Source organism: Podarcis erhardii (genome assembly GCF_964252035.2).
Source record: "Podarcis erhardii genome assembly, chromosome: 11".
Taxonomy (NCBI): domain Eukaryota; kingdom Metazoa; phylum Chordata; class Lepidosauria; order Squamata; family Lacertidae; genus Podarcis; species Podarcis erhardii.
The window spans coordinates 34,243,990-34,316,078 of NC_138501.1; the positions used below are offsets into that span (position 1 = coordinate 34,243,990).

Sequence of the window (72,089 nt, forward strand, 5' to 3'; positions counted from 1 at the left end):
AGGAGACGGGGGCAGACCCAAAGGCTGAAAGAGGAGCAAAGAAGCCGACGGGGTGACAAGGAGAAGACGAAGGGGAGGGCTGGCAGGAGGCAGCGAGGACTACAAAAAGTGTGTGTGTGAGTGTGTGGACGGGGGAAGAGCGGCTGCAGAAAGAGAGCAGCAGCAGCAGCAGAAGCGAGGGCTAGAGAAGCGGAGCAGAAGCGAGGGCTAGAGAAGCGGAGCAGAAGCGAGGGAGAAGGCGGGAGAGGGCAGACAAGGGAGGAAGAAGAGAAGAAGCGGGGCAGAGAGAAAAGGGATATAAATTTATAAATAAATGGGATCCAGGCAGAAGGAAATAAATAAATAAAGGAGACAAAGAATTCGAGGAGGGAGCCCAAGAGGCAGCGGCAGGAAGAGGAGCAGCAGAGAGAGAGAGAGAGGACGGCGAGAGCGACGGGAGGCTGCGAGAAGCCAAGCTCAGTGAGTGAGTGACGGGGGGATGTGGCAGGGAGGATAAGAAGCGGCGGGCAAGAGCCAGAGAGAAGCAGAGAGACTTTGAGAAGGAAGGGCGAGGAAGAGGAAGCAGGAGAGCCAGCCCAGCAGCAAGTGGGGGCCGCCTGAGGGTTGAGCAGCGGCGGCGGCGGCGGCGGCGGCGGCGGGAGGGGGCAGTGGCAGCAGTAGCAGCAAGGAAGCTCGAGAGGAGGTGCTGGGCACTGCTCCCGGGAATGCCTAGCCGAGGAGGAACAGGAGGAGGACGAGGAGGAACAGGAGATGCAGCCGGTGTGCCGGGACTGGCGCTAGCCCGAGGCGCTGCCTGGCTTTAGCCCACCGAGGGGCGCGTGAGTCCCGCCAGCCACCGCCGCCTCTCTCCGCCCGTCCCGTCGGGGGGCCATGGTGGTGCTGACCCTCTGGAAGTGCTGCTGCCCACCGCCGCTGCCGCTGCCGCCGCCGCCGCCGGAGTGAAGGCGCTGCCTCCTCGGCCCCCCTCGCCCCCGCTCCTCCCTCCGGCCCCCTTCCGCCATGGAGATGCCCAACAGCACGACGGCGGCCAACGGCAGCCAGCCGACTAGCCCGTCGCCTACGGCCACCCTGGGTTACCAGCTGGGCACGTCGGTGGTGCTGGGCGCGCTGATCTTGTTCGCCGTGGTGGGCAACGCGTGTGTCATCGCCGCCATCGCCCTGGAGCGCACCTTGCAGACTGTGGCGAACTACCTGATCGGCTCCCTGGCCGTCACGGACCTGATGGTGTCGGTGCTCGTGCTGCCCATGGCCGCCCTGTACCAGGTGCTGGGCAAGTGGACGCTGGGCCAGGTGACCTGCGACATCTTCAACTCCCTCGACGTGCTGTGCTGCACCTCGTCCATTCTGCACCTGTGCGCCATCGCCCTGGACCGCTACTGGGCCATTACGGACCCCATCGACTACGTCAACAAGCGGACGCCCCGTCGGGCCGCCGTCCTCATCAGCCTGACGTGGCTGATCGGCTTCCTCATCTCCATCCCGCCCATGCTGGGCTGGAGGACCCCAGAGGACAGGGCCGACCCCAACGCCTGCACCATCAGCAAGGACCCCGGCTACACCATCTACTCCACCTTCGGAGCCTTCTACATCCCGCTGCTGCTCATGCTGGTCCTTTACGGGCGCATCTTCAAGGCGGCGCGTTTCCGGATCCGCAAGACCGTCAAGAAAGCAGACAAGAAGCAGCAGCAGCACGAGGACTCAGAGAAGGTGGCCGACACCTGCCTGTCGGCCTCGCCGTCCAGCGGGGAGCCCAAGCGGAGCAACGGGGGTTCCCAGCAGCAGGCCAAAAGCTGGAAATGCGCAGTCGAGCCCAAAGGGCCTGAGGGCCCGTGCGTCAATGGGGCCCTCCGGCTGGGAGAGGACTGCCCGGTGGCTGCCTTGGAAATCCTCGAGGTCAACCCGTCCAACTCCACCAAGGGCCACCTGCCCCTGCCCAACCACCACCACCATCACCACCACCATCACCACCACCACCCTCCCCAAGGCAGCTCGGGGGCGGCCACGCCGTCGACGGAGCGCAAGAACGAGCCCAAGAACGCAGAGGCCAAGCGCAAGATGGCCCTGGCCCGGGAGAGGAAGACGGTCAAGACTCTGGGCATCATCATGGGCACCTTCATCCTGTGCTGGCTGCCCTTCTTCATCGTGGCGCTGGTCTTGCCCTTGTGCGGCTCGGGCTGCTACATGCCGGACTGGCTGGGCGCCGTCATCAACTGGCTAGGCTACTCCAACTCGCTCCTCAACCCGGTCATCTATGCCTACTTCAACAAAGATTTCCAAAGTGCTTTTAAGAAGATCATCAAGTGCAAGTTTTGTACGCAGTGACTGGAGCGCAGGGAGGGACAGCACACACACAGAGAGACACGCTTTTTTTGGGGGGGGGTGAGGTGGGGGGCTGGGAGAGGGGTAGGGTAGGCACTGGGTGTGTGGGTCTTATCCTCCACCTCACCTCTTCATGAACTCCCCTCCCCCCAGGCATCTCCTTCTACCATGGATGCTTTGCAGACATCTGATGCCCTGTAATGCCGTCGGGGCTGGGCCATCTCACCTCTTCTGCGCCATTTTCATTGGGCACTCTTTTATTTTCGGGAGAGGAGGAGAGGAGGGCGGGGAGCGTCGCCTGGACCCCCCCTTCCCCCATTTGGGACGCTCGAATGGAGGCTGCCCTGTGCCTTGGGTCCCAAAACAGACCGGGGCCCAAAGCCAACTGCTCTCGCCCAGCAGTGTTGCTCATCCGGCGCCCTCGGGGGTCCCTTTTCTGAACTCCTGCTTCAACACCGCGAGGCGGCTCAGGAAGGTAGGAGCGTCCCAGGGAAGCCTGACAGTCTCGTTTGTTGTTGCTCCCGGCCTCGACTCCTTCTCAGAGTTTCCTCCTTACTCCAAGCTGTGCATAGAAACAATCCGATCTAGGGGAGCTGATCTAGGATTTTGAGGGTGTGTGTTTGCGTGTGGGGGTGGTAGGATGGGCTGCAGACCTGGAGACTAACCAACCAACCGACCGACCAACAAACAAACAAACAAACAAACAAACAAACAAACAAACAAAAAACAAACAAACAAACAAACAAACAAACAAACAAACAAACAAACAAACAATCTGCCCGAATTGAAACCACACAATAAAACCATCCTATGCATAACAACGTAAATCTCGTCTGGTTTCTCTCCTTCGCTCGCTCCCCACACGCCCCCCCCCAAACCCCTCGGATTTATTATTTTTATTATTTTAAAGAAGAAGCTAAAAAAACTTCTTTGGTTCTTTTAATGCCGAGTAAGTACGAACTCTGAAAGGGAGCGAAGCAACCAAGCCAACAGGAGCGGCTTTTCGGTGGGGTGGGAAAGGAGGGAGGGAGCCAAGCGGATCCGCAATCCTGTAAGTGACTTGCTAACTGATCGGTCTGTACCATGTATTGTAGAGAGCGCTCTCCTGCTTATATGTTGTCAGCCATTTATATGTCCAGGACTCCCGCGAAAGGGCAAGCCGATCCCACGCTACGCATGTTTACTCGGAAGTAAGTCCCACCGAGCTCAATGCTTCCAAGGAAGCCTGCGGTCCTTGGCACACTTGGGTGGGAGGGGAGCGGAGAGAAGAGCCATTGGTTGAGGCGAGATTTACTTCAAAGTAAAAACGTTCATCGGATCGGGCCGCCGTTAAGGCTTGAAGCCTGAAATGGTGGGAAACACATCTCTTATGAAAGATTTAGCAGACGAAGAGATAGCTTTAATCGGTGTTTGAAGCGCTAGAGGCAAGCTTCCGGGCCACACTGAACTTCCTGCAGCAGACAAACCGATGCGGTAGGGTTAACTTGATACAGTATTTACATAGCTTTCGGTTGAGTCCAGCTAGATTTTACTCAGAGCAGATCCGCTGAAATGAATGTTTGGGGTGCCCGTTATTTTCGGTGGGTTTACTCTGAGTAGAACTAGCATGGGATTCAACCCTTTGTCAGGACAAATAAGTAGTGAAATGCTTAATGCAGGCAGCGTTCATTAGATCAAAATCCTTGATAAGGATGCAAATTGGAAAAAGTTGTTCCAGGGACAAAACAGCTTCTGGTGGATAGTGCCCAGGGGTGTCCTTTGGAAGCAGAACAAAGACAGTTCTGCATCACTGGAGTCTCCCACAATGCTTGGAAAAGTGAAAATAAAGAAGGCAGTCCTAGCAATTATAAATGATTAGCAAATGCTTGCAACATTTGGTCCAGATAAATATATGGTCTCAGTTGAGTATTGCTCTTTCTTGTTTGGTATCAACACGTGAGACTTGGAACTCTTAATATTGCATCAATAGATGAATGTGATGCCCTTAACTTACCCTGCTGGCTTCAAGCCTCTAGACACTTACTCCCAAGTAGACACGTTGTCTGCAGAGAAGGTGAATGGGGGAGCTGTGTGCCCAGAGTGTGAGCAAAGAAGTTAAAACATTGCTCAAGAGATAGCAAAAGTCAATAAATCAAATGAAATGTGTAATATAATGCCATTGCATATTATTTAAATGTCCCATCAGAGAAACGTGGCCACAGACTGAGTTTATTTGCATGCATGTCTGCATATAAAAAAGCCCTCATGTCTAATAAACTTTGCTGAAAGTTACAATGCAGCTACTGACTGCAGTTCACAAGCCCAAGGATGTGGCTTGTGGATTGCAACCTGTAGAAAACTGTCACTCTGCTTTTTTATTTTATTTGAAAAGAGCATTTTAAAGTACCACTAAAGATTAGTAGGTGTAGAGGGCATATGTTAGCAGAGGCAGCAAGAGGTCTCCTAACTCCTCCCACAATGACTTTGACTCATATTGAATCCTTCATTTTAACCATCTCAGTTCTCTTGTTGAAGATTAATGAAGAGAGGCAAGTTTCACTCCCAAAGTTCTGTGCATTCCATCATTGATATGAATGGAACTTGTGCCAGAGCATGGGAAGTGCTCTCAAATCCTTCAGAGGAGTTTGCACAAGGGTATGTCTGGCGTCTTGTGCATCACACAGCTGTAAAAATAGCCATACAGCTGTAAATAAATAAAACGACAGCTTAAACTCATGAGCAACCATGTTAGAGTGCCCAGTGCTTCAGTCCCTTGAGCACATGACTGGAAAATGCATTGCGTTGCTTCCAGGGAGTGAGATTTTCTGACAAGTCATGGACTGTAGAATATAATGGACACCAGCTGCAACAAGCCTAAGCACATATACAAAGAAGTCATGGGCATTTCTATGTAAAACTTGCTTCCATGGGAAAGCTTTTGGAATACTCCTTGTGAAGACATAACCTAGGGAAAAAAGTCTTGTCAGAATTCATTAGCAGCACAGATTTTTAAAGGTTGAATTCATAAGGAGACTAGATTTGTGTTGGTTCAGTTACTGGGCTTCACCAAGAAAAAACACACATGGATAACTACACAGCAGATATCTCCCTGAAGGGTAACTCCAAAAGACCAAGTTATAATAGAAACTAAATGTGAGTCATTCATTGTGAAGGACCCAGATATATTCTCTGAAAGCTATGCTTCTGTTACAGGGATCCAATATCCAATTTCCACTGCTCTCCAACTGAACTATTCTTATTGGTAGGATCCCAACGGTGCATCCATTGATATTTTTTATTATTGTGTAGAATGTGGCAGCATCAATGTTGCAGGCGCATATTGGAGAGTGTCTGTGACATTATCAGTCACAAGTGGCACGACTCTTCCACATGGCTGCTTCAATTTCATGTACGTATAAGAAGTCCAATTTAGCAAATTATAATTACCATTAATTTTCCAGTTAGAGATGGGAAATATGCAGCCCTCCAGATATTGTTGGACTTTAACTCCCGTCAGCTTCGGCCCGTGTGGACAATGGTCAGGGATAAGGAGAGTTGGAGTCTGAAAGCCTTTGGGGGGCTGCAGGTTCCCCATACTTGCTTTATATATGGAGCATGGCAAAATTTGTGTAGCTCTTAAAAAAATAAATCACTCCCAGAATTTCTCAGGACTGAAGCCTACATCTGTATTTTTTTAATATATAAAAAAGCAGCAATATTGTTGTTCCCCTAGAGCAAGATTATTATTTGCAGCAAAGGTACTTCAATCTTGACCCAATATCAAGCTATTACATTTGAGTTAGTCCCTGCTGAACAATTTAACACAGGCTAAAATCCATATCTAGAATACAGTTTGACTGCTAATTATTTAAGTCTAAAATCCTAAACACATTTACTAGGGAGTAAGTCTCACTGAACACAGTGGGACTTCCTTCCAAGTCAACATGCAGAAGAATGCACTTTTCCTTATGGGACTAAAAGTAACACCAAAGGCATATGAATGGGACATAATTTCAAGTGAAGTCTATCAATGTTTTAAGCATATTTACACAGAACTGAGTTCACTGAAATCTTATGGGGGCATGATACTATGAAAGTGGATTGTTACTGCCTAAGAATCATATTTGCATGTAAGAGTTTTAATAGCTATGGGTTGATGTACACATTACATCTTTATTGTATAGAGACAATTCCCAGGTAGTTAACAAAAGTGTTCTCCATCATTTCAAGGGTGCTTTTGCAGCTAGTGTGCTGATTGGGCAGTTGATACACTTTACAGCAAAGGGATATTTAGGTTGTAGTGGGTCTTGCACAATTTTGCAATTCTTTTTCTTCTTTGGTGATCACTCATAGCCGAGTAAGATTATCTTCCATAAACACAGTTTTAACAATGAGTCCGTAAGTGACTGTGGAGGCCAATTCTGGATCCGCACATTCTTCCACAGTGGGGACATTGGTTTCTGGGCAGGAGTTGATCACGATGTGAATGAGCTAATGTTATATTTATACTAAATGCCCATATAATTGGAGCTGGAAGCAAAGGTTGTGATTCAGGACCACTTATTCATTTAATAATAATAATAATAATAATAATAATAATAATAATAATAATAAAAAATGTGCACCCCACCCCTGAGACTATTCCATTGTAACTATCCAACCTCTCGAAATTTCAACATCTCTTGTGATGGTTTGACCCCTTTCCATTTTGACAGTACAAATTCTACAAATACCTTCCATATCTCCTCAAAATCATTTCCCCTGCATATGGGACTGCTTATTCTTGAACATGGTAGCTGAAGTCATTTTGAAGGCTCAGTGACAGTACCATTTCAAGATATTTCTGCAAGGGCCAATACTATGCCAATTCTCTCCTTCATCTATAACCTGCCTTCTCCGTGGTGCCACCTGACGCAGGTTACTTCACCCTGTTGCATAGCAGGGGCCGGACTTGCTATGTGAATACCTTGACATTGCTCCAGCGCAACTGGCATGTAGGGTTTAGTCTTTTACATGAGTTACTTTGAAAAGATTTATACCCCACCATCTCCCAGGACTCACGGTGCCTCAGAACAGCTTTATCTATATGCATGTCCTGCCTCCGTGGGACTCAAAGCTGTAGGCGCTTAAACAAATAAGTAACTAAAGGAAGCCAAAACAATGAAAAGCCCCCTTTTATGGCAGGGTTGGGGAAACCATTGCCAGCCCAAGGGCTGCACTGTCTTCTGGGCAACACTTTGGGCACCACATGCTGGTGATGGATGGGGCCAAAGGCAAAGGTTGGGAGGGCAACATATGTGACCTGGGGAGAAGGATGGTGGTGAGAGTCTTGAGAGCCAGATGGAGATGCCGGGAGGACCACATTTCCCCTCCCCACCATCCCGAGGTTCCCGATCCCTGTTTTAGAAAAATTCACACACAAAAAGGAGTTAGTGTAAACCAGTTAGCAAGGAGCAAGTCCCATTCAATTTCCTGGAAACTTACAAATAAACAGAAGTCGAGTCATGTTGCATAAGATTTCGTTCCAACCCTTTTCTGCTATTTCTTGCCCCCCAAATTTCCCCAGCCCCTGCTATTACACATAGTTTACCTGACTGGCTTTCCCCTTTCAATGTAATCCTGACCTCAACGAAATCCATTGACATCAGCAGTGTCAATAGGATAGATAGAATTAACCCAAGTCCCATGAAAACCCATTTTGAAAATGAATTTTGTTTTCTTGGCTTCAAGCCCAAGCACTCTGGCTTGGAAAGATGTTCCACAGAAATCTACCAGACCTGTTTCCAAATATATGTGTTTACAATCCAGGTACAGATCTCTCAGGTGCTGTTAAAATGTCAACCTTGTTATCTCGAGCCTGAAAACAATTTGTATGAAAAGAGAGATGTATGTGTTTGGGGTCAGTTTTCCAGCACTTAAAAGCTACCACAAAGAAGACAGAGAACACTGAGGGACATGTATGGTGAGATATTTTAACATGCTGTAGTATAAACAAATGTTAGGTGTTAGGACTCACTTCCTGACTGCAAGATCAGTTGGGCAATAATACAAGTTATTGAGAGTCTTCTACTCTGGAATGATCCTTAACCTGGATGGGTTAAGGAAGGCATGTGTTGTCTTAAGGGAGATGGGTTTAGAGTAGATGATCCTTGAGGTCCTTTCCAGAATCAGAACTCGTAGGGAGGTGACAGAATGCCCATTTTGCACAGCACCCCCTATCTTCATACAGGGTATGGATTGTGATCTAGTCTAACGTTCCCAACTCCTGGTTTGACAGGGATGCTAATTTTGCACTATGAAATAATCTGAAACCTTTGTGAAGTTCATCTATGATCTCATGCTTGAGCCAAAGACAGAGAAAGAGGTGATTGTCCTGCTTAGTTTGATACAGTTTGTGCTACCTAGCGATAAAGGGAATGTTTATTCTGTGATTCATGTGAATGTATATGTCCACTCATGAACTGATGCTACTACATACTGTGTTCAATGACGTTGATAATTTTAATATGTTCTATAAATAGTCTAATTTTCTGATTAAAATGGACTGCATTTTCTCAATTAAAGTGATCTTTGATCTCACTTTCCCCTCTTTCTTTGATCAACACGTTCTTGAATTTCTGGTCTTTGAAAATGAAGTTGAGGTCCCCACAACATTGCAAAAGGCGAACACACAAGAATTAACAAATGTTGCTGATATAGCCATATTACAGCAACAGACACAACTTGTACACAGGGATGCAGGAAATTTGTTAGCTATACATATATAAACAACAGTTCAGGGGACTTTACAAATTAATTCATTAGCTCTGTGTAACTGGTGGGTGATATTTGTTGAAACAAGAAGTTCCCTATGCATGAGTAGTGATGATGATGATGATTTGAAAAATATGCATCATTTATCTGTGAAGGTGTGGAACTGTTTGCATCTGCAAATTTGTTGGTTCCTACTTTCCCTTCCTTCCTGTAACTCAGTGACAGAGAGCATGGTTTGCATGCAGTGGGTCCAGGTTTAAACACTGGCATCTCCAGCTAAAACTGGGGAAAGACTTGCATCTGAAATCATGAAGAGTCACTGCATGTCAGTGTAGTCAGTAGTGAGCTCAGCACAAAGCAGTTTCCTATGTTCCTTTCTCTTTCCTGGTATAAAACACTAGATACTTTCTAAATGTAGTTATGTCAGCTTATAATGCCGGATTAGAGCTGGATTTATTTTAGTGGAAGATTAAATGGGATAACAAATGGGTTGTATTTCTTGTTTTCCCTAAATATCACATGGGCAGAAGCTGGAGGTGATCTAGTGAAGCATAGGGTGCTCAGAGCTGCTTGTTATTTTACACACTGAGAGGACCTAGACCTGGCTATGTATGAGTATCACCCTACTGGAATAGACAGGTCATTGCCATAAAGCTGTTCTTATACTATATTCTGATTTTACTGCCCAGTTTAATGAGAACTTGAGGATCACAGGGGAAGGGCTAGTGCCAAATCTAGTCCAAGGGCTGGATGCATCTAGATAGTAGCACTAGTGGAAGCCAGTGTAACACATCCTACAAACACAATGGGGATTCCCCTCTCCTCATCTGTGCCCCCTAATTCACACTAGGAGGTCAGGAGAATCCCCAGAACAGGGCAAGTGTGGAAGAGAGGTGATATCATTTCACCAGGCAAGTAGAGATGCTAGTGCTGATGGAGTGATCTCCTCAGCACTACTTCAAATTCCACCTCAGGTCACATCCTGGATCACACACTGTCCTCTGGAGGAAGCTACAAATGATGTTGTTTCTGCAGAGATGTTGTAGGCTAGAACTAGTGTGGTAGGATCTGCCTCCCTGGAGGAGCTAGCTGGTTATTTAAAGGGCTCTTACCTTGTTTTGTAGCCTTTGCCTTTTGCAGGGCTGGGGAGACAGAAGCAATTCATGGGACTCATTCTCTGAGTTAGAGGGTAGTGGCAGGGCTGTGCCCCCTGACATGCTCATGGTTGTCTTCTCAAAGAAGGCACCTGAACCTTGTCCTCATCAGAGTCCTCTGCCATACGCTGCAAGTTCCCTGTGTTGTGGGTCGTGATGGTTGCCTCTCTTTCTTATTACTCCTTTCAGGGAGATGTATCACAAAATGGATGGAATGATCAGTCTAGATCTCTTTTATATGCACTACTAGTGTGGAATATGTGGTCTTCTACATGGTGCTAGACTACAACCGCCATGATCCCTGACCATTGGCCATGCTTGTTGTGGCTGACATAATCCACCAACCTCTGGAGGGCCACAGATTAGAACCTATACCCTGATATAGGTATGCACAATCTCTTTCATTTCGTTTTTTTAGTCAATTAATTTTCTTTTGCAACAGTTTTATGAGTGTTCCACTTTGGCTGGGCAATCAAAGAGCTTTGAAGCAAACAGAAAGCTACATGCATGGCTTCAGCTCTTAATGGACGATCTGGAAGAGGCTATATTAGTCATCAGTGGACTATGCCTTTAGAGAAATTATGCCTTTAGAGAAATATAACTCGTAAATCATACTTCTATTTCAACCACGTGTCTGCCTGACATAATTTGCCAATTTAAGTGGAAGTTGAGTTATGGGTTGTGGGTGATCAGTAGGACCATATTTACATTATAGACATGGACGATTTTTCATACCACTTTGACTGTCAAGGCTTCCCTAAAAGAATCTGGGAATTGTACCTTGGTGGAGTGTTGACAAATCTGCCTCCCCTCACAGAACTACAGGCCTAGTCTTCCCTGGAGAGGGAGAATGACAGTTAAACAAATATATCTATCGTAGATAAGTCATTTGACTCAGCTTTCTTTCAGCCGAACTGATTTGAGAAGCAGATTCACATCCTTGGCATCAGTTTTATTTCCCACAGCCACATATTTGTAATAATTTGGATGCAGGCAACCTGCTGCTGAATTACATAATCAATCTAATCACCACTGGATTGTTTTGAACAGGTTTAAGCACAAACATTGTGCCATGGAAGCTGAAGGGATGTTTCCCTTCAATCCCTTGGAAAACATGGTTGCGGGAATGTATCCCGAGTCCTCCAGTTTACTATGGCAATTTCCTTTTTCATGGACAGGTGGAGATTGCTTGCATGGTTCTGTTATTATTAATTAAATTTGTTAGATGCTTTACTTTGCCCAACACAACCCAAAGTGACTTACAACCAAGCAGAGAGGGTTGCAGAGATGCACCAGATTCCATGTTTAAGCATGAACGTGAGAGGGAATCTTTTTATGAGGGATGTTGTTTCAAGTAAATTGGGGTGCTTTAGAAATCAGTCTGAATATATACAAAAGCCAGTAGTGTGGAGTGCTCCTGTTCAGGGTGATAGTCCAAGGAAACTTCACTCCACTCCACCCCATTCCATCTCCTTCTGGTTTTCCATCCCTTGCCCAACCACCAGTCAACATTTCACAAAAATGAGCATGCTCAGCTCTCAGTGGGCTCTTTTTGGGTTCTTTCCTTACATTCTTTTTTAAAAAAGAAAAGGGCTTCTGCAAATTTTGGGTCTTCTTGATCCTGCTGATGTCTCCCTCTTGTCTCTAAGTGGTGCAGTTTTGGTTATGTATGTAACGATGTTTAAGCACTGGATATAAAGTGCTTTATATCCTGACTTTAGCACAGTTAGAAATGAGCATAAGAGTTCAATGGATATTACCGAGTGTAGTAATAAGCAGAGGGTTGTGGTTCTCTGTGGGAATGTTTCCCTAGCCCAAGGTGAGCTCTAATGCCCCTGAAAACACCACCCATCAAACAGCAGGGAAGAACAGAAAAAAATCCACTGTTGCTTTACAATTCTATTAAGCTCATAATACTAGGTTAGAACTGGATTCATCTTCCTCGATTGGAAACCTGTTTCCAAAGTGATAGTTCAAATGAAGCTTTCTGTTTTTTGACTGCTATCAAAGTAGTTCATTTTTGGTACTCCAGAGTCCTCTTGGTGGATCTGTGCACCAGCAAACAGGTGCAACGTTCAGAGAAACTTAATAGCTCCAGCTAGTTACAGATGCCAGCTCTCCCTGCAAAAACCTCACACAGAGCTCATTAAGGAAATTAAGTCAGATGCTGATTCTGTGTCTTCTCTCTAAGTTGGCAGTTCCTGCTGTACAGGCAGGCTTAAGTTTGTTGATACTTTACTGCCGAATATCATTGCTATCGGGTACCATAAAGAGCTGGCACTAGCAGACAGCTGATGCTACCAGATGGAATATTTCTACAGAGGAAATACGTAGTACTGCTAGGGTAACTCAGCAATGGCCATTGCGAGCATAATTAAAGAACCCGCCTAGAATTGCTGTGGGAGAGGAACAAGAAAAATAAGGCGGCAGTAAAATAAATGAAGGCATTTTAAAGCTGCCTAATGGGTTTTGTAAAAAGAGAGAGGAAAAAAATTCTGTTTTCACTTGCCCACCTTCGTGGGGCTTACCTTTAAAGGGAACTGGTTTCCATTTGCAAAAAACCGAAACTTCATATGAAAAAGCAGAGGTGTGACATATACTTATTCTCCACCTAATCTGAACATGTATCTGGTCAGTGACCTTCAATAGCAGATTGAAGAGAAGGAAAAAATAAACCATCCAAGTAGTTATGCATGCCCAGTGGAGCTCAGGAAACTAGGAACCTGCCAGGGCATGAGTTCATCTAGCCTGATGTTGTCGACACTGGCTGGCAGTGGCTTTCTTTCTTTTTCTTTTTTGCAAGGATCCACCCAGCCTGACCTGGAGACGATGAGAGACACTTGGGACCTTCTGCATGCAAAAGAGATGCCCCAAAACTGAGCCATAGCACTTCTCCCTAGCTTGGGGCTTATACTTCTCAAATAGCATTCCTTTCTACAGAGATGCTCAAGGTAATTTGTCCAGCCCTTTAATGTGAACTGACCAGAGCCACACTTTCTGGATCAACATATAGGTCATCCTTTGTTTTTCACTCTTCTCCAGATTATGCAATATTAAATGTATTAAAATACATACACAAATGCATATTTTGGGGCAAAACGTGCAGAATACAATGCAAAATTTGTGTGGGAAAACTTTACAATTTTCATAATAAAAGATGGGTACATGCAGCTGTTGCAAATACTGCTGTGGTAACAGTGTTGATAATAAAAAACAGAATTACTGATGCTTTGGGTTCCCCTTTTAAAACAGGAATAGGTAATTTGGAATGTCAAAATCCAGGGAGAAACTCCAAGGAGAATTTTGGAAGGATCCCCACTTACTGGTTTAATCCAGTTTTGAATATTTGCGTTCTCTATTATTGACTCTTGCACAGTGGCAATAGAGTGTGGCTTTTAAAAAATAGGTGTCCCGTAGGCAGCTAATTGCCATTGTTAAAGCTCACATAGTGCTAAGCCCCAGCACTCGATTTCTCTCAGTTCATTTGCTCTGATAAGGAATTAATGTTGAGAAACTGCACTTGTCTGTAGCAGCTTTCATAGTACAGTACCCTGGTCCGACTTTCTAATCACATTATGGACTTGTTCTTGTAGAGAAGAATATTAAATCAATATTTTGAGTAGCAGGTATGCACAAATGCGAATGCTTTCTTTAAGTCTGAAGATGAATGTTAGCACAGGCAATGATGAAAGAGAAAATCTAAATGGACAGCAAAATAATTTTTGCTCCTTGCTGTGGGGAATAGGTCCTGCAGACATTTAAGGGCAGAGGAACTGCATTACCAGAGGTACTGTATATGAACTTCCCTTGAAGACTGCTAGAATCCTTCTTTTGATATTAATGGAGGTTGGTAAAAGTTCCCTGAAAATGCAATATCTATAGAGAAGATTATGCTTATTTATTTTGTTACTGTAATATACAGGCAGAGAGGTGAGTGCAGAAGTCAGCATTCTGGGGGTTTTTGTCACATTTTCTTCAGAGTAGACACATTGAAATGAACAGCCTAAGTTAGTCCTGGCCATTAATTTCAGTGGGTTTACTCTAAGCAAACACTAGTTGAATACAAACCGGCAAGTCAAAAGTTTAACCTTTGGAAAGTCAAAATCTAGTCCTTAAGTCTCCACCTGTTTTTGGACTACAGTTCCCATAATACCACTGGCCCTGCTAGCTAGGGATGATGGGAGTTGTAGTCCAAAAACAGCTGCAGACCCAAGTTTGGGAAGCACTGATCTAAGGGAAGGATTGGAACCTGGTTGACGAAGATGGGGCTTCATCCCCTTCAGTAGCTGAAGGTGAATGAATTAGGTCAAAGAGGTAATTTTGATGGTGTAGTGGGGTCTGGGTTTGCATGTAACACTAAATTATGTTTAGCATTAACCAAGGTTTATAAACCCACTGCAAGCCTTGGTTGACAAGAATCCTTTACCTATAGTTAAGCTGCTGGGCTGGTTAACACTTAAAGTAGAACTATGGTTCAATATCATAGTTTAGCATTGCTATTGTGTTGTTGTTGTTCTTTAGTCATTTAGTCGTGTCCGACTCTTCGTGACCCCATGGACCAGAGCACGCCAGGCACTCCTGTCTTCCACTGCCTCCCACAGTTTGGTCAAACTCATGTTAGTAGCTTCGAGAACACTGTCCAACCATCTCGTCCTCTGTCGTCCCCTTCTCCTTCTGCCCTCAATCTTTCCCAACATCAGGGTCTTTTCCAGGGAGTCTTCTCTTCTCATGAGGTGGCCAAAGTACTGGAGTCTCAGCTTCATGATCTGTCCTTCCAGTGAGCACTCAGGGCTGATTTCCTTAAGAATGGATACGTTTGATCTTCTTGCAGTCCACGGGACTCTCAAGAGTCTCCTCCAGCACCATAATTCAAAAGCATCAATTCTTTGGCGATCAGCCTTCTTTATGGTCCAGCTCTCACTTCCATACATCACAACTGGGGAAACCATGGCTTTTACTATACGGACCTTTGTTGGCAAGGTGATGTCTCTGCTTTTTAAGATCCTGTCTAGGTTTGCCATCGCCTTTCTCCCAAGGAGCAGGCGTCTTTTAATTTCGTGACTGCTGTCAGCATCTGCAGTGATCATGGAGCCCAAGAAAGTAAAATCTCTCACTGCCTCCATTTCTTCCCCTTCTATTTGCCAGGAGGTGATGGGCCCAGTGGCCATGATCTTCGTTTTTTTGATGTTGAGCTTCAGACCATATTTTGTGCTCTCCTCTTTCACCCTCATTAAAAGGTTCTTTAATTCCTCCTCACTTTCTGCCATCAAGGTTGTGTCATCTGCATATCTGAGGTTGTTGATATTTCTTCTGGCAATCTTAATTCCGGCTTGGGATTCGTCCAGCCCAGCCTTTCGCATGATGAATTCTGCATATAAGTTAAATAAGCAGGGAGACAATATACAGCCTTGTCATACTCCTTTCCCAATTTTGAACCAATCAGTTGTTCCATATCCAGTTCTAACTGTAGCTTCTTGTCCCAAATAGATTCCTCAGGAGACAGATGAGGTGATCAGGCACTCCCATTTCTTTAAGAACTTGCCATAGTTTGCTGTGGTCGACACAGTCTTTCTAGAACTCTCTAGCTTTCTCCATAATCCAGCACATGTTTGCAATTTGGTCTCTGGTTCCTCTGCCCCTTTGAAATCCAGCTTGCACTTCTGGGAGTTCTCAGTCCACGTACTGCTTAAGCCTGCCTTGTAGAATTTTAAGCATAACCTTGCTAGCGTGTGAAATGAGTGCAATTGTGTGGTAGTTGGAGCATTCTTTGGCACTGCCCTTCTTTGGGATTGGGATGTAGACTGATCTTCTCCAATCCTCTGGCCACTGCTGAGTTTTCCAAATTTGCTGGCATATTGAGTGTAGCACCTTAACAGCATCATCTTTTAAAATTTTAAATAGTTCAGCTGGAATATCATCACTTCCACTGGCCTTGTTATTAGCAGTGCTTTCTAAGGCCCATTTGACTTCACTCTCCAGGATGTCTGGCTCAAGGTCAGCAACCACACTACCTGGGGTATATGAGACATCCAAATCTTTCTGGTATAATTCCTCTGTGTATTCTTGCCACCTCTTCTTGATGTCTTCTGCTTCTGTTAGGTCCTTTCCACTTTTGTCTTTTATTATGGAAATCTTTGTACGAAATGTTCCTTTCATATCTCCAATTTTCTTGAACAGATCTCTGGTTTTTCCCATTCTATTGTTTCCATCTATTTCTTTGCATTGCTCGTTTAAGAAGGCCTTCTTGTCTCTTCTTGCTATTTTTTGGAATTCTGCATTCAATTTCCTGTATCTTTCACTATCTCCCTCGCATTTTGCTTGCCTTCTCTCCCCCGCTATTTGTAAGGCCTCGTTGTACAGCCACTTTGCTTTCTTGCATTTCCTTTTAATTGGGATGGTTTTAGTTGCTGCCTCCTATATAATGTTACGAGCCTCCATCCATAGTTCTTCAGGCACTCTGTCCACCAAATCTAAATCCTTAAACCTGTTCCTCACTTCCACTGTGTATTCATAAGGGATTTGACTTAGATTGTATCTTACCGGCCCAGTGGTTTTTCCTACTTTCTTCAGTTTAAGCTTGAATTTTGCTATAAGAAGCTGATGATCTGAGCCACAGTCAGCTCCAGGTCTTGTTTTTGCTGACTGTATAGAGCTTCTCCATCTTTAGCTGCAGAGAATATAATCAATCTGATTTCGATGCTGCCCATCTGGTGATGTCCATGTGTAGAGTCGTCTCTTGTGTTGTTGGAAAAGAGTGTTTGTGATGACCAGCTTGTTCTCTTGGCAGAACTCTATTAGCCTTTGCCCTGCTTCGTTTTGAACTCCAAGGCCAAACTTGCCAGTTGTTCCTTTTATCTCTTGATTCCCTACTTTAGCCCATTCCGGTCCATTTTAGTTCACTGATGCCCAGGATGTCAATATTTATTCTTGCCATCTCATTTTTGACCACATCCAACTTACCAAGGTTCATGGTTCTTACCTTCCAGGTTCCTATGCAAAATTTTTCTTTACAGCATTGGACTTTCCTTTTGCTTCCAGGCATATCCACAAGTGAGCGTCCTTTCGGCTTTGGCCCAGCAGCTTCATCAGCTCTGAATCTACTTGTACTTGTCCTCCGCTCTTCCTCAGTAGCATGTTGGACGCCTTCTGACCTGAGGGGCTCATCTTCCAGCGTCATAACTTTTATATGCCTGTTGTCTTTGTCCATGGAGTTTTCTTGGCAGGGATACTGGAGTGGCTTGCCGGTTCCTGCTCCAGGTGGATCACGTTTGGTCAAAACTCTCCACTATGACCTGTCCATCTTGGGTGGCCCTGCATGGCATAGCTCATAGCTTCTCTGAGTTATTCAAGCCCCTTCGCCACGGCAAGGCAGTGATCCATGAAGGGGATTGCTACTGTACTACACAACATTATTTACTATTACCTGTGCAGATCCCTATTTATGCAATGTGTGGCTTTGAAAATAACCCCTGTGCCTTTATATAGACTTGCATGACACAGAGGCACACTTCTCTTCAGTACAGTGCTAGGAAAAGCTGCATCTTCTGGTTTCTTTATATTTTCAAAGAGCTTTCAAAGGCACAAAAGCGATGAAAGGTTATGATGAATAGTTTGGAACTGTATGTTTGCTGACTCAGTATCTGTGTTAAATATCAGGGGCTCCAAAATGGGCCATAAGTGTAAGCAAGTGTACAATGATGAACATTGGGACAAAAGGCCCTGTCTTTACATACACACCAATGGGCTCAGTACTGGCAATGACTGCCTTGGAAAGAGACCTTGGGGTCGTGGCAGGTCACTCAGTGAAAATGTCAACCCAGTGTGCAGCAGCTGTGAAAAAGGCAAATTCAGTGTTGGGGATAATTAAGAAAGGGATTGAAAATAAAAACTGCCAATATCACAATGCTGCCCATTATATGTATCTATGGTGTGACCACTGCATGCAAAAAGGCCTGCATGCCACACGTCAAAAAGGATATTTGTAGAACTGGAAATGTTTCAGAAAAGGACATAAAAAATGATCAAGGGGTTGGAGCAATGCTCCTATGAGGAAAGGTTGCAACATTTGGGGATTTTAAGTTTAGAGATAAGGAAAGTGAGGGAGGACATGAAGTTAAGCATGAGGTGGACAAAGTGGATAGTCCACTGACCCTAAAAGTTGAAAGATTCAGGACAGATAAAAGAAAGTACTTCTTCGTGCATCACATAATTAAACTGTTCAGCTTACTTCCACAGGAGACAGTGATAGCCACAAACTGGGATAGTTTAAAACATCTTTCAACAAATTAATGGAGGATAGGACTATGAGACAGGATGGCTATGTTGTTCCTTCATTGGCTGGGATACAGGTGGCACTGTGGTCTAAGTCACTGTGTTTGCTGATCAGAAGGTCAGCAGTTCGAATCTGCATGACAGGGTGAGCTCCCATTGCTCTGTCCCAGCTTCTGCCAACCTATCTGCTCGAAAGCATACCAGTGCAAGTAGATAAGTAGGTACCGCTGTGACAGGAAGGTCAACGGCGTTTCCATGTGCTCTGGCAGTCGTTACGGTCCTCCATGCTCCAGTAGCGGTTTAGCCATGTTGGCCACATGACCTGGAAAGTTGTCTGTGGACAAACGCCGGCTCCCTCGGCCTGAAGTGAGATGAGCACTGCACCCCATAGTCGCCTTTGACTGGACTTAACCACCCAGGGGTCCTTTACCTTTACCGTTGTTCCTCCATTCTTGGAGGCATTGTGGATCTGAACACCAATTGCTGGGAATTACAAGTGGAGGCTGTGCTGTAATGCTCAGGTCCTGCTTGCGCACTTCCCATAGGTTGGTCACTTTTTTTATACAGGATGCTGGACTGATGGGCCATTGGTCTGATGTCCTTCCTGTGTCCTTACCAACAAATGGATTGATTACTAGCTGAAAACAACAATGATAATTATAATGATAGAACAACAACGGTAGTAATGATTCCTTCCGTGTTCTTCCACTCCCCACCCACAGAAACCTGCAAGATGAAAAATACATGCAATACATTCCTAAAATACAAGACAATAATCAAATTGCCAACAGACAAAAACATATATAAAACAATTACCTAGAAACCCGACAGCCTTAATCCTAATAGATGTTGTAAATGAGAAGCCTGTTGAGACAACAGCGTCCTCAGTTTCTGACAAAACACAGTCAAGGAAGACAACACTGACTTTGACTGAAAATGGAAAGTTCCATTGTGTTGGTGATGGCTGGGATCTGCTTTAGCACTCTCGGAATTTTTAAAAACACAGCGACGGCTTGAATTCCAGAGATTATTGAATGGTTGCTTTGCAGGAAAGATCCTGGTTTACAGCAGAATAGGAAGCCTCTGTTCTGGCTTGCCATTTGTATTATGTCTGTGCTGCACACACATATCCAGCAAGATGATTTAGAATACATTAAGGGCACTGTGTCACCTTCATAGTGCTGAACAAAATGTATTTTATCTGCTCTGTGGCTTATAGTACCCATTCACCAAGTCATTTCCCTTCTACAAGCAGCTCTGTTTTAATATATTTAGTGATAGCAATGCTTGTGCAGAAATCAGCAACAATATGCCCATTATGTGACTAGACAGCCAATGTGATGTAGTGGTTAGAGTGCTGGACTAGGACCTGGGAGACCAGGATTCGAATCACTCCTCAGTCATAAAGCTTACTTGGTGACCTTGGTCGCAGTCCAACCTACTTCCCAGGGGTTCTATGAGGATACAAATGGGAAGGAGGAGAGACACATGTGTCACCTTGAGAATGGTGGGATATAAATGCACTAATAAATGTGCAGAATTGATCAAAGTGCTGCTAGATCTTAAGCCAGTTCAGCATCCAGATGGGGACCCAATCTGGGCCTCTGTAGTGTACCAGCCTCAAGCTGTTGTTGTTGCTGTTTAGTCGTTTTGTCGTGTCCGACTCTTCTTGACCCCATGGACCAGAGCATGCCAGGCACTCCTGTCTTCCACTGCCTTCCATACTTTGGTTAAACACATTTTAGTAGCTTCGAGAACACTGTCCAACCATCTCGTCCTCTGTCGTCCCCTTCTCCTTGTGCCCTCCATCTTTTCCAACATCAGGGTCTTTTCTAGGGAGTCTTCTCTTCTCATGAGGTGGCCAAAATATTGGAGCCCCTGCTTCAGGATCTGTCCTTCCCGTGAGCACTCAGGGTTGATTTCCTTCATAATGGATAGGTTTGATCTTCTTGCAGTCCATGGGACTCTCAAGAGTCTCCTCCAGCACCATAATTCAAAAGCCTCAATTCTTCAGCGATCAGCCTTCTTTATGGTCCAGCTCTCACTTCCATACATCACTACTAGCCTCAAGCTAGCATAGCATAAATTAAGGCAAAAACTGCCTCCCCCTTCTGCCCTGGCAAAAGGCAGGGCCCAAGATGCAGTAGTGGAGATGCTGCTCCATTCAACACTGTTTCCCCTTGACTAGGAGCTTTAATTGCTCTCTAAACAAGTTTGTACTAGCCATCTCCCCCAGGAAAACATTGCTCACAAATCCCTCTCAAATGTTCCCTTTTCCTACATATTGGGGGATTGGCAATTTACCAGCAAAGCCCTGCTTAAATGTCTGTTTTTAGACTGGTTGTGAGATGTCGCTCTGCATATTTACATCCTTTGTCACGTTTGCTCAGCTTACTTTAAAGAAGAAAGTATAGCGACCTAATTAAAAGAACACCATAAAGACCATGCAAGGTAGTAGGAATATTGGGGGAAAAAAGGTCTGGGAAAGGCTGGAGTTATGGAGACATTTACTTATATAGGTTAGGTGTTGTAAGCAGTGCTTTTTTTCTAAGAAAAAATGTTTAGGGGTACTCTCATTTTCCTACTCATATTGAAATGCTGCCCCTCAATGAGGCCAAAATTAGATTCACAAAATGTTTAGGGGTATGCATACCCCTGCATCCCCCCAGAAAAAAGCACTGGTTGTAAGATAATTTAAACAAATACATGAGCAAGGGGCATCATACCTGATGAGAGTATTTGTCCACCTAGTCTCATAGTGTCTACCCCAGGTGTAATCAATGTGATGCTCTCCAGATATTGTTTGACTACAATTCCCATCATCACTGGCCATGCTGTCTTGAACTTATGGGAGTTTTAGCCCAAGAACATTTGTAGAGCAACATATTGGCTATCCCCAGGCTACCCCAACTGGCAGTGGGTCTCCAGTATCTCAGCTTAAAGCCATATCGAAACTCCATCACTTGCAATGAAACATATGGCCCCTTTGTGTGTGTGTTTTTAAAACCTTTGGTTTAGGGGAAGAGAGAAGAGATTCTAAAAAGCATTCATGGGGAAGTTTAATTGGGGAACCTTAATTAGGGTTTTCTCAAGCTACAGAGGTCCAGAGGGCTGCATTTCACCCACAGTTCCGAGGTTCCCAATCCATGTCTTACAATATGTTGGCCAAGGCATACAGAATTGCTGTGGGAGGACAATGGGACACTGTGCACAGATACTGGGTCCCATTCTGGTTTGCCAGGTAAAGCGAAGACTTTGACTTTATTTGCCTCTTATGTCAATATAATCTTTTAAAATATACCATCTTTCCATAGATGCTTGAGGAGGTTTACATCAAATGGATGAAAACATTACAATTAAAAAAAACACAAACAGCCTACACTCTGGCCAGCAGTTAAATGTAAATTAATACATAAGGCAACATGTAGGTATCAACATATTACAACAGAAAACCCCTTAAAGCAACTAATTGAAACATAATCTATCATGAATGAATTTACTAGATCATAGCAATATTTTTTTTAAAAAAATGACTGAAAAGCATAATTGATGAATAAACAAATAATAAGCAAAGTCTTCCAGCAGGTCAAGAAATAACCAGTTATTATGAATCATAACGGGTCTGCCATTTTCAGTGGCAGCTCCATTTTTCTTCTAACATGAAGATCTGCCCTTAGCAGAGATAGCTGTGACTGTTCTATGACTATGTGAATGTAATTGGAAATGTATGGTATCTGTCAACTACTAGCTCAGTATTTTGCTGTACTGCATAGACCTAGGTTAGACATATGGTGATCAGCATGAAAGATGCAGAAAATGCTTCTTTCCCCTTGCAATCCTGAGCTTCCAAAACAGATAAAAGATATGTCTTAAGCTAAGAATATTAATGTTCAAGAACACACCAAGATAAACCATTGGGGATGCTTTTGTATTGAAGTCACTTTGCTTGCAATAGAAGGGATGGGGAACCTGTGTCTCTCCACCTGGTGCTGGTTTACAGTACTCATCTTCCTTGACCATTGGATGGGTTGGACGAGGCCAATGGAAGTTGGAGTCCAGCAACTTCTGGAAGGCCATGGATTCCTTATCCCTGATCCACCATAAGCAAAATACGGCATAGCATGCCAAATATAAGTGCCTTGTAAATATAAGTGGTGAAATTCTCTTTAGCTAAATGTGAGAAAATCCTGATTCTTAGCTTCAAACAAGCATGCTTCTGTTTTCAGTTCCCATTCAGTATCTGTTTTGATTTAATAGTAGTCTTGGCTACCTGTCAAAATATTGCTGCACATCAAGATGCTGAAATAATTATTCTGGACCTCTGTCAATTTGGCTGTGGACTTGGTTGCCTCTGCTGTAATAATATTGATCAGGCCTTTGACAGCCAAATTATATGGCTTGTCCTGATTGAATAAATGGTACTGTCTTCCATGCTGAGTAGTTGCTCTGCTGGGTGATAACTTCAGCTTTGTATAAATGTGTACGGGGTAAATGGCAATGAAAATCACCTGGTTAAACTGGCAGTGCATTTGTTTGTAAGACTGGTTACCTACAGCATCCTCTCCAGTTTAGAAACGTTACAATGCAATCCTATGTGGGCATACCCAGAAACAAGTCACATGGGGTTCAATTGAACTTACTCCCAGATACATGAGTGTAGCATTGCAGTCTTAATTAATGAGAACTTGTGAAGTCCAGCTTGTCTCTTGTGTTCAGAGCTACCTGGTGAGTCGATCTCTCTTTCAAGGTTGTTGTTGTTTAGTCATTTAGTCGTGTCCGACTCTTCGTGACCCCATGGACCAGAGCACGCCAGGCACTTCTGCCTTCCACTGCCTCCCACAGTTTGGTCAAACTCATGCTGGTAGCTTCGAGAACACTATCCAACCATCTCGTCCTCTGTCGTCCCCTTCTCCTTGTGCCCTCAATCTTTCCCAACATCAGGGTCTTTTCCAGGGAGTCTTCTCTTCTCATGAGGTGGCCAAAGTATTGGAGCCTCAGCTTCATGATCTGTCCTTCCAGTGAGCACTCAGGGCTGATTTCCTTCAGAATGGATAGGTTTGATCTTCTTGCAGTCCATGGGACTCTCAAGAGTCTCCTCCAGCACCATAATTTAAAAGCACCAATTCTTGGGCGATCAGCCTGCTTTATGGTCCAGCTCTCACTTCCATACATCACTACTGGGAAAACCATAGCTTTAACTATACGGACCTTTGTCGGCAAAGTGATGTTAGGACTCTTCTTATTAGCAAGCACTCTCTTCGGTTTGCTTCTTTATACTCCTGAGACTTGGCCCACTACTGGAGTATGCTGTCCAGGACTTTGCAAATCTCCTTCCTCTCTTACCCTCTTCCTCCCTGCTTGGTAATGCTTGCCATCCCTTTATTCAGCTGTAAGCTCTCTTCTCTTACTCACCCCAGAAGGTGCTCTTTCCTGTTATTACAGCTGCAGTCAGTATCTTACTACCATCTTTGGTTAACTTCACTTGTTTTTGCCTGTTTACTATCTGCCTCTCTGCTTGACCCTCCTCTATTTTATGCTTACTCATGCATTCAAACTCATTTCCTGTTCTTCCTTCTCAGTGGCTGGAAGTACAGTGGTACTTCGGGTTAAGTACTTAATTCATTCCAGAGGTCCGTTCTTAACCTGAAACTGTTCTTAACCTGAAGTACCACTTTAGCTAATGGGGCCTCCTGCTGCCGCCGCGCCACCAAAACACGATTTCTGTTCTCATCCTGAAGCAAAGTTCTTAACCTGAAGCACTATTTCTGGGTTAGCGGAGTCTGTAACCTGAAGCATATGTAACCTGAAGCGTATGTAACCCAAGGTACCACTGTACCCCTGGTGTGTCTCTTTATCCTAACAGGCTGAGTGGCTCTGCACCTCAGCATTCCCTTCACACATTACAGTACTTCTGAGCAGCTCACCTTCTGATGGAACACCAGCACCTTGACACACTGGAGAGGAAGCCTCCTTGCCCTCTCCTTACTGAATATTGAATATTCAATTCACAGAATGTTGAATTGAATATTGACTTCTGCATGCATAAAGTCCATATACTTCAGTTGACTCAGGTAGTCCAAATCCCAAATCCTTAAGTTCTTAAGTTTATTCATTGCCACGTATCTCTGCAGTGACTTGAGTTTGACATTCCTTTCCCCATCCCAATGGAGATTTTCCTTTCCTATCCCAAAGTATTTGGTGGTATTTAGTTGCCAATATTTTATTTATTCCTACACTATACATACCACATTTTCCCATCTCAATGGCATTTCATTTTCCTACCCAAAAGGATGTGGTGGTATTTTGCTGCTAGTGTTTTATTTATTCCTTCACCTAAAACATTTATATGCCAGTGTTTCAACCAATGGTTTTGGGGTTGTGCACAAGAAAGGAAAACTGCACTAACATCATGCAAAACAACCAGCAGATAAGAGCACGATGAAAGGTCAGACTAATAAAATAAAAATAAATACTCCCTGCCCCCCTCTCTCTGTATCTATAAAAACTGCCTAGGTTATTATTTTTTTAAAGTTTTTGCCCACTGCCCAAAAGATAGGAATAGTTAGCAGCACCAGTCCTACTGCTAGATGGAGTAAGGTGGCCAATTCAAGCATCAGGTGCTGAAGATGGGTGGGAGATGGTGGCAAGGTGTGGGAGGACAGAGCTGTAGTCTGTCCTGTGCCTGTCCCAAGTTAGCCTGCTGCCTCAGGTAAGGTGACTTTGGGCCACCTGATTCAAGTATAGTACACAGATGTCAATATTTAGTTTAGCTCTTAATTAACTAAGGTACAATCCTATACCCATTTGACTGTGGCCCTATTAGGTACTGCATAATAATAATAATAATAATAATAATAATAATAATAATGTATTAGTTGTACCCTGCCCATCTGATGGGGCTGCCTTGACTCCCCCTGACAGGGCCTTATCAGTGGCAGCTCCCCATTTGTGGAACATGCTCCCTGGTGAGGTGCATCTGTTTCCTTCACTATTGACTTAAATGTATTGAGGATAAATGTAAAAGCCTGAACATGGACCATCTATGGCTCTGACCAGGTGCATATTTGGAGGGGATGATGTGCCCTCTCTAACACTTTGGAATTGCAGTTCGGCAAGCATATAAATTAGGCCCTAAATCCTATCAAGTAAGATCTGTAGATCTGCAGGCCTAATTAATGATGGCACCTGAGCATGAGCTAGGAAGTGAATCACACTTCATGGCTAGGTTCATAGTTCTGCTGCTACAGCTGCCCATTGTGTTCATTCGGAGATGGGTAACTCAAGGCAGGAGTCCTAAAATAAGACTTGGGGAAGATGCCAGCTGAAAATAGAACAGCTTTTACACGGTAGATTGGTCACAGCATAAGGATGATTCAGCAGAACGTTGTTCCACTCAGCGTTTATAAGGATTGCACTAGCTTTACATTAGGGTAGTCATGTGCCCCACTTTATGGAAGTTTGAAGGGCTGTCGGAGGTCAGTCCTTTGTCTGAAGGATTGTCTGGTCCATGCCTGGTTTAAAGAGTGATCAGAAGGGAGAGCAAGCGGGAGGGGGGGCTTGTAGTTGCCCATCCACACTTACTATCTGGACAGCAGAATGAGCAGACACACGGGCCACCTGCTCACAGTCTTCTCCGTGGTGGTGAGCTGTATGGTATTTCTATCTAACTTACCGTATTTTTCGCTCTATAAGACGCACCAGACCACAAGACGCACCTAGTTTTTGGAGGAGGAAAACAAGAAAAAAAATATTCTGAATCTCAGAAGCCAGAACAGCAAGAGGGATCGCTACGCAGTGAAAGCAGCAATCCCTCTTGCCAGTGGCGTAGCGTGGGTTGTCAGCACCCGGGGCAAGGCAAGTAATTTGCGCCCCCTAACCCTGGATTTGCGTCCCCTAACCCTATCCCTAACCCTAACCCCCAGATGTTGCGCCTGGTGCGGCCGGCCCCCCCTGCACCCCCACGCTACGCCACTGCCTCTTGCTGTTCTGGCTTCTGGGATAGCTGTGCAGCCTGCATTTGCTCCATAACACACACACACATTTCCCCTTACTTTTTAGGAGGGAAAAAGTGAGTCTTATAGAGCAAAAAATACGGTATGTAGTAGTTCTATCTGATTTTGCATCTATACATATCAGTTAGCTCATGCAAATCTGTGTCTTCTTTTTATGATGTGTTTTCTCTTTTTTTGGCAATGCTACTGATGTTAACCTAGAAAAGACTTGATGCTTTATTGCTGAGTTTAAAAATATTATTATTATTATTATTATTATAAAAAAGAGTTACTATGCAAGTCTATGCATCTTAGTCAGAGGAAGTTCTACTGATGAGACTTACTCTCTAGTAAGTGTGCCTATGATTGCAGCTTTTAGATCACAAATGTGAGTTTTCCCAGGTTACAGCTCAAGTCTCACTTTTGCGTTATTAGTCCTGTAGGTATATTGGGGGGTGGGGGGAGGGAATCTATAATGCCATCTAACGAGAAGGTGCTTGCAAATTAGAAAATGGGATTTAGAAATGCCAGACAACAGCTGGCTAGAGACAATTCCAGTCAGATCCAAGCTTTTGTTCATAAATCTACAGTGTTTCAAAACAATCCTGCTGATCAAACTCCAAAAAGAGGCGATAACTGAAGAAAAAGCATTTCTCATTATGAAGATAGCAAGTGCACAGGGCTCTCCTATTTTCATTTGATTACCTGAAGCTTTGAAAGATGATCTGCAGGCAAGGATGTACTTATCTGGATGCACACAGCAATAGTTCAGACAGATGCAGACAGAACCACCAAGCTACAAAAGAACGGGGGCAAGGGAAGCACCTTTCTTTTCTCTCATAGGAATGGAACAGGGAGAGGGAGCAACCTAGCCACCAAATTCTCTACCAGCTGCTCCATCTCCCTGCTCCATTCCCATTTCACCGCCATGAGGCTGCTGCTGCTCCATTCCACTCAAGTGATGCTGCTGGAACTGACTCTTGAAGGATGACAATTCTGTTTGTGTTACTGCTCCCTCCCTGGGATCTATAGAAGTTCAACCTTGGAGGGAGGAGTCTCTCTAGCGTGCATGCATTTCAGTGTACCAGAATATTTGTGACAGATCCATTCCTTGACCCCAGTCAGTATTTCAGAATGCCCTGGGTTAGTCACGGAGGCTAGTCTACCCCAGATGTCTACTAAACCACATGGGGGAATGGGAGGAAGAGCTGAATGGCTGTTGTGATTCAGGGAAAAAAGCCAAACAAGAAGGAACGCACCTAATGCCACCCTTCTGCTCATGCAAATGACTTCTACTTTCCCCTTCTTCTCCTCAGCAGATCCCCCATGCACCCTCAAAGTCTGCTCCAGATGGTTGGGGGACCTCTGGAGCAGATGGAGGATGGAGAAAGGAGAAGGGGAAGTCCTGTAGCATGAGTAGCACATCGCTTGTGCAGTGTTGGAGACAATAATTCTGCTCTACATTTGCTCAGCCTGTTCTGTGACCTCATTCTTATTCCCATGAGTCCCAGGCCCTGAGCCTTACTTACCACATGCACACACATGAACACCAAGGCACTGTTAAGGACACAGTCTGCTGTTTCACATACTGCAGCTGCTGAAGTAAATTTGGCACTCTTGTTAATCTATTGTGAATATACGTATTTTTCCTGCCGAAAGAGCAGCGGATGCAATCTTTCAGAACCTGCTGTAAGTGAGATTTGGGCTCCTAGTCTTAGCTGCCATTTGTCACATCTAACAAACACACTTCAGAAACAAATCTTGGCCCTTTAAGTACTCTTTGCCTCTAGCACTTGGTGATTTTACTGTCTCTGTGTTTTGTGTGTGTGTGTGTGTGTGTGTGTGTGTGTGTGTGTGTGTATGTTTGTGTGCCTGTGATTCACCAGCCAGATTTCATTGCCATTATTTCTTTTCACTATTTAATTGGATGACACTTTACAAATTGAAATAATGAGCTCCCAGCACATCATATACATGTTTGGTAATGTATACATATGAAAGCTACAAGATCAAGTAGCCTTTTATGCTGCTGATGAAGATGCTCATGAATAGGCTATTTTGAAGTTAAGGCTCAGCATATTAACTGCTTACGTTTATCACTTGCCTGCAGAAAGTTATCTGCATATATAATGATTAAAGGGTGAGGGCTTCTTCCTGCAAAGAGCCTGTTAATGATGGCCCTCAGGTGGAGAATGATGAAAAATGCATGGTGGAGAATGATGAAAAACCCCAGGTGTGGGGTTGGTGTAGATAATTTCTATGTGGTTCCCCACAGAAAGAATTTCTCCTGCCTTATTGGAACAGGTTGGCAGTCTGGGTTTAACATCAGTGCGGGCAAAAAAGGAGAGCACAGCTAAGGCCAAAGTCAGCTTTTATCAGTTCAGCATGCTTGTCAATCTTGTCAAGGATCAAATTATCGCAAGGTGCCTTGCCTTTCATATATTTCTTTATCATTACATTTATATCTTACTTTCCCTCCAGGGAGCTTAATGTGGCAAACACGGCTCTCTCCTGCTTATTGTATCCTGATGACAACTCTGTGAGGTAAGGTTAGACTGCAACTCGGTTACTAAGTGAGCTTTATGGCTGAGTGAGGATTTGAACCTTGGTCTCTCAGGTCCTAGGTCCAGCGATTCAGTTAAACACGTTGCAAACTCATACAGGGAAATCTGGTAGGGAAAGACAGGACTCCACAGCACCATCTGGTGTCACAGTGTTATATTGCATATACAACACATATAAAATGCTTTTTCTTTGCCAATCTAGCTGAGTCCCTAGTTGAGGACTCTAGTTGTGTGTGTGTGTGTGTTTGTTTGTTTTCATCACACTTAACTCTGTGTTCAATTGTGCCCATTGTATTTACCACTTTTATCTATATGAAAAGTAAGGCTACTGTTTAAGCTTAAAGATCATGGTCATGGTTGAGGAAAATAAATAAAACATTTGTTCACATTACACTGTGTGTGTTTTGTTGTTTTCTTAGTATTATTAAGTATATTTTATAATTTGTCAGAGTAGCTTGTAAAAACCTGATGACTGAAAAATATATATGCAGAGGAGCCCGTGAATGATCTGTGAATTGAACTGGAATAGAATTAGTTTAAGTTTGCCACCTCCAAAAAGAAACAGGAAGGAATTCCTTTTTTTCAAATGACCTTTCTAACCACACAGCAGATCAGGATTTACTGGTAGATTTCTGGGTAGTTTGCAGTACACCAGCAAGTGTTCCTGACTCCCAATTGTTTAACAATAGCAAGAACAAAGCTATATATTCCACGTAAACAGGACTGCTGAAATGATGAGAGGTAATCAGAAGAGATACTGTGTGTGAAAGGACCAATAATTCCATTCCGTTCTGGTACTGAAAACAATTTCCTAGACTCAGAATATGCTCAGAGGCATCATATTCTTTAATTCTGAGCACATGTCTTTTGCATCTAGTGAAAAACAAACTAAATTTCAGAAGTCTGCCTATGCCTGCTTTAAAAGTTATCACCATAATGCTGAATTGTGCTCTAAACAAATTGACAATCCATGTAGGCAATCCAGGATATGTGAAATATGTCCCCATGTGTGAGTACCTACTAACATCCTTGTAGCTTCAGCCTGGACCATCTAAAGTTTCCAAAAACTCTTCCAAAGGAGCCCCAGAGTGCATTGCATTCATCCAATGAAGCTACTCTTGAAGAATTCATGCTGAGTTCATGTACTTAGCATTTGGCATGACCTTGTAGTCCTTCTTTTGTATCCATTCTAAGGCTAAGTACATGGACCTCAGTCATCAGTTGATACAGCAGTCATCTGCTTGTGTGAACTGGCTTTCAAGCCATCAGTGGCGTAGCGTGGGTTGTCAGCACCCGGGGCAAGGCAAGTAATTTGCACCCCCTAACCCATGGATTTGCGCCCCCTAACCCGTGGATTTGCGCCCCCTAACCCTAACCCCCAGATGTTGCGCCCGGTGCGGCCGGCCCCCCCCGCACCCCCCACGCTACGCCACTGCAAGCCATCTTCTAATGTTCTGGAATATAACTACTTGGGCACTTTTCCATTTCCTGTTATGAAAGCCACCTTCATAAAATCAGTTCACTTTTGTGGTTGAATGTATTGAACATATTGAATGTATAGTTCTATGAATGTAGCTTTTTGCATTTCAGCTGCACCAAGCCAGAGATGAGGAACCTGTCTAGATGTTGTTGAACCCCAACTCCCATCAGCCCCAGAGGCCAGGAATGATAGGATCATCCTTGCAACAAGCCCTTCTCCCATAGCAGTGGAGACTTGTGCTTACAATGTTGAAATTAGTATTATTTTAAAAAATCTTACTACTGACCTCTGATAGATTAATTAGGAAGTCTGCAAGTCAGGTTGGTTTTATAGCTTATCCTGATTCCTCCCCCTTTTTTGCCACCATCATTAATGCCAGCCAATAAATGTAAGAGCTTCACAACAATTCTTAAAAACTGCCCAATAGTTCTCAAGCTTTATTGGTCAACTCCTCCTCCTGGTTCTGTTAAAGGGCTCCCTCTTCCTTCACTCTCCATCTTGTTAAAACTAGAATGCATCTGTATCAAGCCAACTCCTTCCAATTGCAGATAATAAGGTGCATTACATCTGTATATATTGCACATTCATTCACCCCTAACAAGCCAATGTACTTAATGGGTAGCTTATTCCCCACGTATCACATTTGTCCTTGATGCATTTCTTTGATTAGATTCTTGAGCCAGCCAAAAACACATCAGCCGTTATTTTTATTTCATTTTTTGTGTGTGTAGAAGTTGCTTTTAAAATGGCCTTTAATTGTTGGCTTGTGTGATCCAGAAACCAGGCAGACTTTCTGCCTAATGTCTTGCATCTTTATTTTTTTAATTTTTTTTAAAAAAACAGGAAAGATGCTGAATAAACAGCACGTTGCACAGCCAAATTAGAGCGGCAACGAAGCATTAGCAGGATGCTGAGATTAAAGGAGACATCATGTTGCTTGTCCTACCGGTGATGTCTTGTCTTTTATTTCCCAACCCCCCTTCCCTTGTTTGTTTTCCCGAGTCTGGAAGAAGCTTCTCTATTGTGGGAATGAATTTAAGCCTCTAGAACGCTTCCCCCAATTCATTACTATTTCCCATTGGTCTCTTTCTGGCTCAAGAAACCCAGGGAAGTGTGATAAATTAAAAAATACTACTACCTTACACTTCACTAGAGGAAAAAAAGAATAAGGGGTGAGATCTAGCCTCCCCACAACTGAAACAGGAGCCAAAGGCACATTGGTTTGTGCATCTCGTTGTACTCCATGGGGTGGTTCTCTGGCTCAGTGGGGAATGTGCAGGGCTCCAACTTGAAGGGGGTGGAGTTTAAATGCTCTCGTGTGCAAACAGAGCAACTGTTCAAACTGAGTCGGATGTATGTCCATACACAGTTGTCTACTTTAACACACTTCTCAACATTTTTAATTGGGGCCAGAGAATTTTCTGGGCTAAGTATACTATTTGTATTCTGGCTCTGTAATATAGTTAGGGATGAATAATTAGTTCTGGTCCTTGTCAGTTTATCACATGTCCATTCATCAGTTTATCTTGTCCTGATTCCACAGGAATCTCTCTTTATTTTTTAATTTAAAAAGTGGTATCAAAACCCATATTGCAATCCATATTTTATCTCCATGTACACATTTGAAAATTATTTTAAAATACACATTTTAAACACATTTTGGCATTTTTTTTTTTAAAAAGGTGAGATCTGTACCATAAAATTTGAGGAAGTGTGAAATCCAGAGGATAATTACATTCTGATTCAGGAGGTACTAATTATATCTGTTTAAAAATGCAGAATTTAGATTTCCCCTCCATCCCTAGTAATTTTCCCTTTCAGGGCCAGCCCTATTGTTAGGCAGAGTGAAGCAGCTACCTCAGCTAGTTGATTTGGGGTGTCATGAAAGCAAACGGTTACAGTAATTATTCCCCATGCAATCCAAACCCAGTAACTTCTGGGATGAGTGAGTTTGGAATAGCTGGATCTTGGGTTGTCACAGATGCACTGGGGCTTCACCAGTGTTAAGTCCCTCATCCTGGCTCATGCTGGCGTAAGTCCCTCTAGGTGAGCTGGGCTGGTGTTGACTCAGCCGAGGCTCAGCTGGCAGAATTTAACTGGTGGAACTTACACTAGCATAAGGCACAGAAAAGGAGCGTTCTGGGGGTGGGGAGGGAGAATGAGATTCTTACACCGATTGCAAACCATTTTCAGCTCAGCCCCATGACCTGGCAACACAGCACAATGCATGCTGGCAAAAAGGGTGGTGTAAAAAACCTCTCTGCTTTAAAGGCTTGTTTTCCCTCCGTTAGGCTTGGGCTGACTCAGGAGGTGGTAGATCTGCTCCTCAATGTTTTGGAATAGGGGCGGCTGAATGCTGGCTTCACTTAAGGCAGCATAAGTTCTGCCAACCTCCTATACCTAGGATTGCTCTGCCAGTTTATTACTGCCAGGGAGAGATGCTTGTGGGAGTAAGTGCCAAAATAACTTGGCCACCTTTGTGTACTGTGCTCATCTTGACCTAGTCAGCAGGGGCACCATTTGTTGCTCTGCCTCAAGCAGTAAAATGTATTGGGATGACCCTGGCCCCTTTTAGCACTGCACCTCTCCATTAGTTCACCTTGACTTTGCCTTGCTGGTAGCTGCACTCACTCGACTGACAGTATAAAAAACACTATACTATCCATTACTAAGAACTAAATGCTGTTTAAAGTGTTCATCCATCCTATATATCGTATAGGAGGAGCACATTCAAGGGATGTCGTACTGTGGAAAATTATTATTTCATGTCACAGAGTTTACTTCTGTTGGGTTTCTCCCACAATCCTTTGCCAAGTCTTCACTGGCTGATTTTTATTCTTTTATGCAACAATTCCCGGCATAGGATTGTTTCCAGAGAGGAAGCAATCAACCTTTTAATGGAGAAAGAGAAGGCTGAGGAAAGGTTAGGTTCTCATAAAACAACTATTTAAAAATCAGAGTAGCTAATGAACCAAAGGTATACAGGATCCCACAACACTGCCGAGTAATGCCTCCATTATTTCTAAATTTGACTTTAGTGCTAGAGATGGGTAATATTTTCTCTCTTTTAAAAATGACTTAAAAGTTGTATAATCTACCTACACCATCAAGCTCAAGGCAGCTTACAGCCCATGAAAGTAAAATAAAACATCAAACATAGGAAGATGACAATAATCACACAAAAACTAAACTAGCCTTGTAGCAAAACACCAACAGTTACCTTACCGCCAAAGCCTCAGAGCTACCATTGCGAAGGCTCTTCTTTCTTACTGTGTCCACCTTTATTGCTCTTACTGATGGCATTTATCTCAAGGCCCCCCAAACTAGATGTTTAAAAGGAAATGGACCTTATGTCACTGGCAGAGCAGAAGATCCCAGATGCAACCCGAGATACAGTAGTAAGAAGGAACTCCACCAGTCAGAATAGACAATATTGGCCTAGATGGCTCAATATAAGGCAACTTCATGATTTAAAAGGGGAGGCTCATAGGGGGGTTGGTGCTTTCTGAGGAAAAACCGGAGACCAAAGAAGGGTTTCAAAGTCAGCAGAAGCACCTTGAATTGAGCATCTGAAACCCAAAGCAGCTACTGTGAAAGTGTTTGAATATGACTCCTCCCTTCTTCCCCAATTCACTAGATCAGGCAGGCTGAAACAAGGGGGTGAGGGAGAAATGGGCATGGGTAGGTTGTATAACTGGTGTCAGAGTCAGCTCCAGGGTTGAGGAGCAAAATGCTGCCAAGTGGGGTCCTCTCATGTAACAGTGCTGCTCCTGGGTTCATGGGAAGCTTGCTTTGGTGGCTCTGGATGGTGATATTTCCCCCCAACAATGGCTTCCTGGTTTGAGCCATCTTTCAAGGCTTTGTCAAAAACAAAGATGGCGGCCTCCAGAAGCCAGTAAGTGTGTGTGTTTTAAAAGATGACTCATGGCAAGCATTGATGGTAGGCCCTACTAGGGTCTGGAGGCCCAGTAGCTACTGAAAGATGGCAACTGCTGATCCCAACCCTGCTCATTGGCATAGTTCCAACCAGAAAAGATGAGAGAAGAGCAACTGGTTGTTAGTTAAGATGCTCTATCCAGGGTTAGCACAACAGCATGAAAATGCTCGGGAGAAATGTACAGTCTCTTTAAAAAAATACGCAGCAAAGACTAGCATATAAAAAATGACTTTCCCTGTTGTGAATCTGCCTCAGCAGTTGCCTTTGTTGAACGCCATCTCTGTTTAAGCAGCTGTAATATGGTGGCAGCTGGTCTTCCATCAGCCTTCTGGCAAGGCAGTGATGAAGTATAATGCAGCTGCTGGAGCAAAGCAAGGCTAGATTAAAAAAATAATAATAAAATAAAAAGCTTTAGTACAGGTCCAATGGGAGGTGCTGTGCTCAAATGTCATTGACAAGTTTATAGTCTGACATCTCCATTTAACCTGTGGCAATCAGAGGGCCAGATTCAAACTTGGCCAGCCTTTTGGGGGTCATATTCCAATGGTGGGTGGGGCAAAACGACAACATAAAACCCTGAAAGACAAAATGTGCATAGCTGTCAGGATCCTGTAGTCAAATCCCCCACCTTCAGGACTGAGGCTGAGAACCAGAAAAGGAAGGACATGCAATAGACAGCCCAACAAGTCCTTCCACCAGATGAGCCTGTGGAGTCAGTGAACCTCTGGCCTGAGGATGTGGTACTGCTGTCTTCAGAGGACTCTATTGCAGAAGCCCCAGTGAAACCAGTGGCTCATTCAAACACTGTTGCCTGCTACTGTCATGTAAGCCTACCTGGTCCCATGGAGGGGGCACTCATGCGGGAGGAAGCCAGCAGAAGGCACTATGCTGAGAGCTGCCCAAATCCACACTCAACTCCCATGTCCCCATCCAGCTCTCTGCATGATGCAAGTCTCCTTTGCTTCATATATGTTAAGGGGAGATCTTGCTCTCAAGCCAGGAGTGGGAAACGTTTTTTATACCCAAGGGAAGTTACCTGAACCTTTGTACAGGAAGCTACATCCTAGCCATGCAAAAGCCACAGATTTTGACAAACACACACACCCCTCCATCCAGACAAGCAAGGGGTGTCATCACACTTCAAGGACACACACCAGCCAGGCAAAAGCATTTGTGGAGGATGTAGAGTAGGGCTGGTGAGAGGTGGGAATGTCCTGTGGCTTAGAGAGAGTCCCAGGTGCCAGACAGAAAAGCTTCGGAGACATGAGTTTCCCCATCCCTGCCTCAAGCCTTGTTGCTCGCAGTACAATAGACTTGCAGATATATTATGGATAAGAGCAGTGTGCGATGCAAAGCAGGTGTCTGCACTGATGTATGTATTGGGGTAAATGAAGCTGTTCGTAAAAGGAAATGTTTGAAGCTAAGACAGGCAAAGGATGGGGAAAATGACAAGCTCTGACTCAAACCAAACACAGGCGGGAGGTGGAATTGGACACATGATATGGGATGATCCACTGAAATAAGAAAATCATGTCTAAATATTGGGTCAGCTTTTTTGTTGTTGTTAAACCCCATGCCCCCAAAAATGAATAAATAAATGCTTACTCATTCAGAGTGAAACCCAAGACCAAACATTCTGGGGCTAATAGTCTATGACTAGACTTACCCTTAGGAAATTTAATATTTGGGGTGCCTGTCCATTGACTTGCACTGTTAGGTGGCTACTGGGAAGACCAGAAGATTGCATATTTTAATAAAGGACATTGTGGCTTAGTAACTTGGGGAGGCCTAAGGATTTGGGCTTCCAAGCATATCCTGTTCTTGACATTTGTGCCTAGAGAGCTGGCCCTACTTCCAGTTACTGCTCAGGATGAAAACAAAGTTTTCATTGGGAACATGTCCCTTTTGTTTGAATCTTCCCTTCACACTAGTGCACATTAAAAAGTTTAAATAACAAAAAGTTTTTAGCATCACATTGCTTCCCTCCTTCTGGATTAATGTTCTAATGTTTGTGTGCTGCTCTCCAACCCTTAGGTTAACATTTTCAGTCTAAAGATACAGATTTGGGGGGGGTGTTGGAGCAGAAACATAAATAATCAAGGCAGAGCTAAACGGCGCAACTGGGAATGGAGGTATTTCCCCTTTGTGCCACTGGAACTGTGCTGCAGACGAAAGCAGCCACCCATGAACTCTGAAGCTAAGATCCAATGTGGTGCAAATCCATCGACAAACACCCAGCTGAAGAAAGGAGGTTCCAGTGGGATTTCCACACTTTTCATGGAGTTTTGAACAGTGTTCTAATTGTGCTTTCATTTTCTTTTAGAATAATCCATTACAATTGTTATTGATTCATACTAGTCTTCCTCAACCTGCCGCCACCATATGTTTTGGACTGCAGAGGAACCCAGGAAGTTGCTTTCTACCAAATTAGACCAATGGTCCATTTGTTGTCAATCCCAGCAGCAGCTTTCCAGGCTTTTAGGCAGGAGTCTTCCACAGCCCCTAGGGTTAAACTAAGAACTGAAGCTGGAACCTTCTGCAAGCAATTTGCATGAGCTTCAGCCAATATGGCCAGTGGTCAAGGATGATGGGAGTTGTAGTCCAAAATGTCTGGAGGGCACCAGGTTGGGAAAAGCTGTTTTATACAATTTGGGGCAGTTGTATGAATATAGAAAACAAAATCACCTAGTTTATAATGGCATTGGCCAGGGGTGGGGAACTGGATCCAGCTAGTGAGATACCTTAATTCCTTCATCTCCATGGGCCAACTTTGACAAGTGGGTGGGGCCACCCATCAATCACAGTTTAAAGGAGCTTGCTGTAACCACCAGTCAGCTGATGTCAATCTTTGACATCCATTTGCAGAAGCACTTTGGATTCAAACTGCATCTGCAAATGGACATTTCCCCTCTGTAGACACTGTCTGCAAAGGAACAATGGAGAGCCGACTTTAAGCTCCTGGTTGTTCCTTTATAGTCATGTCCTTACCTGTCCAACACCTGACCCTCATGGGGCAAACTGGGATCTGTGCTGGTCTTAGTCAAGCCAGTGGGCAGGAGGCTCCCCACCACTGACATAGACTGAAACTTCCCTATGTTGGAAGTACAGCAGCAGAGATCATTCAGTGTGTAACTTAAGGGTTAATTTAGTTCTCAGCGATAACTACCCAGAGAGGTATGTGCAGAGCTGTCACTTAGCAACCACTCAGAGTGGCATGATCTCTAGTGAGGTAACACAGGCTCTGATTGGCTGTGGAGTTCTGAGGTAGTTTCCCCCTCTGTGTGTTTGGTTAATGTCACCCTGTACAAAGTCTGAACCAAGAAAGACAAAACCTTTGTTCATTTTGCCTCAGATTATACACTGTTATGTTTAGTTTCCTTAGTAAAGTGTTATCGAGATGCTGTCTCTGTTATTTATATGACTTTGCTAATGTTTAAATTCACCACATTGAGTGGAAGATTCCTGCATTGCAGGGGCTTGGACTAGATGATTCTTGTGGTCCCTCCAACTCTATGATTCCATGCTTTTACCAGCACTATTTGGAACTATTGATCTCTCTCTACCAGTAGCTGCTGGTGTGGTAGGGTAGAGCTGTGAAGTCATCCTCACATCACTGGCATTGCTGCAGCTTACCTGGGTGGTCCTGGGGCTTCACAGATGCACCAGTGAGAGCTCCGCGGCTCTGCTCCACCATCCCAGCTGCTACTGCTCTCTGTGCAAACTCTTTATTCAACGGAAGAAATTTGCTCTGTAGCTCCTGGTTCAATTTCCATTCAAACTTAGTTCTTCCAGAATGTGAGGAGTTGACCACAGACTGTTCTATCTACTGTCCTCGGAAATGAGACCAGAACATCTTTAACTAATCATATACAAATCAAACCCAAATTGGGAGAAGTATCAACAGAAGCATAAAAGCTCAGACCTAAACAAAGCAAAATATGGTTTGACAAATTTCCTTGCACTGAAGATATTTAGGTTCCCCCCCCTCTGAAATTCCAGACAGATAAACTGTTTGAAAATAAGTAAGTACGTCGGCTTATTTACTGGTTTTCAGGCATCTTCACATCCAGGGCAGTGTGCAGAGAGCTCCATTTGAAAAGAAACTCATTTCAGACCCGCTCTCCTGCTGATAAATTGTAATTGGTGCCTGATTGAATATGAGACGGATTTTGTTCTTTCCACCCAGCCTGACCTGACTGCTCCGGTCATTTCCTGTCAGTGGTTGAAATAGGCTGCCTCAATCAGTGGCGAAATGCATTTAGCTTGCTGAGAGAAAGCACTTCACTTATATCTTGAAAGACTCTCATGTACAAAGCAAAAAAAGGAAAAGGGGGAAAAAAGGAATTGAATCACATGATGGGAGTGTTTGAAAGTTAAAGCAGAACATTAAAATAGTAGCAGATTACAAATAATTGCTGCAGCTCTATTCATGTACCCCAGTTTATAAAGGCCATTTGAGGAATCATCTACACATATCATTACTTCATGAGACTGGCCTGTGTTAGCTGACTAACAAATTAAATAAATCATAACCATTCATTGATTGTTTGCAATAAACAATATGTTTTGCACTCCACTTTTCTTTCCAAAAGGAAAGCCAAAGCAGACAAAACAGTTGCAGTAATATCAAATCAAACAATTGTGCTCCGTTTATGAAAGAAAAAAGGAGCACTGTGTCAACTAGGTTAAGTAGAGCATCTTCTGAAATTCATGAGGGCGGCGCCCAGCGAAGCCTCTCTACATGATCTTAAAGTAAAAGGGAGAATATGTATTAGTTCCAGCTAGAAAAAATGGATCTTGGAAACTTAGGGCAATCACACGCCAATTTCTCTCCTAATGCATAGTTTACTAAGGATGTTGCCACACTGCAGTTCATGTAGTTGCTGACAGGTGGCACTTTAACCTGCAGGCTGGTGACAAACTGGGCTCTCAGAGCTGCTGGGCCATCACAGTGGTATTGGAGGGTGAGGAGGAGGGAACTAGAGACAAAGGTCTGTGAGTGAGTGGGTGGGAGGCCCCGGCCAGCAAGCAGAAGTTTGGTGAGGTCTAATGGGAGAGAGGAGGGGTGGTTTTGGTGAGCTCCGGGGGAGGGGGTAGCTTTGGTGAGGAGTAAGGCGAGGGAGCCTAGAAACTAGCCTCTGACCCTACCCACCACTGCCATGTGACTCTCAGAAGGTTGCCCAGCAGGGAATACATTCCTCAGTCTGAAAAAGCTCATCACTCTTGACCTGTGTCTTCAATCCATGTATTGTAATCCTAAGAACCCATCTGCAAAGCTAAGCAGGGTCCAGTATTGTTTCGAATTGGATGGGGAACTGGTTGTTAAGATTCCTATGTTGCCAGGGGCTGGACTAGATGATCCTCAGGGTATCTGACAACTCTACAATTCTATGATTCAGTCCACTTTCTGGGCCCTTAGTGAAATGAAGGTGACTACCAATACTTCTCATCCATCTGATCAATAAATGTATGAGTGAAGGTGTGCCTAATATTGGTGTCCTCCTCTGGCCATACCCTTGATACCTGTGCATTCAGTAGAATACATGAAAAGGGAATCTGACTGTTTTACTTGCCTAGAGGCCCCTTTCACACATTCTGCTGATTGCATGGATACTGAGGGCATGCCCCAAATATGGAACCCTCCAGAAATGGTTATAAAGTACTTATATGCCTGGCACGCTGTTGTGAACTACGCCAATGACTCGGGCACAAGGAGTCCTTGCTCATGTTGTCACCAGGGAACCTGAGGTACCAGAGGATGACATTTCCAGGGTTCCTGGGGGCTGAGCTGTTGCTGTCTCAGAGTCCAAAGTGCCAAGGATAAAGGATTGGAAGTCTCTCTGTTGCTGGCACTGATAAACTGCATTGACAGGGTATATGATGCTTGTGACAAAAGCATTACCAACTGACCCAAAATGTTATAGGAGTTTGGGATTGGCTCATAATCCCAGGCAGCCCTGTTTAGGGATGCTTTTAATGTTTGATGTATCATAGTATTTTAATATTCTTTTGGAAGCCGCCCAGAGTGGCTGGGGAGGCCCAGCCAGATGGGCGGGGTATAAATAATAAATTATTATTATTATTATTATAATGATTTCAAGGAGAGGGGCATGGACTCTTCAAGTTCACTGTTGTGAGCTCTTCTGGTCTAAACTTGGGCCCCATGACTAGTTAACGAGGCTGCAGATCGGCCTATTAAACCTCCAGCTCAAAACTGCTCAGCTAATCTTGGGGTACTGCAATTTGTCTCTGAACGCCAGTTGCTGGGAATTTCAGATGGGGAGAGTGTTTGTTGTGTTTAGGTTCTGCTTGTGGGCTCCAACTTCCATAAGCGTTGGCAGCATGGACCCCAGGGATGATGGGCGATATAATCCCCATCCCTGCCCCAATGCCTGCCAGGACACAGAGAAGCAACCTTCCCATTGATGCCAGCTGCTATTAAGAAGCCTGTATTGCAACCAATATTATGTTTTATGAATATTGCATCAAAATGTAATGGATTGGGAGCTCAAAGCCAATTCAGAAAGTGCTGAATCTTTGTAAGTGGACAATTTATAGCTGTGGGTGATGATACTGCTGAATGCTATAGCAGTTCAGTAAGCTGAGGAAATAGAAAGTTCATACGAATGAAATATCACCCACACAACCAGGCTCTCTGAATTAAGATAGACCGATGAGAGATGTTATATGAAGGGCATAAGATCTTCCTTGATGGGTGAGACCAAGGTCTGCCTGTTCTACTCCTCTGGCATTTCCACTCATAGCCACATAGATACCACTGCTAATCAGAGCCATGGGGCAGTTCTTCCATCTTATAACTGATTTTATCACTGATCTTGCAGCCCCACTGGACTTAATGGTCTTATGCCTACCCTGTTTAGATGAGCAGATGTATTATTTAAGTTCCTTCAAAATGTGGTCAAAATCAGTCATGCTGCACTGCTCATTCAGCTGACTGGGGCTCTAAAATGTCTGCCTTAAAGTTCTACCCTGATGGCTGTACTGAAGGTGATTATGAGCTGATAATGGCAGGACCAATTATCAGGAAACTTTTTACAAAGAAATATTTTGCCCTGCAGCTTCATCAGGCTCTCAGTGGTTCCCCTCTTGCCTATTCAGATGAATTGGCAAGGGTTAACATGAGGACTTTCCAGATATGTGACTGGGCCCAGGAATCTGCCCAGCCTCTGCTACCTATTTCGAGTTAGGCCAGGCAATTAGTGGGTTCTTGAATCGAATCATTAATGGAAAACCAAAAAATCACCAGAGAAGAACTAACATGGGGTTTTATCTTCCCAAATCAAAAGGGGTGCCAGTTGAAGGGGAATTATGGTTTCCCTAGAACTCAAAAACCCAGGAGAAAAGCCCATGTTCTGTCTTATGCTATCAGTCCATCTAGCTCAGTAGACACCAGCTCTCAATGGTTTCAGGCAGGGTTCTTCCCCAGCCTTTGCAGGAGTTTCGAGTGATCGAACGTGGGACCTTCTGTATGCAAAGCAGATGCTCTGATACTGAGCAATGGCCTTCCCTAAAGTAGTGGTCTGAGGGTTGGTGTAGGGTTTGGGAGACCAGTTTGGAAACTCTACTCAGTCATGAAGTTCACTGGTTGACCTTGGGCCAGTTGCTATATCTCAGGTGGGGAGAGAGAACCATGTAAGCCTTATTGAGCTCCATGGAGGAAAGGCTGGGTACCCATGTATTAAATAAAGAAAACGCCTCTCTGTGCCTCTTCTTTTCCTTTGCTACGTGTAAGCGCTTAACACAATCTGTGTGTCACCCAGTAGTGTGAATGCTGTTGAGACTTCTCTTACTTCTTTCCACCTAGAAATCTTTTCGATGAGAGCAGGGCAAAGCAAAGAAATGAGAAAAACAAAGTGAGAAAATGTGAGGGGGGGGGTATGGAGGTGTTAGGTATAAGTGACAATCACAGAAGTGGGTAAAGGGTGGGAAAGAGATGCCAGAGAATCTCAGAGAGAGAGAGAGAGAGAGAGAGAGAGAGAGAGAAGAGAGTGTGTGCATAAGGTATGGTGGAGAAAACAGAGCTTTCTAATTAAGCAGAAATTCTCTCTGCTGTAAGGAGAATGAAAGATTAAACCACACCAAACCTTTCTAGGAAAGAAATCAAGTAAAAAGCAACACCTATTTGAATCTCGAAAGACTCCATAAACACAGGGCAATTTGTAGTCCCGGCACAGAAGGTGGTGGATTGGTTATGCAGGAATTTCTCTGGAAATGCAACTCAAGACTATCGTTTTCACATTAATCAGGAAAAAGCTCTCCTTGAGCTTAATTACCATTCTTACAATAACTTGCATATATCCTACTCACTCAATAAAAAGTATGGATTTTGGTTGCTTTAAAGAACCTTGAACTCCCTGAGCTTCTGTGGCAATGAATTCCACCTTGACTCTCATGATAGATGAGTGTCTTTTGCCTGTGTGACTCTCTCCATTTTCTCCCAGTCTGAATGGGTCAGTTACTTATACTGAATCAGATTCCTTTGTCAAAGTTAACAGGAGTGCCGTTCTATTATATGATATCTCCTTATCGTATTTGTTCTGCTGCTTATGGTGGGAATAGCAAAACAACACTGAAGTAAAAAAATAGATTGGCCATGGCCCACTCGATTTCCAGTTCAGATTCCAGAAACAGATTTGAAACTGTACAGTTAGAGGACATTTTCAATGCTGTGAGTGAAAAGAGCCCTGACTGCCCTTACAACATTGCAGTCACTGCAATCATAGTCCCATGACCCCAGTTCAAATCCTGAGGTTGACCAGGTCACCAACTTTTTAAAAACAGCAACAACCTTCATAGGCAGGGTCTGCATTGTATTTGAAACAGTTTCTGTAGTACACAGACAGAGCTCCTTAGGTGAATTCCTTCCAGGTTGTTTTACAAGTCGAACCCCTGCACTTAGAAACTGGCGCACCACCTCCTAGGGGCAGAGGTGCCTTCCATCCCCTCAAAATCTGCTGGCACAGGGCTGGGCCCCCTCAGTGTTGCGCCAGGCTCAGCGCTTGTCACATCATGCGTGTCGCACACATAATGTCACATGCATGCCCTGAGTTCAGTGGAGCTTTCTCATAGGAAACTATGCAAAGAATTGCAGCCAAGCCAGTCCCAATAAACTGAGTATTATGTTATGTACTACTCTTCTTTGGTGTGTGTATGTAATAATGGAATAGCTGCCTTCAGTTTTGGACTCTCCTTGGAGGCATAGCTTTGGACATCCCTGGCGAGTATGGCTATGGACTCTCCCAGGGAGTGTGGCTATGAATGTGACCATGATGAGCTCCTGAGCATCCGAGTTTACCACTAAGCCACTGAGAATGAAGCTTTATTTTCTCTGCCCCATTATGAGCCACCTACAGCTTTCACTTTTCAGGCTACTCCACGAAATAATTGCTAATTAGGATATCAACCCAAACCATAGGTTGGATTTCTTGCTATGCGATGCTGGGCATGTTCAAACTTTGGGGCATTTATTAACATCTCCAAGTTCTCAAATATGGGATTTTCCAACGAATAATGTTTCAACTTCTGATACTATCAGGATGCTATGACCTAATGCATCAACAATGTCTGTGGAGCTGCTCTAGCCCGGGAAATGAAGTTATAACATTCTAGTTAGCATTTCTGGGGTTCTTCTCCATGGATATAGGAGAATGTTTCTGGTAAAGAAAGCTGATAAAGGAGCAGGGGGAAAGTAAGAGACTGTTACTCCCAAAGGATTCCTTAAGATGTGCTGCAGAACTCTGTTGGAAGAACAGAACAGGCGGTTGCTGTGCATCTCCAAGGACTACACTATTTGGCATGAGCCAAATATTTAAGTTCAGCCAGTCTTGCATTTCCCTGCAGAGAAGTGTTTGTACATAACTTTGTCTCATTGCTTTTGCATAAAGTTTAAGGCAAGCTTCCCCTACTGTTCTATAAATAATGATGGGATATGCATTCATTCATATGTATTTTGATCTCGGGAAATCTAATATGTGGCTTGGTGTGATCTGCAATGCCTTTGCATTGAATTCTGATAAGAAAGCAAAATATAGAGATTTCAATTTCATGTTCATCTCCCTTAATATATTCTTTCTTCCCCTGCCTTACCTTTAAAGGCCCTTCCCCCTGATACCCGACTAGTTAAAACTGGCTCCAAGAGCGGATACAGCTCAAGCAATATCTAATCCACTGAAAATGTTTACTTCTTTATGCCAAGGAGCTTGGGAAAGGAGGACTGGAGGAAGAGACATGCAAGGACTCAGTTCAGATTGGACCTTTGTTGAAGCAAATTTCTCACTCTGAGCTATCCCTGGTGCTGCAACCACAGGCCTGTCCATTTTGGTGCCTGGAACAAATGGGTCAAAGCAGCAACACATCACTGGTCATAGTACAATGTGAGTATAGAATTGTTCTGAAAAGTGGTTTTTGGTGTTTTGTTTTGTTTTGCAGGTTTGAGGGGAGCTGGAGCTGAGCCCTGGTGGGTATGGAGGAAGAGTTAAACCTGCTTCCCTCTCATTCTGTGGCCCCAATTCAAATTGCCCTTTCCTGCAGTGGTTGATGGTTTACTTGTCCCACACCTCACCCCGAAAATGGAAAAAGGAAAGCCACAACCAAACACATTGGGTCCAAATCATGCCACGGCTAGTTTGACCCACTGCCCAATTAGAGAAAAGTAAAGCAGAATATGTTGTTATGTATGAAACATTCAGCAGGTGGCGATATTGCTTTAGTTAATTATTGCAAGGAACTCTCTGGTTAAAGGAACTACTGTCCCGTTGGAGGGCAGTTACTAGGTACAAGCTATAGAATTATATTTGAGCTTATTTACCATGCCCAAGATCCGCACACTCCATTTGACCACATTGGGATGTTGATTGTTCCCCCACCCTCCCATTTCGGTGTACTTTGCAAATTGAATTCCCAGTGCTGCAATGTATTCCCAGTTGAGGTTCCATATACCATACCAAAGGTTATTTCTACTCTCTGCCCTCCTATACACAGCCTGATAATTCTTTCTCTGAAATGGGAATCTCTCCAGCCTTAGAAGAACACTATCAGAAAAACGGAAGATATCTACGAAGACAGCAGCTTCCCAGCATGGAAGCTGAGAGTACATTGTGTGTCCTGTATCCTCGAGGCTGCATGATAGCAGAAGTTGCCCATCTTTTTGGACCAGTAGGCACATCTGCAAACAGCAGAAACTACCATGGGTACCACAACCCCACCGTCTTCAAGCACAGGCTGCAAGCTAGTCTACTGACTACAATAGGATGCTCCTTTCAACTCTCATTTCAGCAGAGCAAGAGGGAGGGAACTTGGTGGGTGCTCTTTCAAGTTCAATATTAACACCAAGAGGTGTAATAGAGGGTTGCATTTTAACGGCACTATTCTTCAATCCTTTGATAAATAAAACATTTCAGGAGCTCTCTTCTTCCCCTACTCAATCTTATCTTGTTTTTTGCTCTTATTAAGTTATTTGCAATGTCTTGCTATTTCTTTATGCACTGGATCAAAACAAAATACGCTGGTTGCATTGGTAAGGAGTGGCTGCATTTAGACATCTGGATAAATTATGGTTTATAGTGACAGGAATCAACCTAGCCTCCTCCAGGATCATGTGCCCCGCTTCCCTCTCCTCCTGCTTGGCTGTTGCTTCCTGTTTCAATTAATCACTGAACTCTAAACTGTGGTTAATCTTAACTATCATTATTTGAAATAAGCCAGCTTTGTAAACTATGGCTTTACGTTGGCTTGCTTCAAACAAACTTCACTTAAGGTTCCCACAGTTTGTTGGGCTTGTACAACATAGCAAACTGAGCTCAATAAAACCTGAAAAAATGCTTCTCATCTGCTCCCCGTGGCTGGATTGGAGAAGGAGGGGAAGCACATGAGCCAGGGGTCAGGCTAGACTTTTTCTCATTATGATAAACTATTGTTAATCAATCAATCAATCAATCAATCAATCAATCAAACCTTTATTGCATTAGCATACAGCCATAGCAGGATAAAACAAAAATGCTAGAAACAAGCAACCAAACAAAATTCAAAGCGATATTACTGGGGTTATGACATTTAAATTACTCTAAGACAATAATGTAAAGATTTAGTTGCCGGCGCCGGGAATCTAGAATGCGGATGTATATAAAGCATATAATAGCCCCAAAATAGGCTCGGCACATTAGGTTAAAAGGTAATAAAAGAATTAAAACAGGTCCAGGTCTAGGACACACTACCCAGTCAGAGTAGCCCTGAGTTTTAAGGCCTGCACTATAAAGATTGCCACCCCACGTGTAACTTGGGGATTTGCGTCCACAAGAAGCGATTTCAAACAGTCTTCCTTAGATGTGATGGTGGACGGGATCAAAAGGAGGAGCTTAGTTCTTATTAGCTCATAAATAGGGCAGTAGAAAAAGAAATGTATGAAGTCCTCAACTTCATTCATTGTGCATGGACATAGACGCTGAGTAATAGGGGTCTTAGAGTAAATCCCCTGGAGGAAGGCCGTGGGTATAGAATGGAAACGGGCCATGGTAAATGCTCTTCTCAAATTGGGCTCCGTCAGGTCTATCAAGTAGTTGGCAAGAGATCTTACCACTTTCACTTTAGGGAGCCACATGGAGAGGCGAGCTGTTGTGGACTGTGCCCGGTCCATGGCCTCGTCTCTTGTAAGAATCCAGGCCCGGATTTTATGTTGATCCCAAGCTGACAGTGTGTCAAGATCTGGGAGGGAGTAGCGTGCAGTAATAGTCTCCATGGCCTTGGACCATTTATTGCTATGAGAACAAGTTAAAAAGGCTTGCCTGGCTAAAAGGGAACCTGGGGCTTTGATTAATTTACAATAAAAACTAATAATTCTAATGTGGGCTCTCGCAACAATGGAGGGGAGGCCCAGTTCTGTTCTTAACTGTGCAGCAACCGAGCCCTTGGGGAGACCCAGTAACTTTCGTGCAAAGGAGTTTTGTAGAATCTCAAGCCGTTGTAGTGTTTTTAAATTCCACCCCCAGATTTCAACCCCATACAGTAACATCGGGAGGACTTTGCTGATAAATGCTTTTCTGATTGGTGGAACCAACTGGCCGCCTTTTGCATAGAAGAATTTCTCCAAAGCTTTGATGGTTCTACGGGCAGCCAGGATGGACATATTTAGGTGAGCTGACCAGCTAAGCCCATGCTGAAAAGTGATACCCAAATACTTGAATGCTGAACAATATTCAATAGAGTGGCCCTCAAAATTCCAAGATGGCTTCCGAGTTTTCGTGCCAAAAGTAAGAATGATAACCAAACATGGCCATTGTGAATTCATATACCATATAGCCTCTGCTGATCCTTCTAACAAGATTGAATCTTCCCACAGATCCACCACATGTGCATAACATATGTACTGGAACCTCGACAGTTCTAAACATATATCAAATATTGCTCTGTTTAATTGGCTGAACTGTTAATAGCACAATACTCTTTAGGATGTGGGATTTTACTAATTGGCCCTGATTGCAGAAACCTGTGCAAGGACTTCTACTACTAGTGCAATGGGGCTTCTCCCTCCCCCCATGTGCCCCCATGCTCCCATTGGCTTTGGGGTGTCAGAAAAGCACATGGGGGAAGAGAGGGGATATTGTTCTATTGGGCAAGCAGAAATGATGGAACTTTTGTTAAACGATGGAACAATGTTAAATTCCACCCTTAGTGTTTATTTTGTTGAATAGATCAGAGCCTTGCACTTTATTGGATAACATCTCTTTGTTTATTTCTGTGTGGCTCTGTCTATGCATTGCAAATGTATGTGTTCTGTACAGTAATTTGATAGCTTACTCATCTCTTCATGACCATAGTAAATAGAAATAGAGAGCCTAATAATAACAAAGTCTGAATTAGAACACACAGATCTTGAGTGCACTATTTTCTGGGAATGGGAATCTTGGCAAGCTGTCCTGCAGGTCTTTTCGGAACAGCTTGTGGCCTTGTCTAATTGGTTGAGGGTAAGAAACAAACATATGGTGTTTAATTGGAGCAGAGAAACTTCGGAACATTAATTCATTTTATCTGTTCATTGAATTTCTGTTGGGGTGGATGGCCAGAGTAACAGGGATTTCAGGCTTTCTAGGTGAAAATTAAATACATGGTCCAACCAACATTTAGCTCTTGTGTGGTTCATCTGCACATCCCTGTTCAAGCAAATGGCACAACTTCTAACCTGAATAATACAAGAAAGGATAATTGGTATCAATTTAATCTCTTTCCTCAGGTTTTGAAAAGTTCTTTCCCAAAAATTCCATGTATTTTTAAAAAATCCACGTCTTACACATTGAAGTATTCTTAACCAGATCTTAATGCAAACCTGGGTCTCAAGCTGGGTTCTAAGCACATTTACTTTGAAGAAAGCTTTACTGAAATTCATTCTAAATAAAAGCGGTTAATATCAAGCTGCATATGCTTTATCTTAATTCTTCCTTCCTGAGGGCTATTGCCTGGAGTTCAATAATCTCTTAGACTGGGTTGGAGGTGAACTGATCTAGTTCTACAGTAACAGATTGTGGTATTTGAACCTCACAATCACATTTAGAAGAGGTTAAAAACAGGATGCCTGCAGCTGAAATAAAGTTTGTTACTATTTTAAATCATTTAGCTCTTTCCTTCCAGTTTTGCAATGTTTCTGTTTGCTTTTATTAAGTTTTGAAAGCACATCACTAACTAACATCACTGTAGAATGGTTTTTTTCATTATGTAATTATACTTTTCTCGAAATAAACAAGGATTTGGTCCACTTTAGTTAATTATCTGACTTCTGATACTGGAATAGGAGCACAGAAATGGCCTTATACTGAGTCAGACCCCTGGTCCATTGAGATCAGTATTGTCTAAGAAGATGGCATTGGCTGTCCAGTATAGCAGATGGGGTTCTCTCCCAGCCCTTCCAAGAGAAGAAGAAGAATTTGGATTTGATATTCCGCTTTATGACTACCTGAAGGAGTCTCAAAGGGGCTAACATTCTCCTTTCCCTTCTTCCCCCACAACAAACACTCTGTGAGGTGAGTGAGGCTGAGAGACTTCAGAGAAGTGTGACTGGCCTAAGGTCACCCAGCAGCTGCATGTGGGGGAGCGAAGATGCAAACCCGGTTCAGCAGATTACGAATCTACCGCTCTTAACCACTACACCACACTGGCTGGCAATTGAACCTGAGACCTTCTGCATGCAAGGTCTAAAGCCCGTGCCCTTACTGGGACGTTAACTTAATCCCACTGCAGTTGCTACACAGGTAACTCTCAATTTACATGCATTTAACTTGTACACATTCAGCTTTACATGCTCGGCAAAAATAAAATTTAAAAGGGGTGGGTGTCTGGGGAAAAATATACTTTGACAATCCCACACACCATTGAATCCAATGTGTCTTGACTATATGTGATTTTGCCTTTATGCGCTATCCCTGAAACGTAATCCCCATGTGAGTTGAGAGTTACCTGCAGTTCATTTCTATAAACCAGGAGTCTCTGGGGTCTCTGTGAGAAAACCCGGATATAATGTTCTAAATTTAAAAATAAAAGAGTGTGGAATATGTAGAGTGTTGTTGTTGTTCATTTGGAGTCTTTACTTACACAGTTATTTCTGTCACTTTTCAACGATCCATACAAGCTTGCAGAAATGTTTTTCACAGAAGAAATACAGATGTTGGAAGAGTCAGGACAGATAAAAGGAAGTTCTTCACCACATGGTTTAACTATTGCACTCACTCCCACAGGAGGCAGTGATGTCCACCAACTGAGATGGCTTTAAAATAGGATTAGACAAATTCATGGAGGAGAAGGCTAATTGATGGCGAGTAGCCATGATGGCTTTGCTCTGCCTCCACAGTTGGAAGCAGAATGACCGCTCCCCGCTTAAAAATGGGGGGCGCCCTTTGCGTGGACGCGTGCAGCCCTGGATCTGGAGTGGCCCCATCAGCATAGGCTTTGCCTTCCCTCAGGTGGGATACCTGGAGGTCCCCGCCTACCCCAGTGAGTTGTCCAATCCCACCTGGGGGAAGCGTTGCCAGGGAAACCAGGCCAGGTAGGGGGAGGGATTACCTGCCCACACAATAGAGGGTAGATCTTACCTGGTAATCCTCACTTGGCTCCAGAGCTTCTCCTACCCTGCCCACCCTCAGTTAATGTCTTATTTTGCAGGTTAACTTTTCTTCATAGGTTTTGCAGGTTAACCTGTCTCCACAGGTATGCGGGCGCTGCTACGATAAGGTCGCTGTTAAAGGGCCGGAAAGGAATTTCCCTGCATTGGCAGGTTTCACCTTTCCCGTAGCAAAATGTCACAACTTTGGCGGTATCAGGCCTTGGGCGGAATCCTTTAGTCCATCTTCCTCTTTGCGGCAGCAATACCAGGGTTCCCCGTTAAAGGGGTTTTTGAAGGGAGGCTTTGGCCATACGCCGAAAGGTCGTCATTGCTCTCCCCTGCAGCGGCGGCGTAATGGGGGCGGCTATCTCTGCTTGAACATATGTTCTCCAGAGCCGGCCCATCCCCCCCCCCCCACACTGGATAACCCTGATGCTCCCTAGGTCCCCGACTGGGGACTGGGGAGGGAGAACGCCCAATGCCTGAGCCAAGGTCTACCCACATTTGAAATTTAATAAAGTTGTGGCCAATTTAATCCCATAGCACGTTGTTTAGAGTCGTTATTCCACATGACGGGGGGGACCACTCAGGATCTGGGGACTCCGCCTGTCCGCGCAATACAGTCAAACCTCGGTTCCCAAATGCCTCTTTTTAAAAAAAATATATAATATGTATTAAATTTTCCATTTTAACAATCCAATAAAAACCACATTAAAACATTCCAAATTATAATACAATCCAAAAAGCCAAATATTCAATGCCAAATTATATATCTTTTGGGTGACTTCCCATGCTCTGAAGTTCTATTTTGGAATGTTTCGGCTCCCAAACACTGAAAGCCCAGAAGTAAATGTTCCAGTTTTTGAACATTTTTCGGAAGCCAAAAGTCTGATGCAGCTTCCACTTGAGAGCAGAAGAAGAAGAGAAGAAGAGTTTGGATTTGATATCCCGCTTTATCACTACCCGAAGGAGTCTCAAAGCGGCTAACATTCTCCTTTCCCTTCCTCCCCCACAACAAACACTCTGTGAGGTGAGTGGGGCTGAGAGACTTCAGAGAAGTGTGACTGGCCCAAGGTCACCCAGCAGCTGCATGTGGAGGAGCGGAGACGCGAACCCGGTTCCCCAGATTACGAGACTACCGCTCTTAACCACTACACCACATTGGCTCTTGCAGCCCATCGGCAGCCACGCCTCAGTTGTCGAACATTTCAGAATCCGAATATGCTTTAGGAATGGATTACGTTCGACAACCGAGGTTTGACTGTACCCAGATTTTGAAAACCACGGGAAGGGAGAGTGCTCTTGTACACTGGACCTGCTAGTTGGTTACCCAAAGGCATCCATTTGGCCACTGTGAGAACAGGCTGCAGGGTCAGATGGGTCATTGGCTGATCCAGCAGGCTCATCTCATGTTATGTTCACACACATTCACAATTTTAAAACTTTCTACATGCCCAGACATTGGCCAAAAGGAGGAGTAATTCCACCTGCACAACAATATACCAATTTGCTGATGCGGGTCTCCAAAGGTTCTGCTCTTTCCAGTAGAATTGGATAAACATGTTCTATGTGCTTAGCAAAGCAACCTGCAGATCTGCTGAGCTGTGCCCTGCTACTCATAATTGCTATCTGTAGTTGAAGTAAACAAGCAGCTGGAATAGCGCATTACTCTTGAAAAATAAATCCCGTTTTCAAATCTGATTGAATGCAGCAGAGATACGAGAAGTTATGAAGAAGATGCAGCAGCCACAAAATCTCTGCTGTTCACAGAGTCCAAATGGGGCTCTGCATTGTGTGCATAGGAACAAATGAGGAAATGAAGTTTGTCTGGACTCTGAGGTGAGGAGCATGTCAGCTGCATGCCCGACAAAGGCATTTTTGATAAAGTAGCCACTTATCTCTTACCCCAAGACAGGAAATACATCACCGAAAAAGAGGCCACAGATTTGCCTAAAGCCTACACATGGTCATTGGTATCTATGGAATTTTTTAAAAGATTAGTAAGAAAGATTTTTAAAAGATTAATATAATTTATTTATGTTGTAAATTCTTGTTTGTGTTCATTTTAAGTAATTGATTTTATATTTTGTAAGCCACTTAGAAGCCTATCTTGGCATTAAGTGGTACATAAATTAATTTATTAATTAATCATCACCTCACCATTGTGGGTAAAACAACCCATGTGCCTAGTATAATTGTAATTGTAATTATGCTGTAAATTCTTGTTTGTACTGTATTGATTTTATGTAATTGATTTTATATTTCTGAGCACCCTACTGCTAGAATAACACTTCTTTGTAGGAAACAGTCCATTCAGTACAATATTATTGACAGGCAGGTGCTCTTCAGGGTTCCAGTCAGGAGTGTTGTCAAGCACTACCTGGCAGTGCTGGGGACCTCTTGACATGCACAGGATGTTACCACTGAGCTCCAGCCCTTCCTCAACAGTAAACAAGTTGGTAGTGGAACCAAAAGTATGCAGAAACCTATATGCAATTGTTTATGACTGAATGAGGTAGGTGGGGGGGGGGGACTTGAATCCCCTCTCCTGCAATCAGAGTGGCTTCACTCATATATCATGAGCACATCAGGAATGACTCCAAGGAATAGAACAGCTTCCCAGGTTGTTGTTGTTTATTGAATTTATATACCGCTTTATACCTGGGGGTCTCAGGGCAGTTACAGAATAAAATCAAGATATAAAACCACAAAATATCTCACAACAACAACAACAACAACATATTATTTATACCCTGCCCATCTGGCTGGGCTTCCCCAGCCACTTTGGGTGGCTTTCAACAAAATATTATAATACAGTAATGCATCAAACATTAAAAGCTTCCCTAAACAGGGCTGCCTTCAGATGTCTTCTAAAAGTCTGGTTGTTGTTGTTCTCTTTGACATCTGGTGGGAGGGCGTTCCACAGGGTGGGTGCCACTCCTGAGAAGGCCTTCTGCCTGGTTCCCTGTAACTTGGCTTCTCACACTGAGGGAACCACCAGAAGGCCCTCGGTGCTGGACCTCAGTGTCCAGGCAGAACGATGGGGATGGAGACGCTCCTTCAGATATACTGTACCGAGGCTGTTTAGGGATTAAATGTCAGTACCAGCAACCCAATAGTCCCCCCCCAATAAGACACATTTTAAAAGGGCATAGGATGTAAATCAGATCAACCAAAGGCCTGGTTAAAAATGAATGTTTTTGCCTGGTACCTAAAGGTGTATAATGAAGGTACCAGGCAAACTTTCCTAGGGAGAGCATTCCACAGACAGGGAGGCAATGCAGAGAAGGTCCGTTCTCGTGTTGGCACCCTTTGGACCTCTCCAGTTATGCCCTATTTGTCACCTGACCAACTTTCTGTCATAATATATTAAGTCCTTACTTAGTGTGGGAAAATCCTGGTAACAATAACAGTGGTCTGTGCCACTCGTTTAGTCTCTGGACCCTTTTTTTGGGGGGGGGGAGTCATGCTATGGAAGTTGCTGCTGCTATTTATTATTGTAATTGTTTACATGCCCTTCGCTGTAACGTCCTGGGATGGGTTACAACAATTAAAACACAACAGCCAGAGCTTTGATCTATAATATTTCCTTTTTAATAACTGTTGATGGAAGGAAACACAAACAAACCTGTGTTGGAACATAAGGGTAAAAAATCCAAATGGAGGTAATTTTTGTTATTAAACCAACCATAATGTCAAAAAAATCCTTGTGCAAGCTTTTGATTTCTCCAGGCCTCTTCATCAGCCTAGACAAGAGGAAACTTTCCTTACTGAGGAAAGTTGCTGAAGTCAATGAGTCAGGCACAGGCTTAAGATGCAAGATGGGAGGAGTTCAAATTCAGCTCTATTAAGGGCTCTGCAAGTTTCAGGTTGGAGCTACAACGGCTGGGAAGAAATAAAAATATACAATTGTTGATTCCCTCATTTCTGAAAATACAAAATGCAGCTGTTTCTCAGATTTGCCTGCTGATGGAAAGACCATCTTCCTGTTCTGAGCCCTGTTCCTTGTATAGTTAACGGCAGAATTTAGATCTAGGGCATAGAACCAAATAAGACCATATATATCAGTAAGAGGGGATGCTGAGTGCCAGTTCCTGATGGGCTTTTGTTAAAGGTCTTGGATGCTGCTCCCCATTGTGAAAGTACAAAAGGGCACATCTGCCCTGAAGTGAATGAAGAGCCCGTATTGTATGCCTCACCTTGACTGCTAAAGTGCATTATGTCTGATTCTATTCTCTCCGGTAATCAATGCCTCCTTTTAAATAGAAGTTCCTCGTGTCTCTCGCTTGCTTCCTCTCCCTCTCTCCCTTTCTCATGGCAAATAGTTCGTTTTAGTTTCCATATTGGAATGTGATCAATTTGCTTACATGCTCTTTGTTGTATCACATTGTGTCAAACTCCACTCAAGCGGAAACATGCTTTGCTGTCTGAGTTTGTAGTATGCTTATTCTAATCTCCTCCTGCCTTACTCCCGAGTCCCACAGCAAGGATGGCAGATGCGTAAATGCTGAGGAATTTTATTTTTACTTAGGGATTTTTCTGTTTACCAGGTATTTTTAACTTACATTCCCCCCAGCTGTCATCAGTATTGTACATAGTCATTTCAGTTGATTATTTCATATACTGTACTGCATTTAGACTACCTTCGTGGTAACCATGGCAACTGCTTCCCGCTTAAGCGCGGTTGAGCATGTGGGTTCATGTTAATTTAGTTGCAGAAAGGGAGAGTAGCTCTTAGAAGCCCTAAAATCATTTAAGTTATTACTGGCTTTCATTTGAGGTTCAATAAAGGTAGACTATGTGTATTCTCTCCCTCATTATCAAAGCCAAACTTAACTAAAGGTTGGGGGATGCAGGAAGGTTGGGTTCCAATTATGAAGTATCTAGACTTGAAGTTCATCAGTTATGTATGTTTATGTCCTGGCTATGGATGGGAGAAAAATTAGATTCACTTCACATTTGAAGATGAGCTTACCTAATTCACACTTTCTGAAAGAAGATATGCACCAAAACAAGGATGTCTTGGGCACTCTCGCTTCTCTGAATTTTACAGTGCTGTTCTTCAGACAAGTAATGTGCACAAAAATGCATAAAGCACACAAGGAAATGTGCATATTAGTGAAAATAATGTAGGAAGAATCATTGCATTAGGGGAAATTGCTTCACCAAAATGATTCTATTAGGTAAAATTGCATTAAAAAAAAATCTGTATCATTAGAACAAAAAATTCTACTAAAATGTAGTCTCATGAGGACTAAAAAAAAAACCCTGATGTGGAAATGTAGAGAAATGAACTTAAGTTTGGAAAAATGAGAAAGGGAGAGGAACAAAAGTTGACAGACTCACTTGTCCCTAGTTCTGGCTCCCATCTAGAGATGCAGCCTTTAGACTTTCAGCTCAGATCAGGTTACAAGGTGTAGAGATCAGCAGCCATTTACCTCTAAGGCACATGGCTCGGAGTAAGTTGATACATTTCCCAACACTAGACATGTCCTCTGAGCTCCACTTTTGAAGAATGGGGCGGGTACAGTCATTTTCTGTTATTACTGATGTATTTCTTTCTATTTAGAGTTGTAGTGTGGTAGATTTTCTATTCTTTTTTAATGATCTTATTGTGTTTTATGTAAATCACTTAGGGATTTTTGTATGTTCAGCTGTATATAAATTTTGGGATGATTTGTTGCGGTGGCTGTTGCAGTTCAGAAACTGAACAGAGGACTGTTTTGGGGTTGTTGGATTTTTTTTTGTTAATAGCACATGTCCCATTTGCTCTCACACCAGCACTTCAGACAGAAAGAATAGTGTGGACTATGTATTAAAGCAGGAGAATAATTGTATTCCTAATACCTATTTTTTTTCCAAAATTCTGCGGCTCGCCCTTCAAATGTTCCTCAAGTGACTGAGAAAGAGAAAGTTTTTAAATTACAGATAGGTAGCCGTGTTGGTCTGTCATGGTCAAAACAAAATAAAAAAATTCCTTCCAGTAGCACCTTAAAGACCAACTGAGTTAGTTCTAGGTATGAGCTTTCGTGTGCATGCACACTTCTTCAGATACACAAGGAACCACAAGACAGAAAAACCAGTAGGAGAACACTTCAATCTCCCAGGACATTCTATACAAGATCTCAAAGTAGCTGTTCTATTACAAAGGAATTTCAGAAATAGACTGGAAAGAGAAGCTGCTGAATTGCAACTTATCACCAAACTTAAAACTATGGAGAGACCTGGTTTGAATAAAGACATTGGATTCTTATCTCATTATACATGACAAAGCCATTTTTCACCTTCTCACCCCTTGCTTTTTCCTGTTAGACCTATTGCAGTCGTTAAGAGTCGTCAACAGGCTCATCGCAGCTATCTGCCAATCACCCATTCCCACCACCCTTCTGAGTAATACCCCTCCCCACCTTCTCACTATATAGAAAGGTCCGGTGACTTCTGTTTCAGTGTATCTGAAGAAGTGTGCATGCACACGAAAGCTCATACCTAGAACTAACTCAGTTGGTCTTTAAGGTGCTACTGGAAGGAATTTTTTTATTTTGTTTTTAAATTAGTTATTGTTTATTGTTTATTAATTAAATTTCTGCAGCACCCTTCACCTGAGGATCATAGGATGGTTTGTAGTATTAAAACACAAAAAATTCTTAACATAATAGCCATTGCCTTTTTTTTCTTGAGGTCTTGCCTGGTGAGCCACCTGGCCATTGAATTCTGTACCAGCCGAAGTTTCTGAACCATCTTCAGAGGCAGCCCCATAGAGGCAGTCCCATGGAAGATAAACCAGGAATGGTGGTCGTTCAAAATAATAATAATAATAATAATAATAATAATAATAATAATAATAATAATAATAATAATATACCCCACCCCTCTAGGAGCTTCCAGCAAAAAATTAAAATACAATAATTCAAATGCAATTTCCTGCCCCCTGAGCAATCCCAATTGCTTTAATGGGAGAGCTCATAGTTGGGGTCCATGCAACCAAAGGCCAGACACATTTATTTTATATCCAGTGTTATTTTTTTGGAGAAATTGCACACTGCTCTTCTTTATATGATTGGATTGTTTTATACATTGTTGCTGGAATATGTTGGTTCAGCTTCACAGTACTTTTTGAGATTTTCTAAAAGGTGGGATATAATGCAAATAGTAGCAATAAAAAATGTTTGCAGAAGGCTATAATGAAAACAAGACAGAAAAGTTTTATTTGCTGCATGAAAATAATAGCACCACTCTTCCTCACTGAGTGGCAGGCAATTCACACATTATGACCCCTTCCTACTGTCGAATGTGACATCACAGCTCTGTGTTAATTGAAAAACACACCTACTTGGCTACTGCCATCAGTAAGGGGAGCTGAAAATCTGTCTCAGCAATGTGCCAGGAGGCACCAACTTGGGAGTTCTGCGTACAGTATTTTTCTTCTTTGTGCTGATGCTGTTTTGATACATCTTGCTAAACTAGGTGACTAATATCTGGGAAGGGAGTTTGTGTTTAATAATAATAATAATAATAATAATAATAATAATAATAATTTATTATTATTTATACCCTGCCCATCTGGCTGGGCTTCCCCAGCCACTCTGGGTGGCTCCCAAGGATATTAAAAACACGATAAATTTATCAAACATTGAAAACGTCCCTAAACAGAGCTGCTAAAAGCCAGATGTTTTCTAAAAGCCAGGTAGTTGTTTATTTCCTTGACATCTGATGGGAGGGCGTTCCACAGGGCGGGGGCCACTACTGAGAAGGCCCTCTGCCTGGTTCCCCCTTCCTACATTGACACATAGTCAAAGAAACAAGATACCAGAGAAATAATGTTCATATTTTGCTGCAGATCATCATCAACATGCTAATCCTCACTCCCCAAAGGTGTGTTGCATGGAAGTAGAAGTTTGGGTAGCAGTGGCCCAGGAAACAGCATTTTCTGCAGCAGTCCCTACGTAGCAGAACTGCCTCCTCACAGAGGTTAGTCTGGCATCTTCACGACACAGTTGTCATTGAATGCTGAAGACACAACTCTTTACCCTGGCCTCTATATTTTTAGGACCCATCCTTAGTGTGAAGGGTGGGTAATAAATTATAATCATAATCATAATATACAGAGACAAAAGCTATGCATACAGAAAAGAACAGCCAAGTAGGAAAAGCCATATCCATTATGACTGGAGTTTTGAGATTAAATACTTACAATCATTTTCTATTGAAATGTCTGAATTGAAGAAAAGGCAGCAGACTGGTTCAATCCATGTCAAAAATGATGACTGACTGAAATAGAACTCACATTTTTTCCCCAGGAACTTTCCAGCAGAAATGAAAATTGCCTTCTCTCCCCCTGCAATGACTTTGCAGCACTCCAAAAATTCTTGCTTATTCAGTCAAATTACCCTCATTTGCCTTCCTATTCAGTTGCTCTCACTTGCCCTCAGTGGCCTCAGCATTCAGCGTAATACACTTGCTCTCAAGTGGTGTGATGTCATCTCACTCACTATGCAAAGTAATTGAGCGCGGACGTGTGGCTAATTCATGTGACTAATCAGGAAGGAGGAGGGAGCAACAACCAGAGGAGAAAATGGCACCAAAGAAGCAGAAATCAGGGGATGCAATGGCAACATACATGACTGGGGAAAAAAGAAAGATGACCACACAGTAAGTATTCTACAGGGTAACTTTCCACCATGCAAGAATGGAATGTTTAGATCTGAAACTTGAATAATGAGCACAGCCTTGTTGGTAATAAATCTTTGAACTGATCTGGGATGGAGAAAAATAGTGGTGTTATGGAAAATGTAGAATGCTGGAAGTTATTCTGTACGCTTTTGCAATATCTGTGTTTCAACATAGTGTGGAATATTGATGTTTACAACATCAGATTTTTATGTAACTTTGGTTAAGGATCTGCCTTAAGAAACATGAGAAGTTTGAGGTCTTATGAAGAGCAAAGGCTTTTCCGAACGCTGAATGGTGGGAACTGAAAAAGAGCTTCAGAAGCTCTTAGCAGGTGGTACAAAGAAATGATGGGATGGGCCTGGTATGGAACCAGAAGCCAAGGCAAAGCTTTCAGAAAGACAAATGCTTTATAATGTGCTCTCCTTATCTACTGTTTTCACGATGTGCCCTTATTTGGCAAGGAAGCTCTGCTCCTCTCTTTCTTCTCATTGCACACTTTGCAGATCTATCTCCTTGCAAGGGTCTAAGGATACCAATCAATAACTAAGCAGTCTTCACTTCTGGCATTTGCTTCTGCTGAGTGACAAGTGACTGATTAAGTACCTCACCCCTTTCCCTTGCAGGTACCACAGTCCCTCTATTCATGCTATACATGCTATAGGCAAAGAAGAAACAAGAGGGAACTAGGTGGAGGTTGATGTCATTCTTCAAACTACAAAGGTCTAGAATTTTAGCTATTGAATGAAGAGCAACTAGAATTTCACTGCAACTGTTTTGTTAAAAACCAATTGGTCTGCATGGCCATGAAGGCTGCAGAAGACTTGAAAGCTTTCATACTCACTATAAGGTAGGCCAAAGGCTTTAGGGCTATGCCTTACCATGTCTCTTGACATGGGCAGAGTTGAACTCACCTAAGACTGATGCTGATGTTACTTTTCTGCACTTCTCATTTCCCCTGAATATATTATTAATAAATGTTGCCCTAGTTCAACTCATACTAGGTGTCTTCTTTCTTCTATTCCTGGGTCTGGTTGCAAACAATTTGTACAGAAATTTCACATAGGTCACTGGTTTTATGTACACTGGTGACAATAATAATGGGGATATCCAATGTTGTCCTACCCGCCTGCACCACCCAAGCAAGCCCCCTATATTTTCTCTGGGCAATGGAGGCACCTCTAACCCCCAGAGCAGGTGTGGGAAGCATGCGGGGGAGGGGGTGCAAGGAGGAGCAGAGGAGGCAGTCCACTTGCAGGAGGAGAAGTCCATTCTGCCCACAGATAGTCACCATTAGATGTTATCCAATAACAACAATAGCAGCTATTTTGTTCTGTATTCCAACTGAGAGAGATATGGGCTAGAATAAATGCCTACGTTTCTAATTTTGCAAGGCTCCTCTGAAAATGTAATGCGAATCTGTACCACAACTACAAAAGAGTGCAATAAGACCTGCAACCTGAAGGTGGAACTCCCAGGAGGCTGGAGAAGAGGACTCATCATCATTGCTCTCCCCAGCATTCAGCTTTTGCTGCTGTTGATCTCGTTCGGAGGTGAAATGTGGGAGCCAACTGTATATCATCCCCACCCTCTCTGAAGTGTATTTAAGCCTAGCTGAGGCTCCTCAGAATAAATAGGACCTGCACCAACAACTGGACCTTTATTTTCTGCTAACTCTATTTTTGCTTTGTATTTAGGTCTAGATTATTTGTTTTGTAACATTGAATTTATTCACTGTCTGCCAAATTGTTCATTTTTGTCTCCTTTCAACTTACTGGTGTGCCTTTTCTTCCGGCTTCCATGCCAGTGATTTGATAATAAGACAATGTTTTGGTAATAATTTGATGTTTTGATAATGTTTTAATAATGTTTGTTGTAAGTTGCCTTGGGCACAGCTCACCATGGAAAGGAGGCATAAAACAAACTAAATCAATCAATGACAAAGCCTGAGCTAGCAACATCTGAGGGGAGAATGACTAGACTAGGTGAGAGCAAGAGTTTATTTATAACAGTTACCCATCCATTCTTTGGCAGGAGCTGTCAACCAGGGTACAATATTTTGCAATTCAAAGTCTGGCAAGTACACCTACATGAGCAGCTCCTCACACTGTGCCATTAGGAAACAGGTGAGCAAAGCACTGTGGATGCAATGGCTCTTAAGAAAGTCCTTTAAAAGTCTTCCCATTGTTCCACAATTTTTTAAAAAAACAACAACTCAGCAGCCCTGGCTCAATGTGTTTGGAAACAGTCAAACGGCACTCACCTTCAGAAGAGCAGGTGAAAGAGGAGCTTTCAAATACAAAGGTCTGGAATAGATACCATAGAAAGGTTTATAAAGAGAAATGAACTCCCATAAGCTCCCTGCTCACTCACCGGTACTAGAAATAGTGCAGCACTGCCGTCAGATAAAAACCAGTAAAATTGTATTTTATTATTCTTACTGTTAATTTATTAATCTCCTTCTACACAAACGTCTGAAGGCAATGTACAACAAGAACTGCAAAAAAACATTTCGCACACAAACACACACAGAGCTGCTTGTTAAAGGAATTAGATGTTGGTAAATAATTTCAGGATTATGTTAAAGCTATCTACGATGGGTCCTGCACCGCTTTATGCATAAAGAAGAAAAACTCGAATTATTTTCAAGTAAACAGAAACAGGACAGAGTCGTTCCTGCTTTACTTTTTGTAATATGTAGTGAACCATTAGTAGTCCTTATAAGATCAACAGAAGATGTGACCAGGGTAAAGTGATATCTACAGGTTATAAAATATGTGTGCTGATGATGTGATGCTTTTATTAACTAATCCTTTAAAGTATGAACCCACATGCTTGAAATAATAGAGAAGTTTGGTCAAGTCTCTGGCTACAAAAGGAACCCATTGAAACCTGCAATTATGGGAATAAATGTGTCACAATCAATTAGCAAATTTGATGAAAGTAAGCATAATGAATTGGACAGCTAAGCGATAAAATATTTTGGAAGGTTTTCTTCAAACATAGATGAGCTGTATAAATTAAATTATAGGTCAGTGATGGTTGCACCAGCAAAATGTATTAAAAAAAAAAATTCCTAGATTGGACTTCCATGGTTAGGTAAAGTTGCAACAATAAAAATGCATATAATTCTTGGAATAATTTTTCTATTGGAAAATATAATGATGAAGATCGACAAAAGGATATTATTGAACTGGCAAAAACTACTTTCAAACTTTGTGTAGAAAAGATGGAGTTCCCATGGCAACCTTGGAAAAAAGCTACAATGAAGGACGAATAAAATTTCACAATACAGTAGATTATTATAAAGCTATACGTCTAAATGTAATAGCCCAATGGCTGCATGTTGTAAAAGTGGTTCTATGGTTAGAGCAGGGTAGTGTTAAAAGCTCGCTAGTGGTTCTTCCATGGTACAACAAAAAGAGAGAAAAGGACAACACATTTTTGGTCCTATATAATCCTTGTATAAATGCAGCCCTAGATGTTTGGAAAAACTTAAAAATAATGTTTATATCCAATATATCCTTGCTTGCATCTTTTATGTTTACCAAAGATGTTAAGACTAGAAGACAACTATCTAATTGGATAAATAACGATGCAATTACATATAAAGGGATTGTAGATAATTATAATTGCAAAATAATCCAAATGGGTCTAATACCCACAATGGTTTCAATTGAGACAACTGAGGAGTAATGCAGATGAAAATATAAGCGGGAATAAGATGGCAGGAGTACTGTCAAGTTTTGAGGAAATAATTTATAAGAAGGAAAATCTAAAAGAGGTTCAATATAAAATATATGTTTTTCTGAATACTTCGAAATCACATTTGGTTCTAACTTTAAGGGAAAATTGGGAAAAAATAGGTAGACCAATTTCTGAACAGGGATGGGAATTTCTTTTTAAACTGAAGCATGAACATGATCTCTTTGTGCTAACATTAGAGAAAATCATTACAAACTGCTCTATCAATGCTATGTGACTCCACACAGATTGAGTTAAATTTACAATGTCTGTGATGGAGTCTTGGAGATGTGGGCATTTGAAGGTGGATATGGAAAATATCTGGCAGGCGTGTGGAAAAAAAAGTTTTGTTGGGCAGAAGAAAAAAGGAAAAAACAGAAGACACAAATATATAGAATAAGCAATAAAATGTTACAGAATATAAATCAGCTCGAAATATTTTTCTTTCCCACAAATAAGGTTGTTAAGGAGAATAATCACTTGTACTCAACCTGAGGGCAATATCTCATTCTTCTTTGGTAATAGTAGTTGGAATGTGCAAATATTCTATTCCACAGGCCAAATCTGTCTCATGGAGGAACTTTGTCCTCTTGAAGCTCTGCAAAATTTCAGCCAAGCTTTGGTAAAACGTTGTGTGCCCGAATTCACTTATAAGGAAAAGAAAGTTTTCCAAACTGTTGAGAGACAGAGAAATTCCATATTCATGGCTGTATATAACATCCTGCCTATGTCCAACTGTGAACATTTTAGTGCTCCATAGATTCACCGTTTTAGAACATGGAAGCTCAAGAAAGCTCTATGAATGTAGAGTAAAGTAAATTTCTGGGTCAACGGTTAAGAGAACAGAGCAGATCATGAAAATACAGAAGTTAGTAATTCCTAGGCCACGTGTACCACCACTACTGTGGTGAGGCTTCAGTGGAATATAAAGAAAACTTATAATGATGCTGCAAGCTATTGGCTGGCCTGACCACATATGGCTCACTCTTGATGTAAGCATACAATGCTTGTATGATGGAGCATTTAATCATTTACTTCCCTGAAAGAACTGGGTTTGAACAGTTATACAGACTAGATGACTGTAATGCACTTTGCATGGAGCTGCCCTTTACAACTACAAGTGGTAAAACATGTGGCTATCACGATGCTGTTGACTGGAGTGGACTGCAGAGAGCTTATGAGGACAATCCTGAAACATCTGCTTTGACTACCAGTTAGTCTACGGACCCAGTTCAAGGTGCTGTCTTTAGCTTTTAGAGCCATGAATGCCCTGGGTTCAGTGTGTGTACATGTGCGTGAAGTTCTTCATTGAGGCTCTTCATTGGCTGGAATGAGCCCTAGGAGTGTGCAAATGTGTGCACACACAAAAATGAATGTGTGTGGGCTGGAGGCTGAGCTTACCACTGTGGTGTCCTCCACACCTACACCTGTTCATTCCACAATCTTAGAATGATTGAAAGGGACGTTTCTTTCTTCATTTCTTTCTTGGCACTATTTTAGGGAGGGAACACAAATTATTATTATTTCCTTGATAATCATTATAATTACAAGAACTTCAAAAAGTTTTTTTTTCCAAGTGGATGGAATGCATAATTATACAGGAACAGCAATTATCTTTAATTAATTTTCTCTTATTTTAAAATGCTTGGAGAATTTTCCAGTGGGATGCAAGGTTTGCATTGGGGGCTTGGTTGAAAGGCTGTTTGATTAAACTGATGTGTGTGTGTGCGTGTGCCATGGCACTTGAACAGACTCTGTATCAAATGTTGATAATGGAACATTGTGGGGGAAATGGCTTTAATAGTCAAGAAATTCAGACTTACAGAAAAGAATAATAAAAAACAAATTTAGTTTAAGACTAATTAAATGAGCACCTCTAATAGACAATTTGGTCTTAATGTAGTTTCCTTCAGTATAGCTTGCTCTTTGAACTGTTGTCGCTTGGAGACCTTTTTGTGTTACAAGAGACTAATAAGTTTCACAAACAAACAAATACTGATGCCATGCTTGTGTTTACAGTCCAAGTTTTGGTTCAGGATTGTTAATTCCCTGGTATTTATTAACTCTGCCCTTCCTCCTACCAGAGCCCAAGGCAGCCAACAATATTAAAACACCATTTAACACTATTTAAAATCACAGCAAACCAATAACAACATTAAAGACACAGGATTAGGCTGTAAAAATGTCGCTGTTCAAATATACAGCTAGCCACCAAGAGCCTAGCAAAATTAATAGGTTTTATGGTAGTGTCTAAACAATGATAATATGAGAGATAATCTGCCACCCTCATTTGATCCAGATTGGATCCCCTGCGCAAGGAATTTCATGTAAAAATACCTTGCACTTAAAGCAGGGTTAGCCAAAATGGTGTCCTGCAGATGTTGTTGGACTCCCTTCCTTCAGCTCCAGCCACATGACCTATGGCCAGAGATGGGAGTTAGTTCAGCAACTCCTGGAGGAAACCACATTGGCTATCCCTGACCTAGGCTGCATCTGCACTATACATTTAAAGCACTATTGTATCACTTTAATTAAAAACAGTTATAGTTTTCCCCAAAGAATCTTGAGAACTGTAGTTTGTTAAGGGTGCTCAGGGTTGTTAGGATACTTCTATTCCCTTCACAGAGCTACAATTTCCAGAGTTCCCTAGAAGAGAGATTGATTGTTAAACTGTCTGGAAATTGCAGTGATTCTGAGCATCACCTTTCACCCATAAATGTTAAAATGGAGACAAAAGTTCCCACCTTAATCTTATGCCGGCGTAAGAGTAGTGTCAGAGTATTAATATGGGAATAGGTCAAGAAAAATGAATAAGCATGAGAGAGTGCTTGGGGTGCCAGTTACAAAATGGCTGCCATGGTGGGCGGCATAACGTATGTAGTGTATAATAATGAAGTTTCTCCCATGACTGCATTTCCATATGAGAAAAGGCTTAATCTGTTGAATTTTGCCAAGGAAATATGACACAAGCAGGAAAAATACATTAACTGGGAAACAGCGCTCTTTAGGACTCTAGCGACCCCTGTCTCATTCACCAATCACAGCTCCAGCTTGTGTCATTGGGTGAAAACATTGACAGACAGGAGCAGCTAGGCTTGCTCATTTTGCAGAAATCACTCAGAAGCGTAGGTAGCGTGCACATTTTGCTTCATCACTTTCTTTCTAGGAGCGCCATAAGAGTCTGGCTGACTAGAGACACAAATTGTACCACTGTACAAGCAGTGGGTTGGCAGCCCAAGAACTAACAGAATAAGAAAGGAAGAGGTAAAAGCAAAATGCTATGGCAAAGACCTTAAGCTTTCTTAGAAGATGTCTTTGGAAGTCTCAGCAGTCAAGGCTTGGCTGCTTTCCCCACAGTGGATATAATGTGTAATCAGGATTTTTGGATGTAACCCTGTGCCCACATAGTTCTGAGTACAAATGTATACTTGTCAGGCTGCTATTTGTGCAAAATTTCATACAATCCATGTGACTGAAAAAGAAATCGGGAAATCTGAATGCATGATTGTAATGTTTTTTAGAAACTTTATATGACATCAAAATAATGAATGGCTTGTGGGCAAACGACTGAGCTGAAGCTATTGATGAAGCTACTGAGGGGTGCAATAGCTAAAGGTTCATTTTCTCTCTGTTCAACATTTAAATTGCTCCAGTCTTATGGCACTAACTCCAAGTAGTGGTGTTTTCTGTAGAGAGAACCAATCTTTAAAATGCACAAGAAAAACTCAAAGGGGAAACCATTGAAGGATTCTCTCTTAAAAAAAGATTTTTAAAAATTGTTTTCATTTTTACAATGAAAACAATTAACAATGATCCAAATACAAAATACACATTTAATCTTTACCTCCCTTCAGCCCTTCCATGGTTCACTTCATTATTTTCTTTTCCACTACATATTCTAATTATTCCTAATATTTACACTTTCTAGGTTTTATAGCCCAATAATTGTTACTGCTGAATTTACTGTATTACTGTTAACTTTTTAATATGCTTACAATAATTTTTCAGATAATCTACAAGACATTTCCAATCTTCTTTCAATACTTTTTCCTCTTATGCTGTTTGTCAATCTTGCCATTTCTACATACTCTATCCATTTCACCTGCAATTCTTCCTTTGTTGGTAATGTGCCCTCTTTCCACCGCAGAAGGATTTTCAATCCCATCAAGTCATATGCCTGAAAATGAGGGGGGCAGAACAGAGACTGGAGATGCATGCGCAGGAGCAGTATGAAACTTCTTGGGAAACATCTGGGAGAGGAAGAGCCATAGGGGTGGAAAGCAGGGACCTTCAGTCCTGGCAACTACTCTATAGGGGCAAAACCAACAGCGAAGTGTTGCTGAGTTGTATGCTGTTTCCCTGAATAAAGAGTTAACTTCACTGATGACTGACTCTGCCATTTCATTGTGACCTGCAGAAAATATAATGGGGGGGGGCTTAAATATTTTACTGGGGGCCCGAAGGGACTAGGACCCCATAGAATTAGCACCTATGCCCTGAAGGAGGTGCACAGGCTATCTCAGAGACACAGAGGGAGCTACCTCACTGCCTAATTCAGGGGCCGGTCCTGGGCTTCCATCTGTCAAATCCTGAACACAGCAGACAGCTAGATGCTTACTGGAGGCTACTCCATTTCTGTCCAAATGTGTGTGTGTGTGCGCGCGCGTGCACACACACACACACACACTCTTTTCAGGGAAACAAAAGAAAAAGGCATTATTTCTACTATTACTGGGAGTTAACTATTAATTGCTAATAACTTAGCAGTTCTGATCTGAAGCATCATTAATAGCTGTAAACAGCTTCAAGGCTTTTTGCAGAAGCGTCTCACCCCTTTTTATAGTGAAATGAGATGGTTTTCTTCTTTAAAATCTAGCCCCTAGTTTTAATTAAATATTTTCCTACACGAAACCAAGCCAAATGTCGCATCAGTACAGATGGCTCCTGGAAGTTACAGTATAGAGTATTTAAAGGTGTATGAAGGAAAGTTCAACAAAATGAATTGAACATTCTTGGGAATACTTAGCTAGGCAAAATAGTTTTTCCAAGATTTTCTGCTATAAAATAAATGGCTTTCTTTTGTAGATAGTGATAAGCATAGAGGTTATTATTTTTCACCTTCATTTTAAGGCTTTATTGAAAAACAGCTTTTCGGCTGTGTTAGGATGAGCATGATAGTATGGGTATAGTATAGGATGAGCACTGATACGCCCAATTGTAGCATCTCAAATTAGGAATGAATTCTTTGAAACTGCTGTTGCATTAGTATGAGCCTTCAATTCAGTGTTGTCACTGCCTGCCCTTCCCCTAAAGGTGAAAGTAAAGAAAACCTGTAACTAGTTTCTCTATACGGTGGTACCTCGGGTTAAGTACTTAATTCGTTCTGGAGGTCTGTACTTAACCTGAAACTGTTCTTAACCTGAAGCACCAGTTTAGCTAATGGGGCCTCCTGCTGCCACTGCGCTGCCGGAGCACAATTTCTATTCTCATCCTGATGCAAAGTTCTTAACCTGAAGCACCATTTCTGGGTTAGAGGAATCTGTAACCTGAAGCGTATGTAATCTGAAGCGTATGTAACCCAAAGTACCACTGTACAAGGCAGCAAACCCAATTAAAAAACTTTCAATGGGATCTGGGGAATATCTGTACATTCCATTCATCCCGTTTAGAAATGGTTCATTTGCCCAAAACATGAGAACATGGACTAACACAGGACCCACTGTAATGGCACCTGTGAGTGTCAGTGTGCCTGTCAGTACCTATGAAAGGTCTCAGAAAATATCTCCTCAAAAATTTACAATTCACAAGAGATTGTTAATAGTGTACTAAGCTAGAAAAAGCTCTCTCTAAGCTCGTTTTTCTGGGTTGGTCAAATGTAGGTGATGAGCTATGTAAAGTCTCCAAGTGAGAAAACAAGCAAAACTTTCCTTCTCCTTTTCCTTTTTTAGAGAGAGGTGATAGGAGGGCAAGAATGGTTAAATGTTCTGCATACTCAATTTGTGAGTAGTCAGATTTGATGTTTACGTTAGACCCCATTACATGTTCTCAGACAATCATCTATTATTTTCTTAAAATGCAGTTGCTATATTTCTTAGGAAAGTAAGAAGAGAGCCTTACTAGACGCACTTCTGCGGTTCACTAAAATAAATTAAAATGGTTTGTGGGCAGCTCTCAAGAGGAATGCAGGGAGCTAAATTTGGTAGTCAATCAATGGGTTGTTTCATGTCATATTTCGACACAAAAGAGTAACAGTTTTACCAATAAAATGTGTTAGCTGTTTAAAACTCATACACTGGTTCATTAATATAAAGGCTAGTTCAGATCAATATTTCATTTGGGATTTATGTGACATTAGAAGTTTATTGGAATGAGAAGGACATGCTAGCTTTACAGAGCAGGCAAAACACCCTTTCTCACCATCTGTGGGTAGTGACAATCTGAACAGGAAAGCAAAATCTTCCAACTGAGCCCACTGAGGGGGTGGGAATGGGAGTGGAATACATCCCAGGGTGTCCATCTTGTTTCTTCATCTTGTTCAGTATCTAATAACAATAAATCACACCTTCAGAAATTGGATCTTCACTTTCTCCAAGGACCTTAAGGTTTCAAATGATGAGGGGGATATATATATATATATATATATATATATGCAGGTTTTGGTGTCCTCGGGTGTCTTCCCGTGTAAAAGTTGGGGTGTCTAGGCGACGTTTCGACGAGGTCTCACTCGTCATCTTCAGGCTGGTGCTTTCGGCTTCTTGTTACTGGAACAGAGCAGGATCTCAGTGTTTGAGTTCCTATAAATACTGTAGAGGGGGTGTGGTGTATAGCCTCCAATGTTCTGGGCAGAGAGGAAGTTCCCAGGCTAGTGTGCCTTTTCTTCTTTTGTTCCTTAATTACTTGAGAGATATCTTGAGTGATTTCTTGAGTGATATCCTGAGTACCACTTAGGTGGGTCATTAGGTGTGGATTAGTTGTTAAAGTCTTTGTGTCTTGACCTCTTGAACTTTGTGAAGAGTTTTCCTGAGAAGATAGCTGTACTGTACTTAGTTGTGCTCTGGCTTGGCTTCGTGTATAGGGGCGAGCTGTGGTTTTGTGGCTTGTGTCAGCACACAGAACGCCAACACCAATCAACCACACCAGACCCAAACCCAGACCCTCTCCACAGATGAATTACAGACACCATCCAGTAGCCAATCCATGGTGGCACCTCCGGATGCTGCACCCCCCTGCAATCCCTACACAGATCTGGCTGACACAAGCCACAAAACCACAGCTCGCCCCTATACACGAAGCCAAGCCAGAGCACAACTAAGTACAGTACAGCCATCTTCTCAGGAAAACTCTTCACAAAGTTCAAGAGGTCAAGACACAAAGACTTTAACAACTAATCCACACCTAATGACCCACCTAAGTGGTACTCAGGATATCACTCAAGAAATCACTCAAGATATCTCTCAAGTAATTAAGGAACAAAAGAAGAAAAGGCACACTAGCCTGGGAACTTCCTCTCTGCCCAGAACATTGGAGGCTATACACCACACCCCCTCTACAGTATTTATAGGAACTCAAACACTGAGATCCTGCTCTGTTCCAGTAACAAGAAGCCGAAAGCACCAGCCTGAAGATGACGAGTGAGACCTCGTCGAAACGTCGCCTAGACACCCCAACTTTTACACGGGAAGACACCCGAGGACACCAAAACCTGCATTCCTGTACCCGTGAAAATCTACGAAAGCATATATATATATATATATATATATATATATATATATATGTTTGTTTTTTCAATTAAAAACATCTCTAAACTGCTTAACTTATTTTTTTTTAAAAAAACACATTCTAAAAGCAATAAACCAATATAAAAGCAAGAAAAACAGGATTCATCTTTATTAGCGGATAAATCCTGTGAGGTAAATTAGGTAGAGAGAGGTTTTCCCAGACCTACTCAGTGCATTTCCTGGGTGAGCTGAGATCTAAACCCAGGTTTCCCCAATCCAAACCCTGTCCAATATAATGCATTGTGGAGTTTTATTCTACCTGTGCCATTGTGGGGCCCTATTTTATCTGGTTGTCTACTTCAGGGTTGGAGAACCAGTGGGCCACCAAATAGTGTTAGACTCCCAACTCCCTTCAGCCCCAATTGACAGGATTGTTGGGAGCTGTCGTCCAGCAATATTTGGGTGGACACAAATTTCCACCCCTGAATCTGCCTGCTATCACCATGTCACAATGAACAGATCTTGCTTCTCAGCTCATCTGATGTCATTGGAGACCAGTAATAAGTACCGGTAAATTAATTAATTCACATCCAGATCCACATCTTCCAGTCCCATTTCCTTTTGATCGTGGTTTTCCATCCCCAAAATAATAATAAATGGCTTCCAATTCCTTTCCCCCCATTCTTTTTCTAAGTGTTGCCAGAGGTTTAGTAACATTTTCCTTCAATTTCACTACAAATTGTATGTAGAGTCCTTTTTTCTCAGCTCTGTCTTTGCTAGTTTAGGATATTTCTTAATCTCTCCACCAAGGGTTTCATTCCACCCCTCTAACATTTGTCTGTTTCATTCCTCGAAGCACCTGTGTGGAGGTCTTCTCCATTTCATCATCTACTGTCTCCAGCTTTACTATTCTACTCTCCTGTTCTTGCAACCCTCCATCAATATTTTCCCCCAAAGGCTCTGTGTGTTCTCCAACCACAGCTTTGCACAGTCCATTTCTATCCACCATTTTATGCATCTCCACTCTGAGTTGTTCATTCAGTTGTTGATTTTAGTTGTTCATTCAGTAGTTGCTGCATGATGCCAACAGTCATATATACAATAAGTAAACAACTATGGATTATTGTTTTAATATATGACCACAGCAAAGAGACTGCTGTGGGAGTAAAGATCAAGGATTTATTGTTTCTCATTATCGGAGGTAAAGTTGTTATGTTGGACTGGAGGAAGACCATTGTTGACTTTTATCGATAATTGGAGAACATCTTTTAGACTTTTTGTGTGGAAGGAAAAATGAATGAACTTGAGATTCCCAGACATGAAGACTGGAAAAACAATGCCCAGTAGAAGGAAGAACAGCTGGATACCACTCTGGAATGAACATTTTGAATACTTTGAATAACTCTT

The 72,089-nt window shown here is 42.8% G+C and overlaps 1 protein-coding gene and 1 long non-coding RNA gene across 4 annotated transcripts; one reads left to right on the plus strand and one right to left on the minus strand.

The window, feature by feature from the left end:
• The first annotated feature begins 770 nt into the window (after nucleotides 1-770).
• HTR1A (5-hydroxytryptamine receptor 1A) lies at nucleotides 771-46,339 on the plus strand. Of its 3 annotated transcripts, XR_014161326.1 has the most exons (3): nucleotides 771-2,794; nucleotides 44,665-44,842; nucleotides 45,450-46,339. XR_014161326.1 is itself a non-coding variant. In XM_081880885.1 (1 exon), exon 1 carries the CDS (start codon nucleotides 1,000-1,002, stop codon nucleotides 2,320-2,322), a length of 1,323 nt encoding a protein of 440 aa, XP_081737011.1. In that variant the 5' UTR covers nucleotides 771-999; the 3' UTR covers nucleotides 2,323-2,996. The 3 variants fall into 3 exon arrangements, 1 of the variants encoding a protein (XP_081737011.1); XR_014161327.1 differs by lacking the exons at nucleotides 44,665-44,842; nucleotides 45,450-46,339 and adding an exon at nucleotides 44,564-44,585; XM_081880885.1 differs by lacking the exons at nucleotides 44,665-44,842; nucleotides 45,450-46,339 and having other exon boundaries at nucleotides 771-2,996.
• On the minus strand, nucleotides 34,694-41,538 carry LOC309352297. The gene is made up of 3 exons (XR_014161236.1): nucleotides 41,321-41,538; nucleotides 38,082-38,279; nucleotides 34,694-35,024 (listed from the first exon to the last, which is right to left on the minus strand). It is a non-coding gene; the product is annotated as an uncharacterized lncRNA (long non-coding RNA).
• Nucleotides 46,340-72,089: the final 25,750 nt, after the last annotated feature.

What these genes read in the sequence shown, in the direction of transcription:
- HTR1A (XM_081880885.1), top strand. Translation starts at nt 1,000, where the DNA reads ATGGAGATGCCCAACAGCACGACGGCGGCCAACGGCAGCCAGCCGACT.